Source organism: Gordionus sp. m RMFG-2023, chromosome 5 (assembly GCF_954871325.1).
Source record: "Gordionus sp. m RMFG-2023 chromosome 5, tfGorSpeb1-WG-v2, whole genome shotgun sequence".
Classification (NCBI taxonomy): Eukaryota; Metazoa; Nematomorpha; class Gordioida; order Chordodea; family Parachordodidae; genus Gordionus; species Gordionus sp. m RMFG-2023.
In genome coordinates, this window is record NC_088779.1 from 3,672,170 (window position 1) to 3,744,258 (window position 72,089).

General features: G+C 25.6%; 2 protein-coding genes and 1 long non-coding RNA gene across 3 annotated transcripts; all 3 read left to right on the forward strand.

Annotated features, from left to right (window-relative positions):
- The first annotated feature begins 32,101 nt into the window (after positions 1 to 32,101).
- LOC135929997 (BTB/POZ domain-containing protein 6-like) lies at positions 32,102 to 35,977 on the forward strand. The gene is made up of 5 exons (XM_065466754.1): positions 32,102 to 32,191; positions 32,263 to 32,411; positions 32,464 to 32,689; positions 32,735 to 33,093; positions 35,729 to 35,977. Exons 1-5 carry the CDS (start codon positions 32,105 to 32,107, stop codon positions 35,913 to 35,915), a joined length of 1,008 nt encoding a protein of 335 aa, XP_065322826.1. The 5' UTR covers positions 32,102 to 32,104; the 3' UTR covers positions 35,916 to 35,977.
- Positions 35,978 to 48,980: 13,003 nt separating this feature from the next.
- On the forward strand, positions 48,981 to 49,802 carry LOC135930079 (uncharacterized). The gene is made up of 3 exons (XR_010572723.1): positions 48,981 to 49,120; positions 49,170 to 49,339; positions 49,466 to 49,802. It is a non-coding gene; the product is annotated as an uncharacterized LOC135930079 (long non-coding RNA).
- Positions 49,803 to 52,621: 2,819 nt separating this feature from the next.
- LOC135929823 (uncharacterized) lies at positions 52,622 to 54,249 on the forward strand. The gene is made up of 2 exons (XM_065466549.1): positions 52,622 to 53,490; positions 53,664 to 54,249. The coding sequence occupies exons 1-2, from the start codon at positions 52,622 to 52,624 to the stop codon at positions 54,247 to 54,249; spliced, it is 1,455 nt and encodes a 484-aa protein (XP_065322621.1).
- The last annotated feature ends 17,840 nt before the right edge of the window (positions 54,250 to 72,089 follow it).

Consider the following 72,089-nt stretch of genomic DNA (forward strand, 5'->3'; position numbering starts at 1 on the left):
ACTGAATATATTAAACAATCAATTTAAATAATATAAGATATTCAAATGATATAACGTTAATATATATAAAAAATAAATAAATATTCAAATTAATCAACAAATGGTTAAAGTAAGTTCAATTTTTTTTAAAATAATTTTTGAATACTTGTTATTGATATTTTTTTTAAATAGAGCACTTTGTTTTTATTGCCATATATATAGATTTATTACAACAATATCTCTAATAATTAAGATATCACAGAAAATTTTTATCGAAAATATAAAGTTTGTAAAAGATTATATTACATATAGCATAAAAATATATAAAGTTTTTTTAGTTTTATGGGGAAAAATAAAGGATTGCGTTAATATTATAAATGGCGTTATATTTTATTTGTAAGATGATATAATGGTTTTTGCGACGATTTAAAATAATATATATAAAATTAATTAGGTTAATTTAATATCAATAATTTATAAAAGTAAAGATTGGAGAGGGGGGGGGGGGTTATGTTATCTGTTTGAATTTTCAGTCGATTTCGAAAGGATGATTTGCTATTCTAAGATATAATAACTTGGATTTTTAACGTAGATTAATATCTAATTCGAATTGTTGGTGGGTTAAACGTTCATGTAAATCTTTTTCTACAGATTCAGTGACATATATTTTTTAAAAAGATATGATGTAAAGACAAGGTAAGGGGTTATAATTAGGTTGATTTGTAGGTATAGACATCCACCCATATTGATTGATGATATAGAAAAAATTGTTGAATTAAGTTTAACGTTAAATAAATATTGAAGATATTGGAATAATTGTTTTTAGATACAGATACTTTTTAATATTCATATTTAATATTTTACATATCACAGTATATAACATATTTTCTTCAAAGAATCCGGTATTAATTTCCTTATTTTTTCAGCCATTTTAAATATAAAACTAGTTGGAAAAAATTTTTACAACTCATAAGGTAGATAGATAAAAAATAACACATCAAAACGAAATGCAGAGTTGTTAAAGTATCTAGATACATGTATCTAGATCCTGTGTCTAGATATAAAAATGTGGTATCTGTTAGATATATTTTTAATTAAAATATCTGTATCTGTATCTAAATATTATTTTAGACGTATCTGTATCTGTTTTAGATACTTTTTAAGATACATTTTGATATACTTTTATTTAACGTTTTTTATATTATAAACAAAAATACTTGAATGCAAAATTTATTTTATTTCATATGAGCATATATTTTAAATATATATATTAAAAAATATTTAGACTACTCTAATAAAAAATTATATATATATAAAATAATAAAATATATATAAAAAAATAGATATATATTCATTAAATATAATGTCAGAGTTTATCAATAAACCTGTCAAATTTTGATATTACAATGCAACTCAAGAAATCTGCCATTTTAATTTTCAATGGAATTAGTTAATTATATTTTATTATACTAATTTAAAAAATTTACTTTAGATTAATATTAATAGTGATGAAGAGGAAGAGGAAGAAGTAATAATCAATGAAGCATCAACAAGTTTTGTTTTCATGGCCAATTTATAGAGCATATTTTAAGATAATATCTCAAAACAAAAAAAAACAAATCTCTGATAGTAAAATGTTTGCCATATCTATAAAAAAATAAGAAAATTTCAGTTAGCATAATCTCAACTTGCAACATTGTAAAACATTTAAGGGTATAGATACTAAATAAAATGTTTAAAATTGCAATTTTCAATTGAGAAAAAATCAAACACTGTTCATGAAAAAAAAAGAAGATTAGTTGATGAATTATCAAACTGATAACAAATACCTGCGAAAAAAAACAATTAATTTAATATCCTATTTTAGTACCCCGTAGCAGCCAGATATGATTGTTAATAATGATTTAAATTTTAATACTCAACAAATTTTAAATAATTTTTTCGAAAATGAATGCCCCCTGATATAAAATTGTTATTCATAAAATATAACACCACAATCCCTTCAAGTGCCCTGGTAGAAAGGCTTTTTGGTATAGCTAAAAATGTCTTTACGGATTAACGAGGATGCCTTAAGGACCAAAATTCTGAAAATATTTTATTAATGAAATCTAATAATTATATATTTATATAATCATATATTTTTATATATTATATTAAAATCTTAAAATCATTATTTTTATTTTGGTTAATGTGATAACTAATCAATAAAGTTTTTATCTCACTTCATACATTTTCACAATAGAATCCTAATTTAGGTTTATGCAATTATATAAAAGTATTAAAAAATTGTATCTGTATCTAGATACATATTAAAATTGTATTCAGTAGAATTTCATTACCAATTTTATGTAATATTTTTTATTTGTAACTTATGGATTGAGTCGGATGATAGATATATTAATAGAAGAAACCCTAAATGTAGTACAAAATATATAATCAAGTTCAAACTATAAACACCATTTAACATCTAATAAAGAAAATGATGATTATTTTTCTTTTGGTGAAACATGAAACTTTCTGAGTTCCATAATATAAATAACATTGAACTGGTTTTTTTAAATTATATTGAAGAAATAAATATTTAATTATTAGCCCTACATTAAAGAAATTTTATTTGAATTTTTTGTCGAATAAAAAGGAATTCTTTTGTTGTGAAAAGTCGTATTTTATTAGCAAGATTTTTTAAAAACAATAATGTTGAAGGCGAAAATTGACCGTTAGTAGAAGTCACTACTGGAGTGAATAAAAAGTTTTTAAAATTTTTGTATTTGTTTATCTTTTTAATTTCAGCCTGTGTTATTAAATTGAAATTTATGTTTAGGGGGAATGATGAGACACACGTGAATTTAAGCCATGTCTACCCTTTGAATCAACTGGTGATTTGCATTTGATGCAGGCATGAGGCTGTACTATATCGCAACCTGGACGTAAACCAATGGTTACTCTCAGTTGTTATCTGATTACCAAGGTTGCGACTAGGGAGTGATTCTAACCATTCATGACCACCAAGTCTGTCAGATAATTGGAGGAGTTGAATGCAATCTAAAGGTGGATTGACTGATATATCTGTCTGGTATTTAGAGATTAATGTAAGAAAAAAATTTTGTGTGATGATTGATGGTAATACGGTGTTAATGGGTGTGTTTGCCTTCCATTTGTCAATAGCATCGTCTAATAAACGATCGGTAGGGCATATGAAGCCAGAAATCATAGAATTGTTAGATAATCTAGATGATAAGGATAAAAGATTGAGCGGAAAAAAATCTAAACCGCCTAGTTTAGAAGGTAGCTGAGCAAGTGACCAATTGAATGAGTTTAAATTTATGTTTAAAATTTTTCCCAAAAATATTTTAAATTTATCCTGATAGATATGAATTCAATGTTTTTGAAAAAAGATGATGATCGGAAAATATGCATAAATTTAGGTATGTACAGGCATTTGCGAATTAATAAAGATTGATGAGCTGGTAGGAGACTAAGAATGTGCTCCATACTGTAAAAGCTTTTAAAAATCTTGTTGAGAAAATCTTCCGACTTGGTCGCATTAGCTAATGGGGACCCAAGTAAGGTTAAGCTGTCAGGAGCAATGATTTTGTAGCCTTCCAACTTTTGTGGCTTATTGTTTAAGGAACATGATTCTGTTTTATTTATGTTGAGTACCAGGCCGATATGGGAATTGATTTCCAGGTTTTAAGGCGCTTAGTACATTAGCTAAAGGGCCACCCATCGTCTAAATACCATAGATTAAGATCTAGGTTGAAATTTTGTTTAATTTGGTAGATGAGATGATGGATTCCAAAACAAAAAAAAAGAGATCCTAATGGATCCTCTTGTTGGATGCCTTCTTGGTATAAAATCTGATAAGATCCAAGGCGTCTGAAAACCATATGAGGATTCAATAAATTTAGAATAATAAAAATTTGATTATCTTATAAAATAATAAATCTATTTAATACTCTCTTGCAAATTAATATCTCAACTCCCATTAAAAATACTAGTCTCCCTTCCCTATCTTTGCTAAGAATGGGCTATTTCTAATATAAAAATGCTTGAATATTATAATTAACTCATCATTATTATTATATATGTATGTTATGTTCTTCACAAATAAATAATAAAAATTATATTTTATAAACTATTCTAGTTTAGGTGATAATGATAATTTAAAAGTTTTTTGTATTTAAGAAATTTTATAATCTTGTATCTTTTATCTAAGATTTATTTTATAAACTATTTTAGTTTAGGTGGTAATGATAATTTAAAAGTATTTTGTATTTAAGAAATTCTATATATCTTGTATCTTTTATCTAAGATTTATTTTACTAAGAATCTGTATCTAGATTCTTTTTCCTGAGGATGCCTAAATATGATTGTAATATAGTTATAAATATTTTTTACTTGATTATTTTTTGTAAACTTTAAAATATTTAATGTCAACTTCTTATTGAATATGTTAAGTATATGACAGACAGCTAGAAAAAATCTATAAAATTAATATAATTTTGTTGAAATGGATGTAGTTTTACCTGCTGATTAATCATTTACTATGATACTGTTAGATAAATCAAGATAAATATTACTAAAAAAAATTTTATTCAAATGATCACTTGGTATTATTGATATTATATATGACATAAAATAATATTTTATATATGTATATATTCTTAGGCTACAACAAGTGGAGCTCATAAGCAGGAAGAATGGATAAATGTTATTTAAAACTATAGCTTCAATTTATTGAAGGTCCAAGTTTTTTTTAGCAATTGCCCTTCTTGCAGTATTAAAAAAAATTATAATTTCTCATAAAAATATTTTCCCAGATGTTTGGGTGAAAGGGGGCTAGATTCATTGGATTTTTTTACCCCTCTAGGTGTTTTTCTGATTTCAACAAATTGAAAAATAGGATTGCTACGCAGAGAGATCAGATCCTTCCGATTTTTCTCAATTTTAGGATTAAAAGATAATTTATATAAATAAATGTTTAGGACCTCTGAACCTGCCCTATTCTGCAAAGTGAGTATTACACTAGCTATAGGTGGTCAAAAAATGGCGGTAACACATCCTTATATAGAAATGGTCGATGGCAGGGAAAATTTACAAGTTCGTTGTTCTCTGAAATCGTTTCTAGATAATGTAAACACAATTGCGGATGAAAATCTCATGTTTTAAAATGAATCAGTTCTAAGAGCGTTTTTATAGAGAGAGGGAGTGAATAGGAGAGAGAGGGAAGGAGGAAGGAAGTTACTTTTATAATTTTTCCAATACCCAATATATTTTTTAAAGGTTATATCATATAGCATCGCTCAAAAAAAGGCTCATATCGTCAGATGCGAGTAATAATTACTTAATCATAGACAGGATGGATAGAAGGCACTCCGGCTTAATATGCGAGTCCACTGGTTTTCTTGTCCGTGTAGGATGCAATTCTATTTCTTCGTGCTTCGTAAGTTTTCTCAGATATATGTTAAATTTTTTGCTATATTTACGCATTTATTTAGGTACAGTCATAATTCATTGCTTTATTTTAAATCTTATGAATAGATAAAAATATAATAAATGTGTTAAAGATACTTTTTAAATATAAATGTATTTTGATAAATTTCCCCAAATTTTTAAAATATAAGAAAGATCGTAATCATCACGTGGAATGATTTTTATTTGAATTACTTTTTTTATGTCAACAATTAGCGTCATCATATAATATCGATTTCTGCTTTATGATACATATCCGTGAATGCCTATATTTATTTTTCTTTAATCAATATTTAGAAATAATCTATATAAGGATATTTCATTTTATGAAATTTTGTATGATTCTGCAACAAAGTCCTAACCCTAATAAAATACATGTATATTTTTTTACTAGATTAACCTCTCTTAAATTTATTTAAACTTACTTTAGAGATATTCTAATTGTATATTCAAATGTATTTTGGGAGAAACTTTATTAATTGAATTATAACATAACATTTAATTAATCTTATAAATTTAACAATTCGTCTATATCATAGGCCTTTATTTTTTAAATAAGGGTTAGCAATCATAGGTTGATGTTGTTTTATCTCGTTTGACAAGAAGATACCATTTCTTTGTGCTTTGCAACAAAACTCAAAAGGTTAAAATGATTCTTTTAAAGAAGCCGATTAATTTCGTTTAAAATTCAATGAGTTTACATTCTTATAATGCTATAAATTTTGTAATTTGCCAGTAAAGAAATTCTCCTGGGTGTCCTTGAAGCTGTTTGAGGGCGTAACACCAATATATTTGAACTCTAATACATGTTATTCGAAAATGAGAATAGAGTTCCCTTAAAATGCTTCACATAAACCTATGCATTGTCTATATTCAAAAAAATTCCTTTTCTAACATCGTGTAAAAGAACTAATGACACCTTTAGCTATATCTAAGATAAATTTCTTTCATTAGAGATGATTTAATATCCCTTTTAAGACTTGAAAGGAAAAAATATTTTGTTAGTTTTAGGTTTTTGAAATTAAAAAAACTGATTATACTGAAATACCATTAGTCTTACATTCTGCAAAGTGAATTTTTGGTATACATTTTGCTTCTCCAACTTGAAGCTTTGTGAGCAATTATTGCTCGTAGAAAAAAAAATCTTTAGTGATGAGGGAGGAATAACATTCTGTCATTCTATTAATATTCTTTCTAATTAATTTTATTAACGACAACATTCTGTCATTCTATTAATATTCTTTCTAATTAATTTTATTAACGATGATATGGGTTTTTGCTATCATTTATATTGTTTAAAAAAAATTAAAATTTACTGTTTTCCCCAAAATAAATGTGCATTTAAAAGAATATTTTAATTTCTAGTCCGTCTGTTCTATAATAACTGCCCAAGTATCATAATAGAAATTTACTAGCTTGTAGCTTAATAAATTTTTTATAATAACTTTAAAATTATTAAATAAATTGATCCAAAAAAATACATTAAGAACGTTTTGGGTTCTTTTAAAGAGTTACGACACCTTAGAACAACCACCTGGTATTATTATAAAAATATAATCGTTCTGTTTTTAAAAAATATTTTTAAATTTCTCTTAGATGGACCAACAATTTTACCCTTCAATCCCATTCAAAGTCCGAAGATTGGCAATTGGGTGGAATTAGAATGCAATCACGAGGCCAACCGTAGACCTTTTGGAGTTAACTTTTCTATATACTTTCAAATTTATTATATATAAGCTTTTCGAAATTATCAAGATAGTTAGTGCCATGCACTATATAAAAATTTTCTAGGTGATTTGGATATATCGTGCTTCCGGTTTCGTTATGATATCGATGCAGGAAAAGTTGGTGATCAAAGAGTTTGCCCATTACCATTATGGGGATTATGCATGCATCATCAGTAACCGCTTTTATGAACATAATGAAAATCTTCAGATCAAAACGCAAAGCGCTAAAATTCGACTAATACCTAGTTTAGGTATACAACTGCAAAATTATATATTCAGCAAAAGTATACATGGAAATGTGAGCGATTATGTATTATTTTTTCAACTGGAAAATCATTTTTTGGCGTTTTTAGAGCCTAATTTTACCGAAAATGTTTTTCATCATGTTTGTAATCCCTACGCCATGAGTTTTAGACGATTTTGCCACGAAATTTGGAACGTAATATAATTTATATTAGTTTTTTTCATCGATTCTTAATAAATTATGAATGACTCAAAGGTTAGCGGCAAAATTGCCTACAATTCAATATATTTCCGGTAAAACAATTTTCTTTTAAATTCAAAAAACGCGCTCCATAATGATTTATAGTTGAACAACACATTGCAAGGAAAAATACGTTGTCGCTAACAGATATAATAATGTGGATAAATTATAATTATTTATAATTCACTGTCCAAAGTTTATAATCGACTTTTAGAAATAGTATTATATTGAATATATAATTACTGAATATTTTGGTGATCTAGTAAGTTAAAAAGCAAATAATTCATTTTCAACGGTAACATGTAAATGACCGCTTGGCAGGGATGGAAAATATTTATAAGTAATATTAAAACAAAGCTCTCTTGACCTCCTATAGATTCCGAAAGAAATATATTTAGCGAGAGAAGAATAAAAACTTAAATTTACCTATTAAAAATACTTTTATTTTAACGTTATTTAGATACAACGTGTGATCCCCCAGAATTCGATAACGGCTGCATTAAAGGAATAATGGCACGAACTCGAAGCTGAATTTTATTGTAACATGTTTTATAGGCTAGAAGGGTGCAACAGCACGATTTGTGGAAAAGATGATGTTTGGAGTGATGTGCCTAAATGCGTGTTAGGTTAGCAATTACCCGAAATGTTAACGAATATTTACGATTTAATTTTATATTTTGAGAAAAATAAGATGAAAAAGAAGTTTAAGTTTAACAACTCATTTATCTCGTGCAATCTTAAACTAAATATATACGTAATTTAATGGCCCTATTTAATTATTAATTAGGTAGATGAGTGTAAAATGATGGTTAATTTTGGTTGATGTCAAAGTTCGCATAGATTGTTGGGAAAATAAAAACGATTCGCGAAACTTTACTACAACTTGATATATACTTTTATATACTTACTTATTTTATTCGCGAATATCGCTTAATTTTAATTCATCATTAAAGGACGTAGTTCAGTGCATTATAGATATTCGAATAATCTCATAAGTTAAGAAAATCTTTTATAAAAATACAGAAAATATCAATTTTTCCGTTCTAAAATAAAATCATATTCTATCCTTTAATGGGTTATCAATTGCAATTTACAGGAGTATCTTACTAATTCCCGTTTGATTTATATTGGTTTTTATTTTAAAAAACAAATAATAAAGGTAGAAATCCGATAAAATATAATTTTCATAATTAAAAAATAATTTCTAAATGGAATTCTTCGAAAAATTTAGGTTTTACGAATTATTTTATTTTATCTAAGCCGGAGTAAAATCATTTAACCAACTATATATATTTTATGTGTTATAAGAACACCACATATAATCGTATTGCTATAGTCAATGAGTTCGTAATTTTAGATCTGTCTGAAATATTTAGATTCTACACTACTGGAATACATTTCCGGCTGAATAACTTCATTCAAATTTTTTTTTTTTAAATGCTGTAAATGAACTATTTATAGTTTGGATAAAGAACAATCATTTTTGCCTGTTTTCTCTTACAAATATATTCCAGTATGTGTAGGTAAAATGCATCTTTAAATTTAAGAAGCTGTGAACAATAAGTCAGGTCTAATTTATATACCACGAGACAATGGTATCAGGTAATTACATATATAAAGCATATTATCTAAGTGGTAAGCTATCTAATATGACATTAATACCCATAGACTCACTTTTAATTTGTTAAAAATATGCATATTAAAATAATTTGTAGTCATTATGATTGGTTGTAGTATACGTCAATCTAAATGCCTCTAAATGGCTCACTTTAGTTAAGTTTATACACATTTTGACTGCATTGAACGAATGAACCATCAGGTCTAGGTTATTATTAGGTCTGCATTGGGCGGGTTTTTTGGACCAAAAGCCCGCCCATCCAATGTTTTAAAATAATTTAACCCACCCGCCCCGCCCATTAGTTTAAAATTTTTTACCCACCGCCTATTATCCGCTTATAATAGACAAGAATGTTTATTTTTTTCTGAGAAAAAAGTTTTATTGTTGTGTTTATTACGATAATATAGTTAGGTAAATATTCTCTACTTAAAAAATATAGATCATTTATACAATTATTTTTTTTTAGTTTGTTTTTGAACAAAAATTTTAAATTTCCGTAACCCGTCCGCCCATTGTTTAAATTTCTTAACCCGCAAGCCCAGCCCTCCCATAGTTTCAATTTTCCGCCCGCCTGCCCATTTTCGAAAATTTTTACCCGCCCATGCGCTACGCGCAGGCCGAAACCCCGCCCAATACAGACCTCTGCATTACATCATATAGGTTATATTTATTAAAGCATAAATAACTAAATAAACTTATGAACAAATTGTACTTTAAAACAATAAAGTTTTTTTTTTTTAAATAATAAACCGAGGAAATTATTTTATTTATATCATGAAATTGTTATAAAAATTAAATAAAAATTCAAATAGTCTATGGGATGGAAGAGAAAAACATAATGTTGTTTTTTCTGGTCTTAGCCTTGAGCTTGCTCGTCGTAATGTATTTATTCAATGTTTACGTGTGGTACAAAGATAAAAATGTTCAAGCCTACGAAAATGCTAGATAACTAGGTTTGAATTTATAAAACAATCGTTATTCAAAAAGGTAAAAAGGGTGGCTGAATCCAATTTTAAGCGTGCCCACAATATTTCCCCTCTGAGAAAAGTCTCTTTTTTTTTAGTATGCGTTCAAATACCACAGGTTTGATTCCTCTTATATCTAAGCACACTTTTGACGTCAATGGATTGTACTAAGAGTTTGTATACTATAATAAGTTTTCAACCTTTATAATTTCGGTTATTTGAATCTGTTCAGATTTGGTCGTATTTTTGGTAATTTTTCTTGAAAAAGGGAAACTTTTTGCATGTTATAAGGTTTAATATGGTTAAAATAAAAAGTAAATCTAATCTACTCTTTTATCATAGTTTTTGATTAATTCTTTATTAAATATATTTATATCATTTTTTTTATATGAGTAAGATATTCATCTAAATTTTACATAATAATAAAGTGTTTTTGGTATATCTTTACGGACTTTAAATTAAGTATTTAAATAAATCTATTTATAAGTAAGAATTTGGAATGATAAAATTATAAAAAGGAACATAATATATTTAACCAATAACCCCAATAGAATTAGCGGTAATAGTATATGCCAGATAAATTACAACAGATCCTTGGTATAGAAGTTACAATATTCTCTCTCTCTGCTTTTTTTTCAATTTTATAGGGAAATTGATTTTTTTTTTAAAAAAAATAATGATCATGCTAATTTAAAAAGAGTAAGAGATATTAATTTTTATTTTCATTTTAGAAATATAGCTAAAAATTATTAGCAAAGACATTTAAAATATATAACGGAATTATCGTTTTTCGAAGAACTTTACTTAAATCTTTCTAGATGTTGAGATTGAATTTGATTTCAAATACAGTAATTTTTTTCATTAAAAAGATATTTTTTTAAAAAATATAAATGTTTCAACTTTTAATTACTATAACGACAGTGATAAACGTGGGGAGTATTTTTACAACTTTTCATTTTCCTGGATATGGAATAATATGATCGATAACTATTACAGCCATAATGTGATACAGTGATTGATTATTTTTTAAAAAAAATACATTGTGCGATTAATTCCTCTTTAATCCTGGTGAGAAAAACGTCATTCAATTTTTTAACATTCTTATTGTTGGGAGGATCAATAATTCTGCCCGCTGACTTCAATTTATATAAATTTTGAGAAGAAAATTATTTTTCTTCTAAGTGTAAAGTAATCCTATACAAACGAAGTGCATTAATTTACACTGCATTAGCCTTGAATATTTCTAAAAAAAGAGAATAATATAATCGTCATATCATATACACTAGTTATAGTTAATGAATAGAATTTTATTTTTAATTACCCTTAAAATTAATTATATTTATTTAAATAAAGATATGAAAATTTTGAAACTGGACCACTGGAAGAAAATTCACACAGCATAGCCGATGGACAAGAGAAAGACTCCCAGTAGGGATTATTGCCATTGATTTTTATTATTTTTTAAAAAATTAATGTAAATTTCCTAAACTTGTAATATTAAATATAAATCGCTAATGTGTACCATTTTTAATAAAGATGAAAGATAAGAGGAACTATTAATAAATGACATTTATTTGATATTCTGAAAGAAGAAAACTTTAATAACTGTTTTTATAATATTTTTATACAAGCTTATAATTTAAACCCTCCACTACACCCAAAATTTACTCTTTTTTATAAGGTTTTTGCTCGTTCATTTACCAAAATTTATTTTATTTTTTTTGCTCCAAAAATTTTGAATTCCTTGATTCAACAAATACTCATAATATTTTTTTAAAATAAAATAAATTTTGTACTTCCACAAGAAATTTTTTTTAGTCATTTTTATATGTGGGAGGTTTATTCCGAAAATCAACCCCCTAATAAAATTCCTTAAAATATATCTTTGATTTATTACATATTAAAAAGAAAGAAATTTTTAGAAAGAATCTTATTTGAGATATATTTTTTTTTAAATTCCATTTTAAATACGAAAAATACAAACTCATCGTGTTAAATTTAAGAAAACTTGCGATTGAGTTTGAGATCATAAACTTTTCAAATAAGTATATATCTGTGAAAATAAATTTTTTTTATTATTTTTCAACCTGGTAGTCATAAATAAAATTTTTTTAGGGGTATGTTTATTTATATTTTAAATTGAAGTTAATTTAAAAAGCTTCTCTTGACGGATTCATATTTTTTACCCTAAAATTTCCCTTTTTTTGCCCTTAAATTATTTTTTGCGCACGCGCAATAATCCTAGGAAATATATTTTATATAAAATAAGAGTAATATTTACAAAAATCAAGTATTGGCTGATAAAGATTTTCTTTCTGTATTATTTGTAATTGTTTTGTCAAAAAAATATAAACATTCCTTTAAATAGACCGGTAAAAAATTTATTTAATATTGTTATATTTAAAAAATGATAAATTGGTTATAGTAAAAAAAAAAATTAAATACTCTGCATTATCGAAAATAGGCTTATATTGTTATTCGAGTTTCTTCTCACAGTTTTGGAAAGCCATGACCTTAGCCAAATGAAGCTAAAAACTTAGGCCGATTATTTATTCAAGGTGTATATTGAAGTCAGCTTTAATGCCACTGATAGATATTTCCTCTAAATACCCTTTAGTGGAGTGCTTCAATATTGTGGCACCTTTAATACGTTTTGATGAAAATCTGCAATCTTACTATTTATTTACGGCACACGGCTGAACTTTTTTTTAAAAAAATAATTTAGCTTGTAGCATTATTTTATAAATTTATATTTGATATTGAAAATATGAACATTAAATGAATGTTAAAATCTCTGTTCTATGATTTCCCAATTGAATAAATGATTTTATTTAAATTTAAATATTTTCTTTTCAAATCGGCCTGGGGATTATATATTTAAAGACCCATCCCGCAGTGTAATTTTTTAAGACAATTTTAGTGGCTGAGTCGTGCTTACCGGGGTGGTTCTGCAAATTCATTGAGAGTTGTTGTAATTAAAGTTTTATTTTGTTACAAATTTCGATGTAATGTCAAGAATGTCAATAAATTATTATTCGGAATATACAAAATATATAATATTATAATAGCCTCTCTTTGTCACCGTTTATAATAATTTAAATATAATTTTTTTTTAAAAATCACTTAAACTTTATTTTAGCTAAATAATTTTTTTAAGAAAATCTTTATTATTTAGAAAATAATGGAAAATTTTCAATTATTTGACAAAGACTTGCCAATAGGAGAACGTTTATTTTTAAATTCGTACATGTCTGATGTTAAATTTGAGGTTAAATAATATCTTTTATCTTAATATAGAACAAATTTGTCTTACATTATAGGTGGAGGAAAAAGTAATCCATGCGCATACATTTATTCTATCATTTAAAAGTCAAATGTTTTATACCATGTTCCATGGCAGTTTGAAGTTGAAAGATAATTGTGTAAAGGTTGAAGATCTAAGGAAATCGTTTTTGAAATAATCCTGAAGTGATTTTCTATATATATAATATAATTATTTCTAAAACAATATCTAATAAGATATATATATACCAATAAAGTTTGTAATATTAATTCTATCGACATTGACTCACTGTTAGAACTCTTGTATGGTGCAAAAAAATATATGCTAAAGAATTTGATCGATATGTGCATTAAAGAAATAAATGTGTCCAGGTGTTATTATATAGATAGTGAAATTGCGTTAAAAGTATATTTAGCAACAGCTATACACCCAGAAATCAATATTTCTAGTTATTTCTCTGTAAATTTAATTTTGTATAATGATTTATAAGATACTAATTTTTAGAATCTTTTGAATAATGAAAAATATGTATTTGATTCAAATGCTTTCCTTAACTCTCCTATCCATTTAATAAAAAATTTTATCACGTCTTTACCTAATGGAAGATCGACATCGAAACTCTTAATTTCGGAATTTCTAATTAAATGGGCAAAAAATGAATGCCGCAAATGCCAGATTCCTGATGATTCAAAGAACGTTTTATGTAAATTATCCGATAAAAAATCCGATTTTATTTCATACGTTTTGGATTACGATCGAGTAGACATGATTCAATTGGTTCGTAAGCACAAATTATTAGAGGACACCGAGATACTAGACATTTTGTTAAAAATATTTCCGATCACCAAAAAACAAATGATTATTGTCCTTACTAAGAATACTCCGAGATTGAAATTTCTACGCTATTAGTAAAATTGATAATAATCATGTATAATTATAAAATTGTGAAATAATGAATTAAATCGCTCTATGATGATAATATTTTAAAATATAAAAACAAAAACACATTTATTTTGTATGATTCATAATAAAATGTTTATAAAATTAATTTAAGTTCTATATCTACCACCAACAAACATGTTTTCTAGTTGTGGATAAATCAACTTTGTTACATTATAAATAAAATCTTAATATGTATATATTTAGAAAAATGCTGAAGTTATATATCGAGAAAAGTAAAGATTTTTAAAAAAAATTGATATTTCAATAATCCATTTAATAAGGAAAAAAGATACTGGCAATATCTGATTAAATACTAAGGATAACCAGTAACTCTCAATCCCATGCCTGGCGCCTATAAATTATTCCTTATATAAATCTTAAGATATTTTTTATTTTGTTCTAAACTACGGCTTTGAAAGAAACGATTTCAATAAAATCGTTGGACAATATATTTGTTTTTTTTTGCATAAACTAGTTAATGAAAATGGATTAATAAATAGAGGAGAGGTTAGAAACTCATGAGCACCTCGCGCCTTTAATGTTACTTGATGATTGACTTCAAAAGTTTAAATGTAATATTTTGAAATTAATGAACAATACTGAGAGCACTTGTACATCTATTCGCTAGTGTTAGGGGAAACTTGGATAGATATTTTACGGCTATTGTTTTTAAAAAAATATTTGGGATCGACTTTCCGGCAGTGCCTGTGAACGGCTAACTCAATATTTTAGCCAGAAAAATTGATTTTTTTTTATTATCGCAATTATTTTATAATCCACTCATTTTGTTTGAATTCATTTTTTATATTTTTCATAAATTAAATCTATACCGAAACGAATATCTGTTGACCGGTATAAGTAACATTTCAGTTAGGGTAGAAACCCGAAGTTATATGGCAGGTAATGTGCTTTTTTGCGTTAAAATTTTATAAGATTAAAATAATTGTATGGTTGAATAACCTCATAACTATGCTACAAAAAAAATGGCGCTTCTTACCTTCTATACTGGAGGGAGTCATTTTTTTCCCTATTTACCAACCACATGGGGTAATATGGTAAACACTTTCGGGCAAAATGGAAAATATCAAATTTTAACAATAAAGCATAAAATATTTATCCCACATTATCAAATCTTTTAATATTGTTTTAACCAAAGCAGCACTTTACGAAACTCTTAATCTTTTTTGTAAAAAAAACTTAGATGCGGTAATAATTATTTCAAGATTTATTGAATCAAAATCTTTTGAATGAGGATCTCCTACTATTAGAACATAAGTAGGGGAGATCGGGGTACATTGAGTACAGGGGAACGTTAGGACACTCTAATTATAATTTGAGCTATTATTTTATAAGACTAGAAATTTAAGCCTAACATAGACAATTACGTCATACATGGTTGGCTAAAAAAGATTTGAAAAATATTTAGTATTTTAATTTTTACAGAATAAAATGTGTTTTGGCATACCAAAAGTTATAAAAAATATTTGCAAACTTTATCGTTTATATTTATAAATAAAGCTTCAAAAATCATAATAAATAGATTTTAGGAAAGTTTAAACCCTATTTTCCAATCTGGCAAACTTTCAGAATTAATAAACATGAATTAATATGATTTTGGATGATATTTATAAAGTTAATGGGCTCGGTCATAGTTGGTCATAGTGTAGTTGGGACACGCCATTTTAGCTCATTTTATCATTTGCTAGTGATGCGGAATTACAATAAAAATAAAAAGGATAAGAAACAAAGGATTATGAAAATGCTGTAATTTTATGTCCATCAACCTCAGTCAGAAAGTTATCATTACTTACAGGTAAGATTATTTATATTATTATATACATTTTTTAGGCATTCCAAAATCTAATATAGCAAGATATTTATCAAAAATGAAAATAATTCAATACCCACAATGGGATATTCAAACTTAAAATATATTTTTAATAAAGTGGGGGACGAAAATATAGCTAATTACATATTAAAATCCTCTAAATTTTATGGACTTACCAAAAAAAAAGGTAAATAAGAGCTCTAATTACTAGATTTTAATTTAATATTTTATATGCAATTATTAAAGTAAAATTATATTCTATTCCTTTAGAGGCTTAATGAAATTTATTTATTCTTATCCTGAGATTTCTCATCATTTAAAATAATATCATTATTTACAATGAGAATCTATAAACATATTAATAAATTTTATTATTAATTTAGTATTGTAAATAACAATAATTTAGTATTGTGAATAAAGAATCATTTGTTATTGTGAATAATGAATTATTTAGTATTGTTAATAATGAATATCATTTAATATTAATTTAGCATTGTGAACAGGGTTGCCATGCCTCCCCCCATCAGTGGGAGTCTCCAACAATTTTTTAGTTTACCCACATACATCTCACTCCCACAAAACTTCCACAATTAGAAATCTCCCACAATCTCCCACAAAAATCTCCCACAATTTTTTAATTTCTCCCACAATTTTTTGTTTAGCATTTTAATGTTTTTAATATATAAATAATAATTTTGAGAGACAGTATTTGATTATTTTTATATTTTTAAAATAAATTTTAAATATTTATTCGAAAAATATTATTTTATTTTTCCGCTAATTTTAAATTCTCCATCCAATCCATTCGACATTTTCAAAATTTGAAGTTAGAATAGTATGGTAAACTAGTGCTTTTTTTATATTTTTATTTATATATACCATGATAGTTATCTTCTAGGTGAGATTTAGATTGTTTTGAGGTTAAAGCACTAGTTTCCAATACTGATGTTGTTTTTTGGACAATAAAATGTTAGAATTAAATATATAAAAAGAAAAAATATTTTCAATATAAATTGCTTATGTACTATTATATATTAAAAAATATATTATTAATATTAGAAGTAATATTTTTAAAAATTAGCAATGAAAGTGGAACTCATCTTAGAAAATATTATTATCCTAATCATCTTTAATCTAAGCTTAAAAAATCCTAAATATTATACATATTTTATATTTTTATTTATATATACCATGATAGTTATCTTCTAGGTGAGATTTAGATTGTTTTGAGGTTAAAGCATTAGTTTCCAATACTGATGTTGTTTTTTGGACAATAAAATGTTATAATTAAATATATAAAAAGAAAAATTATTTTCAATATAAACTGCTTATGTACTATTATATATTAAAAAATATATTATTAATATTAGAAGTAATATTTTTAAAAATTAGCAATGAAAGTGGAACTCATCTTAGAAAATATTATTATCTTAATCATCTTTAATGGTTAAACAAAATTATAAAATGTCATGCCAGGATTTTTATAAATATCTTAATAACGACGGTAAACGTTTAGTTCCATTATTTAAATCTCATATAAAATATAATTAACTATAACTATTTGACTTTCTATATTTTATAAAATCTTATATATACATTTGCATAAAATCAAATAAATTTATTTTTTACATTGTAAAATTAATATTTTGAATATTTTGGCAAATCATAAAAATAAAGAAGCATTACAATCTCCTCAAGACATCATATTAAATCTTATTAATAATTATCCGATAATAGTAATATTCTTACTTTGGTATTTCTGCAGCATAATTTAGTGAGCCTTTATTAAATTATATTCTTCTGATTGCAACTGCATATTAACAGCATATAGTAGATTTCCTATATGTAAAATTCCTAAATATACTTCTGCCATTTATTTTTGAAAATTATTTTCAAATAGGACAGCTTTTATAATCTATTTATTTTTTAAAGGTTTGTATTTTAAAATTCTAATATGGCGCGTATTAGGAGGAACCTGTCAACCAACATTATGCTGACTCAATTCTGTAAATACACTCTGGTTTTTGCCAAATTCACTGAGGAATTATCAGATCAGAAAGCTACCATGCAATTCATTGGTAATGCCAAATCTGCCATATTTACCATTATATATGGTTAGCTATGTCTTAGGATATTTCATATCTGGAGAAAATTTTTTTAATAGTTTTATTAAAATGACATTAATTTTGTTGAAATAGGGGAGGATCAAGGGGAATGTTTTGATATCTCCTTATTAGATGCATCTGTTAGAATTGCATATGTTTGCACATCTTTCAAATCGTCAAGAATTGACCTTCTGGATTTATATCCTAAAACATTGTTGATAGCCTTGCTCATTTTGTGTTCTACAAAGTATTCTATTCATTTATATTAGTCGTTAAATATTATGGGGAAAGATTCTACCAACATTGAGATGTTGAGTAACTCTCTGAATGTTGTACTGCATGATAGGTATTTACCATTTCCGCAACTGTAGTTGCATCTATATTATTTCTTATTTTTGAAGAATATTTTTGTTTTGAAATAGATGTTGATAGAATGCCCTGTACTGATTTATGCTTTGAAGATTTTTGATACCTCAAAATATCATATTCCCTTCCCCCATTTATTTTTTTACATTGTAAAATTACAATTTTTTATAAATTTTATCTTGTTTACATTCTTTTGTATTTAAAAAAGATCGTTGGTTATTATTTTTAAACAAAATTTATATTATAATAAATCAATATGTTTTTTTAATAATAAAGATAGTACTCTAAGAAATTTTGTGTCGTACAGTAATTACCTATTTTGAAAAATAGTTGGGTATTTTATTTTGGAAAATAGTTAACTATTTTATTTTGAAAAAGAGTTGGATATTTTATTTTGAAAAATAGTTAGGCTATTTTATTTTGAAAAAGAGTTGGATATTTTATTTTGAAAAATAGTTGGCTATTTTATTTTGAAAAATAGTTGGCTATTTTATTTTGAAAAATAGTTGGCTATTTTATTTTGAAAAAAAGTTAGCTATTTTATTTTAAAAAAAGTTAGCTATTTTATTTTGAAAAATAATTACCTATTTTATTTTGGAAAATAGATTAGATTTTATATTTATAAAAAATAATAAGTGGATAACTAAGTCAATTCTATTTTTTAGCAATTTCTCCCACAATTTTTATATTTCTCCCACAAAATACCTAATTTCTCCCACAATTTGAAAATTTTGACCTGGCAACCCTGATTGTGAATAATGAATTATTTAGTATTGTGAATAAAGAATCATTTGGTATTGTGAATAATGAATTATTTAGTATTGTTAATAATGAATATCATTTAAAATTATTAATATGTCATTGTGAATATTTAGTATTGTGATATTGTTAATAATTAATTATTTAAAATTATTAATTTAGCATTGTGAATTATGAATCATTTGGTATTTTGAATAATCAATTAAAATATTCATTTCATACTTAAAATTTATTAACTTGTTTCTCATCATTAAAATGAATATCATTAATCAGAATATTTAATTAATTATGAAATGAACTTTTTATTATTAATTTGTATCATTGTGATAATCCTATTTTTCATCATTTTTTATAAATCATTTTAATTTATTATGTATTTTATTTAAAAGAATTGGCCTATCAAGTAGCAATAAAATATAATAAAAAAATTCCACCCCCAAAAAAATTTATTTTACAATTTTTTTTACCAAAATTAATTTCCTAAATTTTGCTAAATTTTTTTTTATATAGTTATTGATTATGAATTGCACTATTATCAATAAAATCAAATGTGTCATAGTCTCTAGTCTTACTGGATTACTGATATTAAATTTTTAAATTTATTTAGACCTCTATTTCTTGAGTGTCCCAACTATCACATATGTGAGTCCCAACGCTGTCATGGTTAGGACAAAAAAAAAATTTTTTTTTAAATTTAATTTTCTAAAAAAATATAATATTCATAAAATATATATTAATTATTTGAAATAGCCTATACTTTTGGGATTCAGAAGATGTTTTAATTATTCAGATTAGTCTATTAATATTAAAATTATTAAGGTTTGAACGAAAAATGTCCCAACCATCCCCGGTTTCCCCTATATATGGGATGTATAAAAAAATACATTATTTATAAAATTCGAATTAATTAGCTATAAAATTGCCCTTTTAACGCAGCTGCCTTTTAACTCCGGTGATTTCTTTTCATTAAAAATAATAATATAGCTTCGGTTTGAAGCTTTAAATACAGGGTTGAACGTTTTCGCATACAAACTTATTAGAATTTTGTAAAGAAAATCACATTTTAAAAAATTATGTCCAAAAATAAACTTATAAGTCTACAATTTATAATGAGAATAAATTAATTGCATGGGAACAATTCTATAGGTTAACCTGGTTAGCTGAAACAGTGGCCCCTACAACGGGGGGGGGGTCCGAAGCAACTGTTTCTAAAAATTTGAGTAAGGGCACTTTTTAAAAAATTTTTACTTAAAAATTTTTTTTTAAACTTTGTTTTGCTACATCTATTCATATCCAATTGATTTCTGGTTGATGTATGTAATAATAAGACCCCCCCCCCCCTCCCACTTATTATTTAATTTAATATGTATTGACGGAAATTTTGGTCGATGTTTAAAATTAGGTTGTTATCCAAGATTTCTTGTCATAAATTATTTTTCTAATTTCAAAATATGCCCAAAAATATTACCAAAAAAAATAAAACGTGTTAGAAGAAAATATAATATCTGACGCCAGAGTTGTACATTTGCTCAAAATAAAAAGATCTTCAAAGATCTAGATCTTTGAAGATCCTAAAATTTGAAGAACTTTTATTTGATCTTTGAAGATCGCTGCGATCAACGATCTTCAAAGATCTTCATGATATTTATTTTTTTACCCCTTTATTAAAAGCCCAGATGTTTTTCAATTTTATTAATATAATATTTCTTTTATGTTTTATACCTCTCCTCCTGCCTTGATGAAAATTGAAAAACATTTGGGCTTTTAATAAAGGGGTAAAAAAATAAATATCATGAAGATTTTTGAAGAACGTTGATCTCAGCTAGATCTTTGAAGATCGTTACACAAAATTTAAAAAAAATAAAAGATCTTCAAATTTTACGATCTTCAAAGATCTTGCTCAAATTTTTGAGCTAGATCTCGCTCAAAAATCTTCAAAGAAGATCTTTTGTACAACTCTGTCTGACGCTTTTAATGATCATGAAATTTAATCGTGATATTATTGTGCATGAATCTTCACAATCACATATGATGGCCGATTATGGATGGCTTTCACATTCACACAACAAAAATTCCATATTACAATTTATAATACCCCAGAAAGAATGTGTGGATAATAACCGTTCTATCATAAGAATAAAAATAAGATGTCTAGGTTATTTAATATCTCGTAACCAAGCTTTCTGGTGGGGGAACAGACAACAAGAAGGCAATATGATGGGTCTTATTAAACTCATTGCAGATTCTGAACCCGTACTGGGAGAAAAAAAAATAAGGGTATAAAAACGAAATTATATTCAAATCTATTATCATATAATAACATAAATATTCTCATTGAAACCATGAATATGGTTATAAAAGACATTTAAAATGAGATTGAAATTAACAGGTGCTTTTCAATCATAGTTGATGGTACATATAATGCTTCGAAATCAGAAGCAATAGATTTGATAGTAATATATGAAAATAGTGAGACGCCTAAGCCCACTGAAAGACTGATAGACTACATTGTATGAGAAATACAAATGGTTTCGTTATTAAAAAGAATATAATATCCAAACTTAGCTTCATAAATTTACCTCTTGAAGTTCTATTTGGGCAAAGATATGATGGCGTCTCAAACATGAGTAGAAGAATCAATGGAATGCAGGCCTTGATTAGAACAAAGGCGCCAAAGGCAGCTTTTATTTAGTGCTATTGTCATCGATTAAATTTTATCATTGTTCATTTATGTCAATCAAAAATCAATTACGAAATGTTTTAGGAATATTAGACGAGATTATATATATTTTAATGGTGTTAAAAGATATGAGGTGCTCAAAGCATATCAGAGTAATGCACTGACAAAATCGCAACAATTTATACGCATCAAGAATACCACTCGGTAATATTTTCTTATTTGTTTTGATAGAAGCTGGCTATCGTCTTATTCTTATAAAGCTATTGTAAAATTTTTTCTACTTTATGATGCCTTGAGACAGCTTTAACAAATTTAAAGGATTCTGAAGATCTGCCACTTCCACTACGGCTAGTGTTATATTCTTTAGAATATGAAAATTTGTTTTATCTTATCACTTTGTGTTTTGGATTAAATATTGTTGATAACAAGTTTGGCTTGTACAAAATTGCAAACCATTTCGAAGGATATAGGATTTGCAATAAATCAAATTCAATTGACAAAAGATTGCTTGATTAATATAGTATAATATAAATTATTGTCTTAATTATTTTTTAATCTTAATAGATAATAACACTGAATTTTTAAATGTTTTTTCAAAGGCACAAGATTTTATGAAGGAGAGAAATCTACCTTTTGATTTTGAAAGTTCTAGACTTCAAACATTACAATCCAAAACGGAGAGGTATATATATACTCTCATCATTAAATATAGATAATTTGTTTTAGCTTTAAAATAGGTGTGTTTTATGCTGCACTTGATTTGATTATTATGCAGTTTAATGAAAGATTTAATGATGAATCGATGAAATTTCATAAATCAAACATCATTTTTTACACCAAAGGGAATGGGGTAAAATTCAATTATTAAAGAAAATATCGAGGATATCTGTGAATTTTACCATTTGAATTCAAGTCAAATTTTCGAAGAAATGTTGAAGTTTAGAAAATATTTATAAGATGTCTAAAATGGGGGATATAATTATTACTCATGACCTAGAGGTTTAAGAATCTAAAGATTTGTCAGATTCTGAGAATTGTTAATTTATTTAATTAAAATATTCTTACCAATACATTATTTAGCTTCTTCATATGATGATGATAATTCAGGGACTTATGATTCAGATTGGAAAAACTATTCATTTATTTTACCTTATAGTCTACTTTTAGATTTTTCTGCTTTCCCTAATTTAACAATTTTGTATAAATATTAATTAACCATTCATACAACCTCATGTACTGCCTAAAGAATTATGAGTAAAATATAATAAATTAAAACAAGACTTCGTAGTACTATGAAAGATTTCTCAATAATTTAACCATTTTATCAATGGAAAAAATTTATTTAAACAATTAAATATTGATAAAATTATAAATTCTTTCGCTTTCTCTTCCCCTAATTTATCTAAATTATTAATTTAAAAATAATATTTTTAAAAGTATATATTTTTTGCATTTTATTTCATTATATATTAAAAATTGATGTAATAAAAATGATTTTTGAAATTTATGGGTGTCATAAATTCGTGTACATTTTTTCAAAGGGGGGGGGGGGGGTACTTTTTAGGGGGGTATTCTGCTTCGTTCGCCCAGAAAGTGTAGGGGTCACTTAGCTGAAATCGTTAAAATAGTAATATAGTTAATAATCAGGATATCAAAAACTCATTCAGATCTTATTTTGGAGGCTCAGGTTAGTTTACCTAACTTTCACCATCAGTCAAGCTTTTAGCCTAATAAATTGAATTAAGTTTCAACTTGAAGATTGATTTTAATATTTTTGGATATATGCTGACGCTGAATTATAGTTGACTAAAGTTAGGGTGTTTAAAAACACTAATTCTGGTGACAAAATTTTAAGTTTTCTTTTAAGTTAAGAAAATAATAAAGGTTAAAACTGGTTTAAAGGTTAGGGTTCTGCTTGGATCCCTGAAAAGAAAAATTTATTTCATGAATAATTTTTGAATGTTTCAAAATTTTGTTAAAAAGATAATTCATACCAGATTTCTATCTGGTTATATATTTAATATTTTTAAAATTATATATAATTATAGATAAGGTGATTCTAAGAAATAATTTGTAGACTTCAACATTAGCGAACCAATATTATTTTTTAAGTAAATAAAAATACTACAATGTTGGGGTTTATAATTTAAACCAGCCACCGCACCCCAAATTTAATCATTTTTTGTTTGGCTCGTTGATTCAAAATATATTTCTCTAAAAATTTTGAAAACATTTCTTGATTTCAAATACACAAATTATAATTATGAAAATAAAAGAAATTTTGTATTTTCCCACAAATTTTTTTTAGTCCGTAGTTAAAGGGAATTTATTTTTATCTGGGGGAGCAAAGATGCGAACCTGGCAATATTTTTGCTCAGGTTAGGTTTAAGGTTAAAACAATATGAGTTCGGTTCGAGTTTGATACAGGGAAATATTTTTCAACCTGGGTTTAGTTCCGAGTTCAGCTCGGGTTTAAGAATTCTTGAATAGATAAAAAAAATATCTATATTTAAATCAAAAACTAGACATAAATTTGGTATAAAAAATAAATTTTTTATTTTATTTATAGGCAAAATATATATAGTTAAAAATACTTTTAAGTTAGATTTTGAGAAATCTTTAAATTAACAATACCCAATATAATAATTTTTACTTATGACTTACTTCACTTTCATTTTCCTCTAATTAATAATCTTTGAGAATAAGTTAAAAATTATAAATAAATGGCGTAAAATTTATAAACTCTCCAATAGGAATCTTTGAGAATAAATTTTAAAAATATTTTAAAAATGGCGTAAATGAAATAAGTTGTTTAAAATTTATTAATACTTAACTTATTTGGGAAAAGGGAAAATAATTATAAAATTTCAATTAAATTATTAATATTTGTATTTACAATTAAACAAATATCTTAATATATGATTTAAAAAATTCAATTTTCTATGATATATATAACTTATAAAAAATTTAATTATTAGATATTTTCAATAATAAAAGAATATACATAATAGTTATATTTATCTTTTATCTCATAATAAATAGTTTAAATCCTTCAATAAAATTATATTAAAAATAATTATAATTACATTTAAATTCCAATATTAAATCCTCAATTATTTTAAATACTATTTTAAAAAATATATTCATTTAAAAATGTTATATATCAGAATTTACTCACCAAAACATTAAAGGTTTATTTTAATAAGCTGTGAATTATCATAATACGCATGTTGGAAGGTTGTGTATAATATTTAAAATAAAGTCATTGCCGGTTTAGTATATTGTTAATATTACTATGTACAAAATTATTTTGTGTCATATGATATTCAATCATACCAAGTGACTATTTGAATATAAAATATTAAATAATATTTATCTTGATTTATCTAACAGTATTATAGTAAATGATTAATTTATATTTATATAATTAGAATCATACTTATATAAATATTTCGTAAACAGGATGGCATTCATTCATTTTACCTTTTTTTTTTACCTTTTTTTTTTTACCTCATTTTATCCAATGACATTTTATCAGAATATAACAAGATTACAATCACAGCAAGTAAACTATATCCATTTCAATAAATTTTTATAAATTTTTATAGATTTTTTCTGCCATATCTAATACACTCATATATTCAATAAGAAGTGGACATTAAATATTCTAAAGCTTACAAATAATAAGCATGTTAAGAAAATATTTATAACTATATTATAATTAGATTTGGGCAGGTTTTCTGAAAAAGGAATCTAGATATAGATTCTTTGTAAAAATATCTTAGATACAAGATTAATACAGTTTTTTGAATACAAGATATTTTTATAATTAGAATAGTTTATAAAATACAGTTTTTATTATTTATTTGTGAAGAACATAGAACATAGCGTATAATAATAATGATGAGTTAATTATAATAATCAAGCATTTTAATATTCGTAATAGCCCATTCTTAGCAAAGATAGGGAAGGGAAACTACTATTTCTAATGGGAATTGAAATATTAATTTGCAAGATTATTTAAAATATATTTATTTTATAAGATAATCAAATTTTTCAAATAATTTATCATTAAATATTTGCGGTTTCGGCATACTTAACATTGTACCAAAACTAAATAACCTTTCAATTGGAGCTGATGAAGGTATTGCAGTATTATATATATATATATAATTTCCTTAGGATTTTGCATTTATAATATATTTTGACATAATATAGTTTATACCCCAGCTCAATGTTATTTGTATTATTGAACTCAGCAACACTTGTTTCACCAAAAGAAAAATAATCATTATTTTCTTTATTAGATGTTAAATCTATTGGTGTTTTAGTTTGAGCTTGATTATATGCCCTGTGCATTTAGGGCATCTTTTATTAATATATTTAGAATGTATTTTTTTATACCATCTGACTATCCATATGTTCTTAAAATATGAATGTGATATTGATGTCAAAAACCTCATTATATTCAAATCATAGGAAATATTTTCTTAAAATCTTTTGTGCATACCATCTTTTGCAGATTTTAATAAAAATAGACAATATTGTAATCTTGAATTTTTAAAATATGTCTTTTTTAACCACATATAAATAATATAATTTTGTTGAACCCTTTATCATTTTTTTTGTTTATACAGGTTTTACATTCAGCCTTTGCATTGTCTTTTTTAAGTTTTATTTTAAAGAAATTTCCATCTAAAATTTTAAGATTTGGGAACTTATTTCCTAATTTAAATTTCACTACCTTCTTTCACTATGATGAGTGTTAATCATCCCACAAATTAAAAAATATTACATAAAATTGGTAATGATATTCTATTGAGTTACATTTATATATAAAATAAAATCCTTATTTCGTTTTGGTGTTGTTAGTTTTTATCTATCTACCTTAATATGAGTTGTAAATTTTTTTTCCAGCTAGTTTTGGTTGTTAATATATTTAAAATATGGCAGAAAAAAATAATGAAATTAATTCAAGATTCTCAAAGAAAATAAGATATATACTGTGATATGTAAAATTTTAAATATGAATATTAAAAAGTATCTGTATCTACAACAATTATTCCAATATCTTTTATATTTATTTGACTATGAACTTAACTCAACAATTTTTTCAATATCATCTATTATCATGGGTGGATGTCTATACCTACAAATCAACACCTAATTATAACCCCTCCCTTGTCTTAATATCATATCTTTTTGTATCTTTAAAAATATATTTCACTGTATTTGTAGAAAAAGAATTACATGAACGCTTAACCCGCTAACAATTCTCATTAGATATTAATCCACGTTATAAACCCAAGTTATTATATCTCAGAATAGTAAATCAAAGTGTTTCTCCTTTCGAAATCAACTGAAAATTGGAACAAATATACATAACCCCTCTTCCCCTTTACAATCTTTACTTTTATAAATTATTAATATTAAATTTACCGAATGTCTTTTTTATATATTATTTTAAATCATCGCAAAACCAATATATCATTTTACAAATAAAATATAACGCCATTTATAATATTACCGCAATCCTTTATCTAAATTATATTTTTCCCCTAAAAATGATAAAACTTTATATATTTTTATGCTAGGTGTAAAATAATCTTTTACAAACATTATATTTTCGATAAAATTTGTGATATCTTAATTATTAGAAAGATATTATTGTATGGTAATATTGTAATTAATTAGTGAAGGTCAACAGTCCGATCTATTTTTTGAGGACCGTGGTCCGGACCGGTCTTTTATTATTATTTAAGTTTGCTTTACTATTCAATTAATATAATTTTTTTGTATATTTTATTTTATGATATTTTTCTAGATGAGTTATTTTAGATTTTGTTAATTTTTATTTTACAATATGAAAACCATAAGTTTGTCCAAGAAACATTTTACTTATAGTCCCAATAAAAAACATAGAGTATGTGTTCACTGCAATACCAAATTTAATGTATCGTCAGCAACAAGTTACAAAATAATTGTTTATAATTTTCTAAGCAATAAATTAATCAAAATAAGCAATCATTATTAAAATATTTTGTTTATTATTTATATAGTTCTATTTTTTCTTAAGAAACTGTCTGAATAATTCATTGTAAAATTAACTTAACCTTATTCTTAATAAAATAATTAGGTACCTTAAGCAGACATCTGATAAAACATAAAATATATACTTCTAATGATGAAAATGAAAATATCTCAAAAACACAATCTACTCTTAATATAAATATTCCCTCCTCAAGCACTTAATCACTTTCTTCAATACCATTGGATAAATTTTATTGTTTATATAATACTCTTATATTTAATAAAACAAATTAAATTAGGTTAAAAAAATATGTTTTTTAAACAAATAAAAAGATCGACCCTGGACAGCTCTTTTTATTTAGGAGTCTGGATCGATCTTTTTCTTATGACCGTGGTCCGGTCCGGTCCGAGGGAATCGGTCTAGTCCGGACCAAAGACCGGACCGTGACCTTCACTATAATTAATCTATAAATATGCCAATAAAAAAAAGTGTTATTTAAAAAAAATATTAATAACAAGTATTCAAGAAAAATATCAATAACAAGTATTCAAAAATTATTTAAAAATATTAATTTATCTTACTTTAACCATTAAAATGTGATCATTTGTAATTTATAAAAATCTATTTGTTCGAATCAATTTTTGATAGATAATAAATGGAATTTAGCTTATTTTTTAAGTAATAATACAAAATGATTTTAAAATATATTAAAATAGAAAATAATTTGAATAAATTTTTTTTATAAAATAATAATACGCCAACTTGCGGATTTAATATTATTGAAATTTAAAATGTAATTATAATTATTTTAAAGGTTTAAACTATTTATCGAATAAACAAATATTCATAAATTGAATAAAAGAATCTACATCGTTTTATAATTAATGGGGATTCAGATATAATTATTGAAATTTTATTTAATTTAACGTATATATTTTATTGGAATAAGAGTATCGCCTATTTATCGAATAAAAAGAATAAACAAATTTTCATAAATTGAATAAAAGAATCTACATCGTTTTATAATTAATGGGGATTCAGATATAATTATTGAAATTTTATTTAATTTAACGTATATATTTTATTGGAATAAGAGTATCGCCTATTTATCGAATAAAAAGAATAAACAAATTTTCATAAATTGAATAAAAGAATCTACATCGTTTTATAATTAATGGGGATTCAGATATAATTATTGAAATTTTATTTAATTTAACGTATATATTTTATTGGAATAAGAGTATCGCCTATTTATCGAATAAAAAGAATAAACAAATTTTCATAAATTGAATAAAAGAATCTACATCGTTTTATAATTAATGGGGATTCAGATATAATTATTGAAATTTTATTTAATTTAACGTATGTATTTTATTGGAATAAGAGTATCGCCTCTGATGGCGATACTCTGAGATAAAATTTTGTTAACTTTCTCTTTATATTTTTTTTATTATAAAATTAAATTAAATCAAAAGTTTATAAAAAATGAAAAACTAATACAATTTCGTTAATGTAATAAATATCATCAGTCATTTACATAAAAATTAATACATCTGTTAAAATAAATCACTTTATCAAATAAAATATACATTAAAAAAGTGTACATTACAACATTTATTATGGATAAAAGGAAATTCAACTAATAATGTATCTTCCTTTATTATTGAATATATCTAATAATTTAATTTTTTATAAGTTATTTATATTATAGGAAAATGAATCTCACTAAAATTAATAGAGAATAATCTTAATAAGCATTTGCAGTTTACCTTGACATTTGCAGTTTAGTCAAACCCTGATAATTTAGTTAAATAAGTTTATAAATGTTGTTTGAATTTGTTTTCACAGTTTTCGAAAGCCATTTTTACAGTGTTAAATGTATATTTTATTTTTCAAGCTCGGCTCTATTTTTTTTTGCTCCGGCCAAATGAAGCTAAAAACCTAGACCGATTATTTATTTATTAAAGTGTACACGCATTCAGGGATCCAAACCGAAACGAATATCGGTTCAGGTTCGGATAAAAATAACGGTTCAAGGTTAGGTTCGAACCTCAAAAAACCGGTTTGAACACTTTTATATTCAAACCTATATTCGTATTTTGTATAGGGAAGTATATTTTTTTTATCATCAAAATAAAAACACTCACATGAAACTTTCATTTTTTTTAATTTCATATTATAAAATAATATTTAATTTATAAATGTAACAAATATAAATCAATGATTTATTTTAATATAACAATATTTAACTTTATTTACTTAAGAATTTTTTATTAAGCCACACAATGAATATATTTTCATGATTTGTCTCACTCAAATTACATTTATAAGGAAATAGTATAAATTTAATTGGTAAAAAACATCTTTCCACACTAACTTAGGTAGCCGGCACTGCCAGTATGATATCAGACAATTTGTACTTGTTCTTCATCATTTTCAGACACAATCCTTCAAAAATAATTTTACCATCTTAATAAGATATGCCCCATTGTCAGTTGTCAGAGTGACCATTTGTGATGTTTTGATTTCATAATCATTTAATATTTTTATTAAAAGGAGTTTTAAATTTTCTGCAGTGGGCCGTTCATAAATTTTTATGATTGCTAGTGTTCTCAGCTTTTTGATTATACTGAAGATTAATCCCAATAATGAACCTGTCTATACGAGTAGCAAAGTCAATTTTTAAAGATGACAACTTGCCATTTATTTCTTTAAGTATTTTGTTGAATACTTAAAGCTAATTCTGCAACATAAGAATGAATTTTTTGAGAATTAATTTTAATATTACCTATGCCTTCTACCATAGGATCAAGAATTTTTTTAAAACCACTATCACCGATTAATTTGAAAGGTCTGCCATTTAAAGTGACAAACTTAGTTCAAACATCGATTATTTTTTTATTTAGCTTTACTGATGTTGTTTGTTCTTTTAATGCTTCTTCTATCCTATTTTGGTTTGATGACATCTTAAACTTTTTCTTATTTTATTAAGCTTTTGGGATATTTTGTTAATTTTAAAGTTTTCAAGAAGGTGGTTTCTTTTTATGAAACGCTCAATATTTGCTCCATGACGGCCTTTCATAGGTATTCTACAATCAGTAATATACATTTTGATTTTTCATTTATAATACTATATATAAATAATTTATATATTGGATTTAATTTTTCTCTAGGCATTATTTATAAGCATAAAATATTTAAAAAATGTTGAAAAATGACAATATACTAAAGTTTATAAAAATTATGACTGACTCTTATCAATCAAATGTGATTGATAATAATTTTTAAAACAATTCTAATATAATTAAAAATTTTTTAATATAGTAATAACTTACACATTGTTTTATAAGCATAAAATCATGAGCCTCGAACTGGTTCGAGGCATTTAGCGGTTCGTTTCAGGTTCGGTTTCGACCCGTGCACACATTGAAGTCAGCCGTAATCAATGTTATTGGCCATAGCGTATAATGCCACCGATAGATATTTTCTCTAAATGCCCTTCCATTGCTTCAATACATTTTAATGAAAATCTTTTTCTTCATTTACGATACGACTCAATTTTATTATATTTTTTAAATGAGTACTACAAGTATTTCGCTTGTAGCTTTTTAGAATCAAAAATGAATGTTAAAATCTCCGTTCTATGATTTCCCTCCCTCCCCCCAACTGAATAAATGATTTAATTTAAATATATTTTCTATTCATACCGGCCCCGGTATGTATTTTAAGACCCGTTTCAACCCGATTTAATTTTTTAAGACAATTTTACTGGCCAACTCATGTTAATCGTGGGATAGATAACTTTTGGGAAAAAAATGATTTAAAACTTTTCTTATATCTTAATATTTATTTTTATTATTTAGAAATGGAAAATTTTCATTTATTTGATAAAGACTTGCCAATAGGAGAAAGTTTATTTTTAAAATCGTATATGTCTGATGTCAAATTTGAGGTTAAATGATAATATTTTTTATCTTAATATAGAACAAATTATATTGAATATCATTGTCTTATTTTATATAGGTGGAGGAAAAAATAATCCACGCGCATTCATTTATTCTATCATTTAAAAGTCAAATGTTTTATACCATGTTCCATGGCAGTTTGAAGTTGAAAGATAATTGTGTAAAGGTTGAAGATCTAAGGAAATGTGTTTTTGAAATAATCCTGAAGTGATTTTTTATAAATATTATATAATTATTTCTAAAACAATATCTAAAAAAGATATATATATACCAATAAAGTTTGTAATATTAATTCTATCGACATTGACTCACTGTTAGAACTCTTGTATGGTGCAAAAAAATATATGCTTAAGAATTTGATCTATATGTGCATTAAAGAAATAAATGAATCTAGGTCTTATTATAGAGTAGATTGTGAAATTGCGTTAAAAGTATATTTAGCAACAGCTATATACCCAGAAATCAATGCTTCTAGTTATTTCTCTGTAAATTTTATTTTATATAATGATTTATAAGATACTAATTTTTAGATTCTTTTGAATAATGAAAGATTTGTATTTGATTCGGATGCTTTCCTTAACGCTCCTATCCATTTAATACAAAAATTTATCACATCCTTACCTAATGGAAGATCGACATCAAAACTCCTAATGTCCGAATTTTTTATTAAATGGGTAAAAAATGAATGCCGCAAATGCCAGATTCCTGATGATTCAAAGAACGTTTTATGTAAACTATCCGATAAAAATTCCGATTTTATTTCCTCCATTTTGGATTACGATCGAGTAGACGTGATTCAATTGGTTCGTAAGCACAAATTATTAGAGGACACCGAGATACTCGACATTTTGTTAAAAAAAATTCCGATCCCCCAAGAAACATCCTTTAAGTAAAATTATGAAATAAATCACTTTATGATGATAATATTTAAATCTATATATTATGATTCTTAATAAAAGGTAAAATTCGTTTTCATATATCTTTCGACTAGTTTTCTTTACAAAAAAATATTTCTAGTTATGGTTTAATCAATTTTGTTACATTATAAATAACACAATATGTATATATTTAGAAAAATGATGAAGTTAAATATCGAGAAAAGAAAAGGTTTATAAAAAAAATTGATATTTCAATCATCCATTTAAAAAGGAAAAAAGATACTGGCATTATCTGATTAAATACTAAGGATAACCAGTAACTCTCAATCCCATGCCTGGCGCCTATAAATTATTCCTTATATAAATCTTAAGATATTTTTTATTTTGTTCTAAAACTACGGCTTTGAAAGAATCAATTTTTTTTTTTTACAAAATAAAACAATTATTAAAAAGCATTTTCTAGTTAATAAAAATGGATTTAAATAGATGACTGAGGTGGGGGGGGGGAGAACCTTGAGCTTTTAATATATTTATGTGTTAAGTAAGCATTTTTCTAAAATTTGTTTTAAACATATTGTGATTGACCTAATGCCGAGCTCAAAACCGACAACTTACTAAATATTCGATTGTTTATAAACCGAAAATTTGACATATTTATTATGCATGATTACGATTATTATTCTAAGTGGTAACCTATAATATTTAGTGATGTTAAAAGTTACCTTTGAAACATAACTAGTTACAGTTACTAGTTACATTGGCAAAAACATAACTAGTTACAGTTACTAGGTACATTTTTACAAAAGTAACTAGTTATTAGTTACAGTTATTTTCAAAAGTAACTAGTTACTTACTTTATACATCATTCATATGCGCATTATTTATTTATTGAATGCATTTATTTAATATAAAAAAATTAGGATAAACAAAGTATAATCAGTTATTTAAAATAATATACAATTTATTTATATAAAAAACTATCGCAAAATTGAATATTTACATCGAATATAAAAATATATATTTACATTGAAAAAAAAACATTTTTTTTTCATAAAAATTAGAATCTAATAAATGTTTATTTGCTTTTAACAACAAATTAATTTCAAAGTTATTATCTAGGAGACGTGCTCGTTTATCTCCAAAAATGAACTTACCTAGACTGAACAAGCGCTCTACGGGAGCACTTGATGTTAGAACAACATTATATTTAATAAAGAGTAATTTTAACTTTGGAAAATTGTTATATAAAGAAAAAGTGTTGTTATTAGATTTGATAAAGTTTTCTATAAGTTCATTATCCAGAATATTTTGGCGCTTTAGGTCAAAAAATCCAACTACATCAAGTGATGTTGGTTTTGAGCATTTCATTTGTCTGATATTCACTTTGAGGTATTAAGGTATTTATTAAATTTAAAATTTCCTCCTTTTTTGCTTTATTCCTTTCTTGCCTAATCCAAGGCCAGTCAGTTTTAAATAAAGGGTGAAGAATTGCAGCAATGATGTTGTCATTATCATAAAGATTATTAAACCTATAACATGATATTTTTGTTAGACTTGGTTCTTGTAAATAATGATTATTAATTTAATATTAAATTCTAAAATAATCTGACCTTGTTTTTCCTTATACTAAATTTAAATTTTTTTTTATTACGTATGATATGATTCCAATGCTTGTTACTTGGCGGAAAAAAATATATTTTGCTACATTTGTAAATAAATATAATATTAAAATTTATTAAATTACTTGAATTTGCTTAAAAAATTATGAAACCCAGCAGCAATGTAACAATTTAAGAAAAGAAAATCAATTTGAACGGGAAATTATAACAATCAGACATTTTCACAAAATTTTAAATTAATAAATTTAATTTAAAAAATAAATTTAATTTATCACAACATATTAAAAATAAAATTAATTATTGGAATATATCTTTAAAAGTAACTAGTTACTTTTGGCAGTTACATTTCAAAAATTACAACTAGTTACAGTTACTAGTTACCTTAACATCACTAATAATATTACATTAATAGTATCATAAACTCAATTTTAATTTTTTAAAAATATGTGTATTCAGAAGTTGTGATTGGCTGTCAGTAGTGAAGCTACGGGAAGGGGGGGGTCAGGTTAGGACCCCCTCCTACTAGAGCAAAAATTTTTTTTAGATTATACGTTCAAAAGTCTCAAAAGTGACTATATATCAAATAAATAGCATGAATATTTATTTTTTTCTGGTTTTCATGCCGTTTATTATCAACAATTAAAATGATAAATAGGGATGAAGGCCCGTTAAAGGGGGCTGGGGGGGGGCACCCTCCAGGCTTTTATATGTATGAACCCCCTCTAAGGAAAATTCCTAGCTCAGCCTCTGGCTGTAGTAGACGCCAATCTAAATGCCTCTAATGGCTTACTTTAGTTTAATTTATACACATTTTGACTGCATTATAATAATGAACGAATGAATTATCAGAGGTCTAGATTGATATTAGTGTCAATACATTATATAGGTTATATTTATTAATGCATAAAAAACTAAATAAACTTATGAACAAATTACCCTTTAAACAATAAAGTTTTTTTTTTAAATAATAAACTGAGGAAATTATTTTATTGATATCAAATATTATTATATAAAATATTTCAAATAGGCTACGGGACGGAAGAGAAAAGCCTAATGATTTCCTGATCTTAGCCTTTAGCTTGCTCGTAATGTATTTATTCTATGTTTACGTGTGGCACAAAGATAAAAATGTTCAAGCATACGAAAAGCTAATCATTCATTGTATGAAAAGCGCTAAAAAATTATTTTTTAAAAAAAAAGATTACCCTAATTGAAACTGTACCACTGGAATAAAATTCAAGTCAAAAATGATTATCAAGTTATAAATGATTATGAAAACTACGAAGAAATATTTTGATTGATTAATTTTTTTTAAAAAATTAATGTAAATTTCATAAATTTGTATATTTATACTTGATATTTAACTGTAAATTGCTTATGTGTACCATTTTTAAATATAGATGGGAGATAAGACGAACTATTATGAATTACATTTATTTGATATTCTGAATAATGAAGAAAACTTTGATAACTTTTTATATATAATATTTTCTATATATATATACAAAAATTAATTTTGAGTGAATTTTTCAATAAAGAATTGTTTTTTGAGTATTTTTCTCAACCTGAACTGGGTTTTCCCAACCCTACAAATATAAATAATAAGCAATGATGATAAAATATATGAAGTATTACACTTTAAATAATAAGCTATAAATCAGAAAAGATATATCTCAATAACAACAATTATATATTTAATATCTATCAAAAACTTTCAGTTTATATCATTAGCTATGTTAGCATCTTGGTCCTGGTAATTCTTGCTTCCCAAGTTTGTCATTTCAGTCCTTCACATATTATCACCAAATTAGTGAGTTAGTTAAAATTGTTCTAAGCAAATCTTTTATATAAGCAAGAAACCCTGAACTAAATGTATTCGACAACCTATACATTTGTAGATTATATCCTATAAATTTCATTAAATTTTGAAAAGTACCATCTTAAGATAAAAAATACCAAATATAAAAATTAATGAAAAGTGAGAAAAAAATTGTTTTGAATCGATATCTTTTTAATGATGATCTCATACTAAATGAATATAAAGTAGGTATAGTTTGTATGAAAATTCATTTTTTTTAAAATCAAATTTGAAATAATTAGCTCTAAAAATTAAAAAGTGCCTTTTTAACCCAGTGTTCATGAAAAATAATTATATAGCTTTGGTTCGAACCTTTAAGGATAGGGTTGTATTTTTTGGCACATACAAACTTATCAAAATTTTGTAAAGAAAATCACATTTTTAAAAATTATATCCAAAAAAAATAATTATCAAGCCTTCAAATATTTTCAAGATTATGTTAAATTATATTTATAATGAGAAAAAATTTATTATGGCTGAGAACACATAATCCTGGTTAGCTGAAATTAGTGATGTTAAATCACCCAACTTTGTCCAACTCCAATATGGCTTGGTCAAGATTATCCGCTAAAAAAAATTGACTTATAGGTCTAAGTTTAACCTCAACTTACTGGTAGTGACTATTTTTTTTAGAATATAAACTTGGCTAATACGTTTTACAGTTAACCAAATTTAGATGGTTTAACAACACTACACTTAATCCTGGTTAGCTGAAGATATAAATAAAATAGTAATACACTTAATAGTCAGGATATCAAATTCAAAAAGCTCAAACAGATTCAGAGCTCATTTTGTAGGTTCAGGTGACAAAATTTTTGAAAGTTGTCTTTTAGGGTTAAGAAAATAATTACGGTTAAAACTGGTTTAAAAATTCGGTTTGGATCCCTGAAAAAAAAAATTTACTTCATGAATAATTTTTGAATGTTTCAAAATTTTTTAAAAAAACTTTTTCAAAGCAGGTTACTAGTTATATATATTTTTTAAAAAAAATGATTTCGGTTATTAGAATCTATTAGGATTGGACATATTTTTGGTAATTTGTTCTTGAAATTTAAAGGGCAACTTTACGCAATCTGGTTATAGTAAATGAATAAGCGTTTTGAAATACAACAATATCATTTTCATTGTATGAAAAGCGCTAAAAAATTATTTTTAAAAAAAAAAGATTACCCTAATTGAAACTGTACCCCTGGAAGAAAATTCAAGTCAAAAATGATTATCAAGTTATAAATGATTATGAAAACTACGAAGAAATATCTTGATTGATTAATTTTTTTAAATTTCAATTTTTTAAATTTATAATATTTATACTTGATATTTACATGTAATTGCTAATGTGTACCATTTTTAAATAGAGGTGGGAGATAGGACAAACTATTATGAATTACATTTATTTGATATTCTGAATAATGAAGAAAACTTTGATAACTTTTTTAATAATATTTTCTATATATAAACAAAAATTAATTTTGAATGAATTTTTTCATAAAGTAATGTTTTTTTGAATATTATTCTCAACCTGAACTGCTTTCGGTTTTCCCAACCCTACAAATATAAATTATAATGAATGATAATAAAATACTTGAAAGAACTTTAAATATTAAGCTATAGGCAGAACAAAGGTATATCTCAATTTTATTAAAGAAATAAATAGTTGTAGGAGTTATTATGGAGTAGATAATAAAGATGCGTTAAAAATATATTTAGCAACAGCAATACACCCAGCAATCAATGCTTCTAGTTATTTCTCTGTAAATTTTATTTTATATAATGATTTATAAGATATTAATTTTTGATTCTTTTGAATAATGAAAAATATGTATTTGATTCGGATGTTTTCCTTAACTCGCCTATCCATTTAATAAAAAAATTTATCACGTCCTTACCTAATAGAAAATCAACATCGAAACAAATCATTTCAGAATTTCTTATTAAATGGGCACAAAAAGAATGCCGCAAATGCAAGATTCCTGATGATTCAAAGAACGTTTTATGTAAATTATCCTATAAAAAATCCGATTATCTTTCATACATTTTGGATTTCAATCGAGTAGACATGATTGAATTGGTTCGTAAGCACAAATTATTAGAGGACACCGAGATACTCGACATGTTAAAAAAATTTACGATCCCCCAAGAAACATCCTTTAAGTGAAATAATGAAATAAGACACTTTATGATGATAATATTTAAATTTATATGCAAAAACACATTTATTTTGTATAAATATTAATAAAATGTAAAATTAGTTTTCATATATCTTTCGACCAGAGTTGTTAAACGCTATTTTTAAAAGTAGCGCGCTACCGCTATAGCTATTTGCAAAAAAAAGTAGCCCGCTACCGCTTTCGCTATTTGTCAAAAAAAGTAGCGCGACATTAGCTACTTTTTTCCAAAAGTAGCTTTAGCTACTTTTAAACTACTTTTTATTAAAAAAATATTAGAAACAAATGAAACAAATTTTTTTTATTTTTTTTTTGCTTATAATGTAAATGTAAAATAAATATTATATAAAAATATCATCATAGTAAATGATGGATTATCAACCAAGGACAATGGCTGAACTGTGTCAATAATAAAATCAACAATTACTTTATCAGCCAATTTTTGTGAAATATTGGCATGTTTATTATCAGTTAATTTGGTTTGGATAGTATTTGTCTTTTTGAATGAAGATTCTCCTATACCAAAATTTTTTATATGTTTCTCTATTTCCTTATAGCAATTGGCGTGAACAGTCTAATAAAATAAATAATATTATAATGTAAAAATAACAATTTACCTTTAGGTGTTTCTTCAGGTTATAGCTACTCGATTGATTTGATGATATATTTTTTTTACATTTTAAGCACAGGAATTTGAATCCAGATTTTGTTTTAATATTTATTTAAAAAATTTTTTCAAATCTAGGGAATGGGAAATCGTTATAAAAGTTATTAAGTACATTTTCTTCCATTGAATCTCCCATGTCTGAATCACTTTTAAGAATTTGGATATCCATGGGCGATGCCATTTTAGATTATTAACACAGAAAAAATTGAAAATATATTTAAATTTCCAAATTAAATAATAAATTATAAAAATTATAATTAAATTATATTTAAATTTCATGTTTATACTTACATTCATTATATTTTTTAAAAGTAGCGAAGTAGCGCGCTACTTAGCCACTTTTAAAAAAAGTAGCGCGCTAAAAAATTAAATAATTTTAAAAAAAGTAGCGGCTATTAGCTATAGCTACCAAAAAAGATAGCGAGCTACTTTAACAACTCTGCTTTCGACTAGTTTTCTTTACAAAAAAATGTTTCAAGTTATGGATTAATCAATTTCGTTACATTATAAACAACACAATATGTATATATTTGTAAAAACTATGAAGTTAAATATCAAGAAAAGAAAAGGTTTATAAAAAAAATATATATTTCAATCATCCATTTAATAAGGAAAAAAGATACTGGCAATATCTAATTAAATACTAAGGATAACCAGTAACTCCCAATCCCATGCCTGGCGCCTATAAATTATTCCTTATATTAATCTTAAGATATTTTTTATTATGTACTAAAACTACGACTTTAAGAGCCACAAATTTTTTTTTACAAAAGAAAAAAATTATTAAAAAGCATTTTCTAGTTAATAAAAATGGATTAATAAATAGATGAGGTAGAAGGGGGGGGGGGGGATAGAAAGTTAGGAGCACTTTGCGCCTTTAATAGATTTATGTGTTAAGTAAGCATTTTTCTTAAAAATTTTTATAAAAATATTGTGATTGACCGAGCTCAAAACCGACAACTTACTAAATATTCGATTGTTTATAAACCGAAAAGAGATTTTGATCAATAACGCCAGCAATATGTGCCTCACCAGTTTTCTATTATTTTACGATTCTAAACCTCCTCATAAATTAAGTATCAAAGAAATCTATAATTTTTTTGTTTAATTTTTAGTTTTTCCACATGTATTTACACCCAAATACTAAAAAAAAGCGCTATTTAATAATCATTCTGGTTTTCTACCATATTTATGCATTTAACGCCCTCTTATGGAGATATATTTGTTATATTTTATAACTAAAAATAAAATTTGAGTTGTAAATGATAATTTTTTTTTTCCATTTATAATATTAAGTAAAAATAAATTTAATCTCAATTTTTTATATTTAATAAAATTAATGAAAAAATTGATTTATGTTAAAGTAATCGCTATTTAAACTCTTTGAATAATATGATGATCATCTTTTAAACTCTTTGAATAACATGATGATCATCTTTTAAACGCTTTGATAATCACTATTTAAACTCTTTGAATAACATGATGATTATCTTATAAACGCTTTGAATAGTATTATTTTTCTTTATCGTGAATTAATAATAATCTATTTTATTTTTCTATCCTTTAGTAAAATAGTTGAAAGAAGCATTACGTTGTTGTTAAATTATTACCGATATATTTTCTTTATCGTGAATTAATAGTAATCTTACATTTTATTTTAAACGCATAAAATAGTATTACCAGAACATTTTCATAGTGAATTAATATTAATCTATTTTATATTCTATTTTCCGATCATATAATAAATAGTTGAAAGTAGCATTACGTTGCTGTTAAATTTTTTACCGATATATTTTCTCTATCGTGAATTAATAGTAATCTTATATTTTATTTTTCGATCTTATTATAAAAATAGAATAGTTGAAAGTAGTCTACATTACATTACAGTTAAATTTATTCTCTTTAAATATAAAAGTTTGTTTTTTCTTTTAACAAAATAAATCGGATGATAGTTTTTATTTTATATATATTTTATTATTTTAACAAAATAAATCGGAGGATAGTTTTGTTTTTTATATATATTATTATTTTCTTTATTTTTTATCTTTTGTAAATTTAAATACTATTATGTATGAATTTCAAATAATTTTTTCTATCGTCAAACTTTAAAATTACAATTATTTTTGTCTATCGTCAAAATTCTCGTAACTTTTCTCGAATTATTAATTACTTTCTTCTATCAAGTTTTATATACACAATAGATTTACAAACTCTTTTCTCTCGTATGATTTATGGTTTAATTCTATTATTATTCAAATTTAATGTTGTTGAAAGCCGTCTCAAACTTGATATTATATATCCTTGTAATAATAATATCTAAAACTGATATTAATAGACGAAATAGTGTAAAAAACTTGAAAATATATTATATTGTTGTAATAAAGCTGTCAAAAAAATTGTTATGATAAATCGAATTATATAGTGAAATCTTGATAATATATATTGCTGAAATCTAAAATTCTATTATATTGTTGTAATAAAGCTGTCGAAAAAAATTGAAAAACTCTATTTTATATAATGAAATCTTGATAATATATATTGTCAAAATCTTGTTTTATAAATCATTTAAATAAATTTATTCTATAGTATAAAGTTGTTTTAATCTAGTTACTAAAAATTGTTTTTCTAATTTTTTAATTACTAAATAAATTTACTAACATTACAATGAACAATTTTTCTGGTTCTCTAAGAGTTATATCGTTAAATGCTAGATCCTTGAATACTAATAAATTTTCTCAACTAAGAGTAATTTTAGACACCCTAGAGTTTGATATAGCTTGTATACAAGAAACACATTGGATAGATACTTGTAAACTAAATTGCAAAGGCTACCTCCTCTTTAACTCGGGCGAAACAGAGAAAAACTGGTATGGAGTTTGTATATCGGTCAAAGGGAATCAATCGGGCTATATTTCAAAATTCGAGGGCGTAAATAGTAGGTTGCGTAATATAAAAATAAATACGAGATGCAAAACCCTAAATATTGTAAATATTTATATACCGGTGAATTATACTGAAAAACAACCCTTCTTCATTTTTCTTGACGAATATCTAAATAAATTTCCGAAACGTGAAAACTTACTAATCGCTGGTGATTTTAATGCGAAAGTAGGAAAATCGATATAAATAATCATATTTCCCTTGGTTCAGGAGCACTGAATATTAAATCTGATGTTAGAGGAAAACTACTATTAAAGCTCTGTCATAAGTTAGATTTTCGAATAGCTAATACTTTCTACGAACATTCTGATAAAAGAGATATATACACATATTTTAGCCCAACATATAATACTTGGTCTCAAATTGACTATTTTATTTGTAATAGGTCGACTATGAGTTGGATTAAAAATATTAAAGTTCCTCATCAGATCTTATTTAACTCTGACCATAAAATTATAGATTGCTCTATGGTAATAGACCCAAAGATATGGCATATGAGAAATAAAAGAAATGGAAAGTCACTTATGAAACGTCCCAAATTAGATATCGAAGCATTAAATGATCATTATATCAAAACAGAATAATAAAACAAATCAGAAATAATTCTCATAAATTTATCGATCTAACTAACAACTTGTCCTCCGACACACTATATGAAAATACCCGTGACATTTTCATTAAAGCGGCATCAAATTCCTTACACCAAGATGAATTATCCGGACTGGATTTCAATAGAATCTAAAAATCTTATTTCAAATCTAGTGGGGAGTGGTCATTATAGGAGAAACAGAGCTATGTATATCCTAAACGATATAAGTCATAAACTCAGAAGAGATAAAAGGAAATTCCTTGAGGATCGCGCCACAGAGATAAGTAATTCGTTCAGTGCAAATGATTCATATAAAGCTTTCAAATTACTGAAATCCTTCACTTCTTTCAAAAAATAGCAATTTTTTAAACTTAGTCACAACTCAAAAGAAATTACAGATCCAGAGATACAAATGAAAATATGGGTTTCACATTACTTTAAAGTCTTTAATAGTTATAGTAATGAACCCTCCTCTACATCAAATAACCAAATAGCAATATCTCCCATCTATCAAAATCCATCTACCTCAAGTTTTTGGCCTCCAAATCTGTTAAACCTTAGACTCCCTCAATACCTTCCCGTTCAAAATTCTTCTATCTCAAATCTTTTGTCTAACTCTACGAATAACTTAATATTAGAATCTCTCATTGACCAAAATCCATCTACCTCAAACTTCTGGCCTCCTCAGGTATAATTATACCAGGGCCCTCCTAAATGTCCTTCCGATCTATGCCTTCCCGTTCAAAATTCTTCTTCCTATAATCTCTCGCCATCAAAATTATTACATTTACCAAACCAAGGTGCTTCCTCCATTCATCATGGTCCATCCTCTTCGAACCTCTGGCCTCCGCAATAAATTCTCCCACAAGATAATATTACTCATAATATTACATCTTTATCTACACATTCTTCCCTCTCTACCTTATTCCCAAATACAAATAGAATCATAGATCCTAATAAGAGTGAAATAATAAGTATAATAAAGAAACTAAAAAATCACAAGGCGCGTGGATATAATATTCGTAGTGAATATTTAAAAATTGACCCTATATTATCCGCCGAAATTCTATTCCCAATCATATCGAGAGTATGGAAGGAAGGGACCTGCCCTAGTGATTGGCTATCGGCTACCCTAATTAGTTTTCCAAAAACTAAGTACCCTAAAACTCTAGAAGATTGGAGAGGAATTTCACTGAATTCTATAATATATAAAATTTTCACTAACATTATTCTAAATCGCCTCAAACCTTTTGTAGAACGAGATTATGGGGATTCAATAGTTTCATTTAGGAAGGGACATAATGCTCTTGAAGCTATTCTCAACCTAAAGATACAAATTGAGAAATCTATTATACGGAAAAGACAATTAATAATTATAGCTCTTGATTTTAGGAAAGCTTTTGATTATCCAAGATAGTTTATGGAAAGCTTTAGAAGAAGTTAATACGCCAAATTCTTTGGTAAAAATATTAAAAAATATCTATAATAATTACTCGATCCAAATTATCCATGCTGGTCATAAATCAACAAAAATTCCAGTTAAGATAGGTTTGAAACAGAGATGTGTCCTTTCTCCTCTTCTTTTTAATTTTATTACAAATTATATCATAAAGAGAGTGACTAAACAATATATGGCTCAGACTCCTATTGCGAAATTTAATATTCTTGCTTTTGCTGATGATCTTTGCATTATAGGAGATTCTGTATCACACCTCCAATTGCTAGTGGACATGGTGATCCAAGCTGCGGATTTTTTTTGGTTTAAAAATAAATATTGATAAAACAAAGTTGATGATATTAATATACTCCCCTTCAAAAATGAATCTTACGATACAAGGGAGAAAAATAGTAGAAGTTCAACAATTTAAATATCTAGGAGTGATACTGGATAGAAAAGGAAATACTAAACTAGACTTAATACTTAAATTAAATATAGGCAGACTGAAATATAGATCTTTTATGAAAATATGGAGTTCGAATCAAATATCAATTCCTTTAAAGATTCGATTATTTAAAACTCTAATATTCCCCTCTTTAATCTATGGTATAGAAACCTGGAAAGATACTAAACAAGAAAGTAAAAAGATGCAAACTTTCGTTAACAAATGTCTTAGGTATATAACCAAAACATTCTATCCTTATAATACTTCGAATTGTAATCTTTGGTCCAGATGCGACATCCTCCCTATATATAGACTATGTGAATATAGAAAAATCGAAATATTAGGGCACTTTCTCAGACAAGCCCCAAACAACTTAGTATATCAAGCCCTTTTTATTACTCCTTTGGATGAGTCATCTCTCAAACCTTTCCTATCCTATAAAAATAGTTGGTTTGGTAGAATAAATCGATCATTATCGGAAATAGATCTATCCTGGGAATTCATAAAACGTGCTTCGTTGGATAGAAAAACTTACAAAATCGTACTAAGACTTATATAGGAACATTTGACGAATAATTGCTGAGAATGTACATGAAAGACTAGTGTAAAGAAAGCCATATATTCTAAATAAACAAGTTAAGATGAGTAAGTTAAATTTATTATATTATTTAAAAAATACAATTTCATATATTACTTTGATATATATCTAAGAGTTGAAGTTAATTGAATAGGGTTATAGTAAATAAAGGCGGATTAAATTATTTCACATTGTAAGAAAATTCTAAATAGATTACATTACATTATGAAAATTAAGGTCTAGTAGATTAAATAGATAGATATTTTTTAACTAAATAATTATAAAAATTAAATATAATTATATCTTCTAACTAAATAATTGGGAACAAATCGTAAATTAACTAAATGAAATATAATAATCCTATCAAATAAGATCCTTGCTCAAAACCAACAATAAAAAATAATTTTTATAATAATAATAAAAACAAATAAATAAAAAAAATAATAATTGGTAATGGATGATACAGTAGTTCTATTTTTTCTTTTTAAATATGCTCATAACTATTCCTTATGCTAATTTTATTATAGGATTGGGTGAGTTCCACACCTCTTAACAATTATATCTGGGTTACAGGGTTTGTTGCAGAGTTGTTAAAGTAGCGCGCTATCTTTTTTGGTAGCTATAGCTAATAGCCGCTACTTTTTTTAAAATTATTTAATTTTTTAGCGCGCTACTTTTAAAAAATATAATGAATGTAAGTATAAACATGAAAATTTAAATATAATATCATAATTAATTATAATTTATTATTTAATTTTGAAATTTAAATATATTTTCAATTTTTAATTTATATTTTCAATCTGTGTTAATAATCTAAAATGGCATCGTCCATGGATATCCAAATCCTTGAAAGTGATTCAGACATGGAAGATTCAATGGAAGATAATGTACTTAATAGCTCTAATAACGTTTTTCCATTCCCTAAATTTGAAAAATTTTTTAAATAAATATTAAAACAAAATCTGGATTCAAATTCCTGTGCTTAAAATGTAAAAAAAATATATCATCAAATCAATCGAGTAGCTATAACCTGAAGAAACACCTAAAGGTAAATTGTTAGTTTTACATTATAATATTATTTATTTTATTAGACTGTTCACGCCAATTGCTATAAGGAAATAGAGAAACATATAAAAAATTTTGGTCTAGGAGAATCTTCATTAAAAAAGACAAATACTATCCAAACCAAATTAACTGATAATAAACATGCCAATATTTCACAAAAATTGGCTGATAAAGTTATTTTTGATTTTATTATTGACACAGTTCAGCCAGTGTCTTTGGTTGATAATCCATCATTTACTATAATGATTAAAACTTTATCCCCTGGCACAACAGTTTTATGTCGCCAGACACTTATGAATAAAATAGCCGACAACTTCAAAGTGATGAAAGATGCCCTAATAGTAGAGTTATCAGGTATATCTTATGTATGTACCACGGCAGATAGTTGGACACATAACAGAAGGTAAAAACTTATTTATATTTATAAATTGATCTGATTAAATATTTTCAGAGCTTATTTGGGAATCACAGGCCATTGGTTAGATCCTATAACTTTAAAAAGAAGATCTGTAGCCTTAGCCCTTAAAAGGATTATAGGATGCCAGACATATGACGTACTTGCAAATAAAATTATTAACATCCACAAGTCTTTTAGGATTCATAATAAAGTTTGCAAGATGGTTACTGATAATGGGTCTAATTACCTGAAGGCATTTAGGTTATATTACAAATTTATTTATAATATTTATTTTAAGTTATGATTTTTATCAGAATGGAAGGGTTATTATTTAATCTATAAAATATTTAGTATTTTAATATTTCACATTATTTATAGAATTTTTATTAACTAAATACACACATATTTTAGTAATATTATGATTATCATAATTTATATCAAATTATAAATAAAATTAGTGAAATTAACTAATAAAATATAAAAGAGAGGTGGATTATTTCATTAATTTTTATTGTACAGTGTCATTGAGCTAATCTAACATTTAATAAGATATGGTTATTGACAGAGTTGGGCAGGTCCTCCAGAAAAAGAATCTAGATACAGATACAGATTCTTTTTAAAAAAATGAATCTTAGATACAGATAGTATCTTTTTCAAATAATCAAAAAGATACAAGATAAAAGATTATTGTATCTTTTACTAAATTAGAGTAACTTAAATACAAGATACTTTTAAATTATCATTACCAATTAAATTAGAATAGTTTATAAAATACAAAGTTTATTATTTATTTGTGAAGAACATAGCATACACATATAAGAATGAATATTTGCAATAATTAATAAATTATTTATTGATGAATTAATCATAATAACCAGGGATTAATAATATTAATTTTTGATCATAATAACCAGGGATTAATAATATTAATTTTTGCCCATTAATAGCTTAAACAGGGAAGGGAGAGTAGTATATTTAATGGGAGTAAAAAATGTGCAAATAAGAAAAAAAATTAAATCAAATGATTTATTAGAATTTGCAGGTTGTTTTAAATATAGCTTATATTAGGAGTATATGGATAAATGGCATCTCTAAAAAAATATACTAATTTTATTTTATTCATTATCTTTAATTAGTATTTATCATTACTTGTTTGTGATATTTATGTATTTTTTAATTAGTTTTATTTTCTAATATGACTTATTAATTCTTGCATTTGTAATATCATATATAGTATATAAATATAAATATCATTTAAATCTTTTTTCATATTTTTTTTATATTTATATATATAAAAAATATGAAAATAATGTACAACATTATATTATTTAATTGTTAATTACATAGCAATTTTCTTTAATGCATTTTTAATTAAATTCCGTAAATAAATACTGTAATGTAATTTTATTTATATCATAAATAAATAAAAGTAACTAATAAAGTTAAATTCTACCTTATTATAATTTTTTAAAATTATCTAATATTATATATCAATTGTAGCATAAATATTTCCTTTAATAAGAACTTGCTAAAATAATTAAATATAAAATATAATACACAGTACAGGGAATTCATTTGATAAAATATTTTTTGCTTAGTTACATTATAATTGCTGAGGTTCAAAATTTAGAATACTAAGAAATGATTTTTCCACTCCATTTTTGATAAATATTACTAGACATTTATTTCTATAAAAATTGGATGAATAATTTAATTTGTCCTATTTAATATGAATATAGAATATTTGGTGAGGATAATGCTGAAGATGAGATACAGAATGATAGTCAACATGTATTGGAAGAGGAGGAAATAGGTGTTGATGCCAATGATATTAATGAGATCTTAGAAGAAGGTTTAAATTATTTTATAATACATGTTAATCTAATCAATATTCTATAGGATCTTCAACTAACTCCACAATGTTACCCAGCCATCATAGATGCTCCTGTCATAATTTAAATTTGATAGCAACAGTAGATGCTGAAGGAGCTTTAAATGATGAAGATTTTAAAAGGGTGTCAAGATCGATATTTTATAAATGTCAAACTTTATGGAATAAGCAGAACAAATCTCCTAAAAGTTCTGACATGTTTAAAAAAAATTAGGGAGGTATTTATTAACCCCTAATCGTACAAGATGGAATTCTGTATACCAAGCAATAAAACTAATCGCTTTTTTTCTGGAGGAAAGAAGATTAGAGATTAATTATCTCTGTGATCTTGTTGAAATTGAATATATTAACGATGAAGAGCATACTTTTATAAAAGAGTATACAGAAGTAATTCTAATTAATAATGATTCATTTCCATATCATTTTAATTTTTTAGGTTATGCAATATGTTGCTGTTTCCCTTGAAATTTTGGAAGGTGAGGATAATATGGAGATGGGGTATTATGTTCCCACTTTAAGTATCCTAAATACCAAATTAAAGAGATTGAATAATCTAATCTTATGCCAGCCCCTAGTAGACTCTCTGTTAAAAGGCATTGAGAGAAGGTAAATAAAATTTATATTGTTTTGTTTTGACTGAAGATTTATTCTAAATTAATGTTTAAAGCTAAAAAAATTATAAAATTTTATGATTAAGATACATTTAAAATACTCTATTTTTGTAACTTTTAGATTTCCAAACTTATATAATGATGACAATGTCTTAGCGGCAATGGTTCATCCAAAGTTTAAACTAAACTGGCCATATATAAATTCCGATGATGCCAAACATCAACGCGATAGGCTAATGGCGAAGCTGAATAATCTTACTCCAACAAACATAGATTGCCGAGTATCTACCACGAAGACATCCTCAAATAATTTTTTTGAAATTAAAGATGATTTAATAGAAAATCCAATTGATCTTTTTTTTCAATCAAAAAATATTGAAATGAATATTTTTGATAATTTTTCATATATTAAAAATTTATATATAAAATTAAATACCCCCTTGCCCTCAAGTGCTAGTGTCGAGAGATTATTTAGTAAAGCAAAGCTTATACTTACTGATCGTCGCTCTAGACTTGGGGATGATAATATTGAAATGATATTATTATTAAAATGCAACAAATTAAAATAAATATTTATTTATATTGCTTATTTTTTATAATCTAAACTAACTATATTTTTATATTTATAAATGTTGATTTTTATTTTATTATACATTTACATTATAAGCAAAAAAAAATAAAAAAAATTTGTTTCATTTGTTCCTAAATTTTTTTTTATAAAAAGTAGCTTAAAAGTAGCTAAAGCTACTTTTGAAAAAAAGTAGCTAATAGCGCGCTACTTTTTTTGACAAATAGCGAAAGCGGTAGCGCGCTACTTTTAAAAATAGCGTTTAACAACTCTGGTTTGTTGGTATCCTTGAGAAAAAAAAATCGGCATAATTATTATGAAAGATATGGCCTCCATAGTAATTCACGTTCGCTCATTTTGGGCAGGTCCATGACCAACGTGCTAGATGAGATAAGATAAGATAAGAATATGTTATAATGATCCTTCCCCATGCTCCCCCCCTAAAACTTTCTCAATAAGTAATTATAAGGAATAACTTTTTTCTTTTCTTTTTAAATTTTAGAAAATGTTTTTGTTTAATAAAATATTTTTTTTTTTATGAGCCGAAGTTCTTTTTCTTTTGCATAACTTTTTTCTTTCAAGGCACCGATGATCTTTCTTTTTAGGTGTGATTTATGTTTTTCTGTTTTTTTCCTGTCATGTAATATATATGTTTTTCTCTTGTCTTATTATTTTCTTTTCGTTGAAAAATTTATTTTTTTCTTTTTGTCTCATTATATTCCTCCCTTGTTTTTGTGTATGAAACATATTTTTACTTCTGTATTTCACATTATGTTCCTTCATTTCCGTTTTTTGGAGGAATTTTTCTCACTTGGTTCATAATCTAATTGTTGATGTGTATATTAATATTTAATTGTTAGTCTATTTTATTTTTTTTCTGAAGGAGAACCTGCCTGAAGTTTTTTTTTTCCTATCTTAAAACGCATTATGAAAAAATAATAAAGGAATAATTAAAAAAAATATATATAGTTTATAATTTTCCAAAAAAAAGGGATATAAGGAGAGAAGAGGAAAGAAATTAGGAACGAAAACCTTTCATCTCTTTCTGCTAAATTATTATATGAACTTACTCAAATACTCATTTAATCTATTATCATATACTATACGCATTTACCATACATATATATATATTGAATTTTTTTTTAAACAATTCTTACTTAATTCTTTATCTATCTTCGTGTATTTGCTATTCTTACAAGGCGGACTCTCTGTAAGATATAGGTAAAAGATTAAATAAATTTCATAATTAACCTTACTTTAAGCTGGTAACTTATACGCTAGGGAGTATAACACTCAACTATAATTAGATAGCAACATAGTTAGAACCAAACACTGTTTTTCACCGAGGTGGGGAACCATAGGAGAGGGGTTACAGGTTTGGTGCCTAAACTCCTACCTTGGCTATAACTCCATCCCAAACTTCTTAATAGGGATAAAACTTTTAAATTTCCAGTTGTTTATACTAGATAGTCTCTCACATTTTCTTGAATTTATGTTTTTAAGATAGGCATTTTTTAAATTTAAAGCGAATAAATTTGTTTTTTTTTCTTTTTTTTTTGTTTTAGAAATAAAATAATTGAAATAAATTATAGAAATAAAATAATTAATTTTGCTTATTAACCTTGAAAACTAGCAAAGTCCCAAACCCGTACCACCTGTTAGTTGATGGATGGTTTTTTTTTATATATATCTTGTATTCTAATAAAAATTAAGTTTATTAATATATTTCTTCAAAAGTCCGGTTAAGAATTTTTTTCCTTTTCCCGTCATACTATTTAAATATAACATACAACGAGTAAATCAATATCTCCACTCTAATGCTTATATTTTCTAAATACCTTATAATATAAGATAATAACCTGATTAGTTGGCCCTGCCCTCCCCTTTTATAATATTTGATACTAAGGATATCATCCAAAATATATTTATGAGTAGCACAAAAAATGAAAGATAGATAGTTAGGCATCCAGCGTCTACATGAGCGGGAGGGGTAGTAACAGTTTGCATCCTATTTTTGTTTGAGTAGGGTAGGGGGTAGGCTGCTTTAATGGGGGTAGGATAAATTTTGAAATGAAATAGGACAACATTTATTGCTGTAAAAATTAATAATTTTATTATAGAACTATTATAATACAATTCATCGACCAAATCTGTATATTGCAAACAATCATACACATTGTTTTCTAAATAAAACTTTCTTGTTTAGATATTTCAGCAAGCTCATAATGTTATAATAATGAATTCATTGTAAATAATGGAGATTTAATTGAATTATCTAAAAAATAACCTATATATTTACAAAATATCGATAGTTGGTAGTAGAGATAGATTAATTTAAGTTATCCTTTATAAATTCTCTGAAAAGAGTATCATTATAATTAAATAGATGGAAATAAGAATGGTGAAACAGCGCCGCCGAAGGCTGCAATTTCTTTTAGGGGGGTAGGTAAAGGTTTTTGAAGGGGGTTTGCATCCAGTGAAAATTCTGTCATGTAGACGCTGTAGGTACCTTATCTCCGATAAGGAATTACTCGAAATATATCTTGTAGGTAGCACACAAATAAGTATAATGGCACTTTTAAAAGATATTTACATCAGAATGACATAATTGAAATGAATATATATACATATGTTACTTATTCCCTTTTTTCCCTTCTCTCCCTTACAGAAACGGCACTAATCATAATTAAATTTTAATAAAATTTTTCAATGAAGGACCACAATATTAAAATAATCTCTTTAAATATAAGATCCCTGAATGATAAACTAACTATACTTAGGAAAGTCATGAAAGACCAACATTACGATATCCTCCTTTTACAGGAGACCCACCTTAAAGTAACTGAGGTAAGGAACCTCTTAGATTACACCTTATATTGCAGCTCAAATGCTGAACACGTATGGGCTGGGGTGGCGATTATGATACATAATAAATCAATAAGATTCGTATGCTTCAACCCAATCTCCAGCCGAATATGCTGCCTTACCCTAAACTTAGGATACAAAAGGGTTCATTTGTTTAATATATACGCACCTCACAATGATAGTGGTTTCTATATGGAATTGGAGAATGTCTTAAAGGAACTACCGCATCGGGATGGCATCATTCTAGCAGGTAATTTCAATGCTTCGGTAGGTAAATCTAAGAACTCTTCCTGCCTTAGAAACGCCACATTAATACAAAGTACGAACCCCAACGGTAAAAGGTTAATAGAAATCTGTGAGCTTTTCAACATGAAAATTGGAAATACTTTCTTCAATCATCCAACTCATCACATCATGACTTACAAGAGTCCTTCCTTTGGCATTACCTCACAGATAGATTTCTTTGTAATTTCCACTAAGATCTTCAAGTGGGTGAGAGACATCGGAGTAATCAGTAAACTAAACCTCACACTTTTTACGGACCATTATCCACTGAGTTGTGAACTCAAAATTAACAACAGTATCTTCCCAAACCACACTAGACAGAACAGTCTCACCACTGTAAAATACATAGTTAGAAAAGACTTGGCACAACTAAATGACTTAGAGGTGAAAGAAAGTTCGTCTCTAATTAAACATCATGGAGGAATACAGTAAATGGCATGATAAACCCAAATCTGACCTAGAAGGACATTAAGCTGAATTTATTAGGTAGTATAACATCATGCTTAAAACCACGCACCAAGCGCAGAGAGTGGCTCACCCCTTCAACAATACAAATAATTAAGAATCTTACAACAAATATATCCCATCACCAATTCGCAAGACATCATAGGAGGTACATTACTCACCGCATAAGGGCTGACAAAAGACTGTTTATTGCTAACTTATCGAATTCTATCCAATTCAATTTTGATAATAATAATATTTATAAGGCCTTCCAATCTCTTAAACTACTCACCACCTTTAAAACCAATCCTTTACCAAGACTACAATTAAATAACAACAAGATTATAACTGACCCTAAGGAACAATTAGACTTATGGATAGACCACTACATGAACCTCTGCAGAACGAGATGGCCTATACCTAGATGTGACTACCCCTTCCAATCACCCAGTCAGAATCTGAACAAGTCCGATATAGTCGGTGCCATCAAAGGTCTAAAAATGCATAAAGCTGCTGGAGCTGATGGGATCTTTGCAGAACTCTGGAAGATAGAGGTAGACCTAAGTGTCAGCTTACTACTTCCTCTCTTTAGGGAGATTTGGAATACGGGTAGGTTTCCTGACGAATGGATGCCATCAATTATACTAAACTTCCCTAAAAATAAGTCCCCAAACTGCCTTAAGGATTACAGAGGTATTGCATTGATTCCAGTCACACTAAAAATGTTCACATACATCATATAGGTCAGGATTAAACCAATCATTAACAGTTTCTTTCTAATGCAGGAAGGGCAGAAATACTACGGAGTTGACTATGGCACTTAAGGTCATTCTGGAAAAGGCCAGAATGCATAAATCCCCCATCTTTGCCCTAATGATTTATTTAAGTCAAGCCTTTGACTCCATAATTCAGAATAAGATATGGCTCTTGCTGGAAAACATTGGAATAGATAAACATCTGATAGCGCTAATTAAGATAATTTACGACAATCATAGCGTAGTTCCTCAACATCTAAATATGAAATCACAACCTTTTAAAGCAAATAGGGGCCTCAAACAAGGATGCATCCTTTCACCGATTATTTTTAATGTAATAATGAATGATATCCTAAATAAATCCCTTAAACAGGAATATGCACTCAACACATATTACAGCAATCAACAGCACCACAATGATATGCATAACTCTCTAAACTTTCTATGTTATGCCGACGACGTATGTATTCTAGCCAACTCAGAATACAAATTGAGAAATATTTAATCATTATTTGTCAATAACTGTGATGTATATGGTTTAAGAGTTAACTACACAAAAACCAAGCTGATCACCTCAAATACCGATAAAAGTAACTTAAACCCCTTTAACTTTGAGGGTAATACGATAGAATTAGTGTCAGATTTTAAATACCTATGAACCAGGATAACATCATTAGGCCTCACTCTTTTAGATACGAAATCGAGAACGAATAATACTAGACTCCGCTATCATCAACTGTCGAAATTATGGTCATCCAACCAAATATCAACTAATTTAAAAATAAGACTCTTCAAGTCCCTAATTGTACCCATTTTTACATATGGCCTGGAAACGAGGCAGGACTCAAAAAGTAACATAAACACAATTCAGACATTTATAAACAAATGCCTTAGAAGAATCACCAAAACGTATTACCCATACAACACATCAAATACAACGCTCTGGAATAGATGCGACATCCTACCAATCAATCGGCTCATACCCTTGAGGAGACTAGAATTATTAGGCCATAGCTTAAGACACTCGCAGGAAAATATGATATTCTCGGCCTTGAAATGGTGCCCTGACGGTAGGAAGAAAACTCCTAAATACTATTGGTTGGCTAAATGTTTGAAGGATATGGACCTGATTAACCTCTCGTTTGCAGATTTCATGGCACTCAGCAAAAACAAGAAACACCTAAAAGAACATTTACAATACATGTTAAAATATGGCCTAAATTAATATTGAAACCGTTCTTCTCCTTTACTTTCTTGCAATAAATAGAATAAAGTATGTTTGATAATGATAATAACCTGAACAACAACAACATAACTTAACTTCCTTCATTAACCCACGACCTTCCTTTCTGGACACACGATATCGGCGACGATAACGATAACAATTACGAAACTATTAGTTGTATAATGGACAATGAGAAGATAAACTGGCTATAATAATAACGCAATACTCGGACGAACCCAAATATCATTGGCATAGCACATACAAGATCTACAGGACATACGGTATTTGGCACACCGAACAACAAACAAGGAAGAGACTCTTCATGTAAACTTAACATAAACTCTCAATACTTAACAAGATATAAGGGTTATTATTTTTTTGTTGCCTCATTAAATACCACTTAAGGATGCAGGTACATTTTTTATATGACATTATTTTTTATTTTTTCCTTAACACTATTCTGCCGGAAACGGAACTAATACATCACCATTATTGTACTTCTTTCTTCTTCACTTTGCTAACTGGCTACTTAGTGGTACCGTCCACTATAATAAAACGGGTAGACATCATGTATGGGATCTATAAGTGAAAATACATGATTCACGCTTCAACTCCTGGTGGGTGATGAAATTAGTATTTACTCGTATTATTAATTATCTAGTATTTGCTTATACTAACTTAGTAGCATTTAATATAGCATACGCCTTTTTTAAAATTTTTAAATAATATACATTAGAGATCTGCAAAGTTAGACCAGTCCCGAACCCGGCCCATCCCGAGTCCGACCCGGCCGGAATGGGCTTCGGGCTAAATTTATCAATATATTTAATTTTTTATGTAAAATAAAATTTTTGGATTTTATTTATTGAAACTAAAAGACATATAACATATGTCTTTTATTTTGAGTAATTATAAAAATTAATTTCTATATTTAAATAAATTTATGCCGAGCAGGGCCGGTAAATTTTTATAAAAAAAATTTAGGGTTAGGGCCAGCGGCAAAACTTTTTTAAAAAAAATTTTGGGCCGGGCCGGGATTGAAAAATTAGGCCCTATGCAGATCACTAATATACATCTTTTAATATAAAATTAAAGAATTGTGAAATATTTCACCAAAAAATTTTCCCCACAAATATTCACAGTATCGCATATTTATTATTTTTTAATGAAAAAAAAAGGTTAATACCAAATCCCCGAGTTTCAATGACTTTTTATTATACAATAAATTTTCTTGATTCAATAAAAAAGTTGCTGCAAAATAATATAATTTGAAGATCATTTGACGGAGTAAGAAATATGCCAATTGAATTTGTTGGCTTGCAAAGCTCAAAATTAAGAAAGTGGAACCAAATTGTATCTACATTTGATGTTAATTCTTTTTATACATGTGAGACACCCAGGTGAACTACTTGTACCAATATGGAATTGATATTTATATTGCTGAGGCTAGTGGGAGAGACTGAATATCTATGGAATTTTATCAAATTAATAATCAAAATATCATCGGTCAAATAAGAAAGGTTAGAAAAAAAAGGTACTAAATCAGACTAATATCCTCGTTAGAACTAAAATGATACTAAATCAGACTAATATCCTCGATTATATATATTTTTCTATAATATTCGTCAAATCAGAAAAGTTAGAACTAAAATGATACTAAATCTTTATTAAATAATAAGTTAAAAATATAATCAACTAAATTAAAATAATCAAAAATTAAAATTAAAAATTATAATTAAGTTCGTAAAATCATTATCTCTCTCTATACAAATATCCTCGAATATATATACTTTTCTATAATATTCATTTACATAATGTTTTACAAACAAACTGAAAAAATCTTGAACTTTCTTTAATTTGAATAATCATTCTTTTTTATTCATCTTTCTTTAAATCATTTGCATTCGAAATTTAATTCATTTTTCTTGAGTAGATTTGAATATCTTTCGGCTTCGTAATTTGGTTTAACAATTACAACACTACTTAATCCTGATAATAGGTTAAAAAGTCTTAAAAGGCTTCACTTCATAAATATTAGAAAAACGAGATGGTTGGGAATATGGGAAGTATATTTTTTAAGGATTGTCTTTGGAATGAAAAACAATTCTGGAATCGGGTTTTAAAATAAAATATGTCAATTTAGAGAAAATTATTAACGGCCAGTGGCGTAGCTAGGAATTTTCCTTAGAGGGGGTCCATACATATAAGAGCTGGTTTATCATACAAATCATAACCATATCTTCGATAATATATAATAAATATATTTTTTAAATGCATCAATAATATGTTATTATAATTTAGTAGATTATTCTCAATGACTTTATAATAATACTATCCAGAATAATTTCAATAGTAATATAATATCCTTCCACAAACATCAAAACCAGAAAGATATAATTCATATAAAATCACTTTTAAGTCTTTTGAACGTATAATCTCAAAAAAATATTGCTCTGGGAGGGGTCCAAACCCGAAAACCACCCCCGTAGCTACGCCACTGCATCTATTAGCTAAATCTCGAGGCTTAGGCAATATTTTTCTGGCTAAAATATTGAGTTAGCCGTTTTTAAAAATTGGCTCAAAACGAGCCGTTTAACAACACTAATTCAGAGCTCATTTTGTAGGTTCAGGTGACAAAATTTTTGAAAGTTGTCTTTTAGGGTTAAGAAAATAACGGTTAAAACTGGTTTAAAGGTTCGGTTTGGATCCCTGAAAAAAAAATTTACTTCTTGAATAATTTTTGAATGTTTCAAAATTTAAAAAAAAAAAAAACTTTTTCAAAGCGGTTTCTAGTTATATATATATCTGAAAAAATAATATATAAATTATAGACAAGATGATTTTTAGGATGCTTCCAATATAGAGGAATTTGTCGATATTATTTTATTTTTAAGTAAATACAAACACTACAATGCATGAGCTTACAATTTAAACCCACCAACCACTGCATCTCAAATTCATTTTTTTTTAGGTTTTGCTCGTTGATTTACATTGAAAATTATCAAATACTCACATTGAATAACATTTTTAAAAATAAAAGAAATTTTGCATTCTTCTAACAGAGAAGAGAATTTTTTTTTAGTCCGTAGTTTACTGGATATAAAAATAATTCCTTAAAAATATTTTTTTGATTTATTATACATATTAAAAATAAAAGTAATTTTTAGAAAGAAAACTTATTTGAGATTGAGGTATCATATTTTTTTTAAATTCCATTTGTATATAATAAATATCATATATATAGAAAGTACAAACTCATCTAGTTAATTTTAAGATTTTGCGATTGAGAGATCATAAAAGTCTTCAAATTAAATATATATTTTTTTTAATTACTTTATTTAACCTGTTAGTAATAAATACAAAAAAATTTTTTTTTAAATGTTACGTTAGTAGGTAAATGTTTATTTATATGTTAAATTGAAGTTAATTAGATAAAATCTTCTTTTGGCGGATTCACAATTTTTATCGTAAAATTTCCTTTTTTGCCCTTGAATTTTTTTTTGTGCACATGCGAATATTATAATAATATTTACAAATATCCTAAAATTCTAGAAGTATAGCGTATTAGTTGAGAAAGATTTTCTGTATTATTTACAATTGATTTGGCAAAAATAAACATTCATTTAAATAGACCGGTAAATAATTTAATTGATTATTTAGTTTAAAAGTAAAAAATTTATTTTCTGCATTATCAAAAATAAGTTAAATAAATGTTATTTGAATTTATCTTCACAGTTTTGGAAAGCCATTTTTACAGTGTTAAATATATATTTTATCTTCAAGCTCGCCCGGCCTAATGAAGCTAAAAACTTAGGCCGATTATTTATTAAAAGTGTACATACATTGAAGTCGGCCATAATCAATGTTATTGGCCGTAGCATATAATTGGAAACCTTTTTAACATTTTAATGAAAATCTAGAATTCTTTATTTACTGCACGGCTCAACTATCATTTTTCTTTTTAAATCAGTGCTAAAAATATTTTTGCTTGTAGCATTATTTTAAAAGGTTTCAAATTGATATTGAAAATATTAAAACCTCTTATATAATTTCCCAACTAGTGGTATTAAACGGCGTCTCAATTTTAGCCGATTTTCAAATGGCTAACTCAATATTTTATCCAGAAAGATATCACTCCAGTCTAAAGATTTTTCTCATAGATGGCACAAAGGACTATAAATCTATTAACGAAATCTTGTTAGGCTAAAATATTAAGTTAGCCGTTTTTAAAAATAAGCCCTTTAGCAACACTATTTCCAACTGAATGATTGTATTTTAATATATGTTCTTTTCAAATCGGCCCGGGGTCTGTAATATTTTAAGACCCATCCCGTCTTGGTGTAATTTTTTTAAGACAATTTTGCTGTCCGATTCGTGTTGTCCGTTACGGGTATACAAATCATTAATAGATAATTTTTGAAAAAGATTACTTAAACATTTTTTAGCCTTTATTTAGAAAATAATGGAAAATTTTCAGTTATTTGAAAATGACTTGCCAATAGGAGAACGTTTATTTTTAAATTCGTACATGTCTGATGTTAAATTTGAGGTTAAATAATAATCGTTTTTATCTTAATATAGAACAAATTTGTCTTACTTTATAGGTGGAAGGAAAAATAATCCATGCGCATACATTTATTCTATCATTTAGAAGTCAAATGTTTTATACCATGTTCCATGGCAATTTGAAGTTGAAAGATAATTGTGTAAAGGTTGAAGATCTAAGGAAAGGCGTTTTTAAAATAATCCTTAAGTGATTTTCTAATAATATAATTATTTCTAACAATATCTAAAAAAGATATATATATACCAATGAAGTTTGTAATATTAATTCTATCGACATTGACTCACTGTTAGAACTCTTGTATGGTGCAAAAAAATATATGCTTAAGAATTTGATCGATATGTGCATTAATGAAATAAATCAATCTAGGTGTTATTATGGAGTAGAAAGTAAAATTGGGTTAAAAGTATATTTAGCAACAGCAATACACCCAGAAATCGATGCTTCTAGTTTTTTCTCTGTAAATTTTATTTTATATAAGGATTTATAATATATTAATTTTTAGATTCTTTTGAGTAATGAAAGATATGTATTTGATTCGAATGCTTTCCTTAACGCTCCTATCCATTTAATAAAAAATTTTATCACGTCTTTACCTAATGGAAGATCGACATCGAAACTCTTAATTTCGGAATTTCTAATTAAATGGGCAAAAAAGGAATGCCGCAAATGCCAGATTCCTGATGATTCAAAGAACGTTTTATGTAAATTATCCGATAAAAAATCCGATTTTATTTCATACGTTTTGGATTACGATCGAGTAGACATGATTCAATTGGTTCGTAAGCACAAATTATTAGAGGACAACGAGATACTCGACATTTTGTTAAAAAAATTTCCGATCCCCCAAAAAACAAATGATTATTGACTTTACTAAGAATACTCCGAGATTGAAATTTCTACGCTATTAGTAAAATTGATAATAATCATGTATAATTATAAATTGTGAAATAATGAATTAAATCACTCTATGATGATAATATTTTAAAATATAAATACAAAAAACACATTTATTTTGCATGATTCATAATAAAATGTTTATAAAATTAATTTAAGTTCTATATCTTCCACTACTTTACAAACGAACATGCTTATAGTTATGGATATGGATTAATCAATTTTATTAAATGAGAAATAAAATCTAGAGAGATAGTATGTTTATATATTTAAAAATGATGAATTAAATATTTAGAATAGGGAGGTTTTAAAAAAAATTGATATTGATATATTTATTAGTAAGGAAAAAAGATACTGGTAATATCTGATTAAATACTAAGGATAACCAGTAACTCCCAATCCCCTGCCTGGCGCCTATAAATTATTCCTTATATAAATCTTAGGATACTTTTTATTTTGTTCTAAAACTACGGCTTTGAAAGAAACAATTGCAATAAAATCGTTGAACAATATTTTTTTTTAACATTAAAAAAGCATTTTCTAGTTAATGAAAATGGATTAATAAATAGAGAAGGAGGTGGGATTAGAAACTTAGAAGCACCTCGCGCCTTTAATGTAACTTGATTGATTGACATCAAAAGTTTAAATGTAATATTTTGAAATAAATGAATAGTAGCTGAGAGCACTTGTGCATCCAGATAATTCGCAAACAAAAGGGTAACTTGGATAGATATTTCATCGCTATTGTTTTTAAAAATTATTCGGGGTCGACTTTCCGACCGTGCCCGTGAACGGCTAACTTATTTTATCCAGAAAAGATTGTGCCATCCTGAAGATTTTTTACACAGATGGAATATACCTGTTAGCGAAATCTCAAGGCTTAGACAAATATTTTCAAGGCTAACATAGAGTTAGCCATTTTAATAAAATCGGCTCGAATAACGCCGCTTAACAACTACAATACCGCAATCAGGTTGTATGGCATAGGCTTATTTCATGAGCTTCTTATATGCGTTGTTATAATAGCGTGAAAATGGAGAAAAATGCAGCATTTTATGGAGTAGGATGCTCAAGATGTTCAAGCAAGCTATTCTATATGGAAGATTTTTTTAAAAAATAATCATAATAATTTTTAAATTTTATTTTATAAATTGCGCACTATATTTGAAAATATTAATCTTCTTGTGAACAAATTTATTCATCTATTATAACCTTTTGTGTCCAGAATTTTTATAAGTGACAGTTCTTCGTTTAAAATAGGGTTTGGCAAAAAGTACTATTGGAAAATGGTAAAATATATCTACAAAATTTGTCTCAATAAGTTTATTTTTAGGTATGCCATATTTAGAAAATTTTGCTGCCATAGACATGCTATATCTTTTGAAAAAATAGTGGGCCTTGGGTAGAGACTGTTAAACGTCTCGATTTGAGTCAATTTTTGAAAACGGCTAACTCAATATTATACCCCGGTAAATAGCCTAAGCATATAGATTTCGTCAATAGATGTTCAATCCTATGTGCCATCTCTGAGCAAAATCTGGCTTAATATTTTTCAGAATAAAATATTGAGTTAGCCATTTTTAAAAATCTTCTCAAATTTAGCCGTTTAACAACAAAAGCCTTGGGCATGTGATCAAAATAGATGAATCCCATATTTTTAAAAGGGGAAAAAGAACAGAGGGAGGATTATATAATCAAATGCCATTTGGGTTGCAGTAGGAATATCAAAGAATGATGGAAAATTTTTTTATTGCTGAAACTGAAAAAAGAGGTAAAGAGTTGAGCGTTTATGGAAGGAACTTAAGGCGAGAATCCCTAGAAATGGAAGAAAATCTATCTCTCATTTTATATATATGTGAATATTCATATTATCGTAATATTAAAAATGTCAAATTTAAGTATAAGTTTATTAAATTTTTAAATGATATTTTAATTTATTAAGAACAATTTTTGCTTTTCCTTAAAATTATATGTATCTATATTATCATTATTATATTATCTTTATTCAAATAAATTGCTCAATTATCTAGGGGTATGACTAAATATTGCATTGCTAAAAAGAAATTAATCATAATCAATCAAAATTTTATTATGTAGGGGAGACTGGGGTTAGTCGAACCGATTTTTACAAAATTGGCTATAGCTCCTAGTTTCTTTTAGACAACATAAAAGAAAATATATGATTAGATACCTAAAACTATACTCTCTAAAGGTGCCTTATAAAAAGATCTTAAGATTATAATCTTTTTTTTTTTTAATTTTATTTTTTGTAAAAGTGAAAATTTTGTTCAACAAGCCCCAATAGCGGGGTAAGGCAAACCACTTCAAGGGCTTCCTAAATCATTGGTTTTTTAGGCCGTAATAAATTGAAATGCATTTTTATTTATTAATAATGACACGTATAGAATATTTTTATTTACCTATAAATTGAAACTTAATTTTGGTTAATCTAAACACATTTTGGATAAAAAATATTAATTTTAAGGAGAGATTAAGAATTCTTAGCATAAATCCTAAATAAAATACCAATCATAAACAACCATGAAATTGCCTTTTCAAGATTTTGTAATTTTTCTCATTACTGCCATAATTGATGCGTATGGTTTAGCAAGCCCCGCTATCTCTAAATTGACAAATCATGATTGAATAATATCTAGATATGATAATTTTATATTTAAAACTAATTTTTATTATTTTTCAATAATTCCATAAAAAATATTCCAAGTATAATTTTCGTTTTTCAATATATCTATAAAAATCAGTTAATTCCATCTCCATTTTATAAAATCACCGACTGAATCCAATTATTAACATCAAATTAAAATAATTTCTTTTCATTTCAATAAAACATGAACATTAAAATTTATCTCGTATAATATATTTATCAAAAGTAAAAAAGTAAACAAAACAACACCAAGTGTTTTAATATTAATTCTCGATAAAATAACTAATAAATAAAATATATTCTTTTTGATTGACATTTTATAATATTTATGTACAAATATATATCATAATAATTCAAAACTACAACAGATAAATACTCATAAAACTTACCCAAATTATAGAAGAATGTTTAAACTTTGTAATAAAATTTAATTTACATATAAATGATTATATATTTTAATAAAAATTAAAATTCTGTCATGTAGAAATCTTTTGAAAATTTCATCAAAATTTTATTTCTTAAATAAAATTTTTGATAATTAATTGTTTCAAAATATTTTTTGTCTATTGATGTAAAAACTAATAGAAACTATATTAGGGTAAAATTTTAACCTTCTGGTGTATTTAATTTTAAAATGAGATTAAGTGGTTTGCCAAGCCCCAGGGTAACTAAACCCAGTCTCCCCTAATTTTTTTTTTAAAATAATTTTCAGGAACATTTTTTATAATATAAATAAAATATCAAATAATTTATAAATCTCTTCATTTTTGTTTTATAAACGTATATTTACGCGTTAAAAATAGTCCCAAAAATTATTTTAAAATTTTGCGATTTGACCGAATGGCGAACTTAAAACCGATAACTTACTATATATTCGATTGACCAAATTTTCTAGTAATCTCAATTGAAAAATGTTTAAAATCCAAAAATGAATAGATTTTGATCAATAACGCCAGCAATATGGGCCTGACAAGTTTTTTATTATTTTACCATTCTAAACCTCCTCATAAATACCTATAATTTTTTTTTAATTTTTAGGTTTTCCATATGTGTTTACACACAAATATTAAAAAAAAGCGCTATCCAATAAACATTCTGGGTTCCTAAGATTATATTTCCATTATATACATTTAACGCCCTCTTATGGATATATATTTATTAAATTTTAAAACAAAAAATAAAATTTGAGATGTAAATGAATATATATTTGTCACAAAGAGGTGGCTTGTCATTGTGAATCAAAACCTAAATATAAAAAGAAATATATATATAAAAAAGAAATAAATAATAATTAGGAATCATGAAATCAATTTAATCCTTTATTCAAAATTATAACTTTCAAAGTTCTAATGGCTAGAAACTTTCAATTTGGTAGTTCTTATTATTTTAAAATACAAAGTCTTTATTTTTTTGTTTCAAAGGAAATTTTTTTAAAAAAAATATAATTATAATAATGACAATTTTTTAATCTTTTTCAGGTTTTTATATTTGATTATTATTTTTTTTTATAATAAATATTAAAAATATTTATAATAATGGTCACGATGAGTTCGCGAAACTTTAAAAAAAAATATTAAAAACAAAACTCCAAAAAAAATATTTCATGACTCACACAAAAAAAAATAATATTAATTATGATTAATAAATAAAAATATTTACAACAATAACATTATCAAAACAACAAAAATATAAAATAAAAATAATAAAAAAGATTAATAAAAAAAAAATAAAAGTAAAATACAAAAAAGTTAATAATTATCAAAGATATTTTTGAAATGGTAAAAATTGGAGTTTTTATACTCTTTTCAATCTTCTTTATAACTAATATTCATAACTTAAATTAATTTCAGTTCTCACTATTCAAATATAATATTTTTATCACGCGTTATAATAATAAATCCAAAAGAACTCTTTATGCAATTAAATATAAAGTACAAATTTAACGAATCTAAAATTTAATCGAGCAAAAATAACAATCTCACGAATGATTTCTTGCTACGTGCCAAAATGCAGGTTTCGAATAAGGCAAATATGACCGTTTTACATTTACCCATGAATTAAAAGAATTATAACATGTTTTTCATATGTAATTAGGGGCAAATGGTTTATCCGAATCGCAGAGTGGAATATTGTAATAAATTTCATAAATCCTTTGAATGATTGGAGAAATTGGATTTTGTGCGGGCAATATATAGCCCACACAGATGTGACAAAATTTAGAGACACACTTTACACAAGGGGACCTCGGCATTAATTATTTGTAGAATATTATATAAGGAGGGAATTTGAATAATATTTAAAATCCAATTTAAAAAAAAAATTAATGAAAGAAATTAATTATGAAAAATTAAGCGCGAAAAAAATAATAATTCTTCTCCTTTCTTCCTACTCGTTATTTGGCATTATTATTTATTGCCCATACTATGGGTTCAAGGTACTCCATTGGAAAATCATATATTTTGATATAAATTGATTAAAAAAACAAATATTCTTAAATATATCTAAAAAAGATAAATATTAATAAAAAATATGAAAAATTACCAATTATTTCATTTTAAATGAATTTTGCTTCAAAAATGCTCAATTCAAAAGAGTACAAATTAAAAAAGTGGGGACAGATATCTGATTTTGGTATAAATTGATCATAAATGCATAGAATATTACTAAATACAACTAAAAAGGATAAATATTATCTTAATTTTGCTTTAAAAATGCTTTATGCAGAGAAAATTCAATATGTGTGTACAAATTAAAAAGTTCGAAAATATCTGTTCCGACTTTTTTAATTTATAGATTTTGGTTAAATTTTCATGGCATAGATTACTTTTGAAACATAATTAGAATTAATATTTAATCTTGAGCATATTTGAAGCAAAATTATATAAAATTTATCTTCTAAAGTTAATAATTTTGATAGTAATTTAAATTGAAAACTTAAGACCAACAAAATTCTTTACCATTTTTCTCAAAAACCAATCTATAAAAAATTAATAAATTTATAAAGTAATATGAGTTTAACACTATCACCAATTTTCAGGGATTTTTATTCGATACTTTTTAAAATATATCCGTATGAAGACCTAAATTTTACGATTTTTGAGATTCAAAAAGTTGTCTTTATACCGTAATATTTTTAAAACTTGACGTGTATGGAAAATTTAAAAAACTTATTCGAACTCAGCTTCAAATTCTGCACCAAAACTTGTTTTTATTTTCTTCTCCCATTTTTCTTGTCACCCAGTATAATATTAAGTAAAAATAAAATTACTATTTAATCTCAATTCTAATAAAAAATTGATTTATGTGTATTAAAAAAAATGTTTCTGAAAATATATTTTTTAAAAATAAGATTATATAATAAAATTTTGATTGATTATGATTAATTGCTTTTTAGCAAAGGCAGTATTTTTACTGATATAATTATCTAGTATTTGATTATGCTAACTTAGTAGCATTTAATATAGCATACGCCTTTTTTTAAAATTTTTAAAAATATAAAATTAAGAATTATGAAAAAATATTTTCCACAAATATTCACAATATCTCATATTTATTATTTTTTAATTAAAAAAAAGTAAATACCAAAAATTCGCAAGGTCTAAAAGTCGAAAGGCTGCATGATACGAAAGGCTAAAAAATAATATTGAAAATAAAAATAACAAAGAAAATGATTAATGTGTAATTTGATTGATTTATTGCTTTTTTTACGAGAAAAATATTATAATAACATTACATTATAATATATTAAAAAAATGGAAATTTTAAGATCTTTTCAATTTTTTTATTAATTCTTTGAAATAAATTACGGTTTTAATTTTATTTAATTTTATTAATTTTTAATTTATATTTTTAATTAAATTATATTTATTTATTTAAAAAAAATGGAATATAATATATTAAAAAATTGAAAATTTTAAGATCTTTTCAATTTTTTTATTAATTCTTTGAAATAAATTGCGGTTTTATTTTTATTTTTATTTAATTTTTATTTTTAATTAAATTATATTTGGTTATTTTAAAAAAATGGATTATAATATTTCAATTTTTTTATTAATTCTTTGAAATAAATTGCGATTATAATTTTATTTAATTTCATTAATTTTTAATTTATATTTTTAATTAAATTATTTTGGTTATTTTAAAATAATGGAATTTTTAAAATTATATGTATATTCTATTTAAGTTTTTTCTCAAAACTAAATTGATAGTAAGTATAACGATATTGTGAGTACTGGATTAGGGAAAAGGCTAACATCTTATATGCAATTTTGAATATTTTTATATCATTCTACTCAGAATTAAATTTCCTATCTAAATATGCTTTGATGTATTTTTTCACGTATAATTGAGTTCAAAAAATAAATTTTTAAAAAATTTTTTTGTGAGTAAAAACGTTGGAAGGGAAAAGGCTAACATCTTATATGCAATTTTGAATATTTTTATATCATTCTACTCAGAATTAAATTTCCTATCCAATTATGCTTAGATGTATTTTTTTACGTTTCCGGTTCAAAAAATAACATTTTTGTCGCGAAAACGTTCGAAGGGAAAAGGCTAACATCTTAAGTTTAATTTTATAAATTTTTATATCATTGAACTCAGAATTAAATTTCCTATCTAAATATGCTTTGATGTAATTTTTTACGTTATCGGTTCAAAAAATAAATTTTAATAATTTTTTTGTGGTAAAAACGTTGGAAGGGAAAAGGCTAACATCTTATATGCAATTTTGAATATTTTTATATCATTCTACTCAGAATTAAATTTCCTATCCAATTATGCTTAGATGTATTTTTTTACGTTTCCGGTTCAAAAAATAACATTTTTGTCGCGAAAACGTTCGAAGGGAAAAGGCTAACATCTTAAGTTTAATTTTATAAATTTTTATATCATTGAACTCAGAATTAAATTTCCTATCTAAATATGCTTTGATGTATTTTTTTACGTTATTGGTTCAAAAAATAAATTTTAATAATTTTTTTACAGCATCGGAACAGGAAAACTATATATTAGATAGGAATTTTAATTCTGAGTAATGATATAATAATACCTAAAATTGCGTTTAAGATGTTAGCCTTTTCCGCTTCGAACGTTTTTACCACAAAAAAATTATTAAAATTTATTTTTTGAACCGATAACGTAAAAAATTACATCAAAGCATATTTAGATAGGAAATTTAATTCTGAGTTCAATGATATAAAAATTTATAAAATTAAACTAAAGATGTTAGCCTTTTCCCTTCGAACGTTTTCGCGACAAAAATGTTATTTTTTGAACCGGAAACGTAAAAAAATACATCTAAGCATAATTGGATAGGAAATTTAATTCTGAGTAGAATGATATAAAAATATTCAAAATTGCATATAAGATGTTAGCCATTTTCCCTTCAACGTTTTTAACACAAAAAAATTTTTAAAATTTATTTTTGAACCAATAACGTGAAAAAATACATCAAAGCATATTTAGATAGGAAATTTAATTCTGAGTAGAATGATATAAAAATATTCAAAATTGCATATAAGATGTTAGCCTTTTCCCTTCCAACGTTTTTACCACAAAAAAATTTTAAAATTTATTTTTTGAACCAATAACGTGAAAAAATACATCAAAGCATATTTAGATAGGAAATTTAATTCTGAGTAGAATGATATAAAAATATTCAAAATTGCATATAAGATGTTAGCCTTTTCCCTTCCAACGTTTTTACCACAAAAAAATTTTTAAAATTTATTTTTTGAACCGATAACTTAAAAAATTACATCAAAGCATATTTAGATAGGAAATTTAATTCTGAGTTCAATGATATAAAAATTTATAAAATTAAACTTAAGATGTTAGCCTTTTCCCTTCGAACGTTTTCGCGACAAAAATGTTATTTTTTGAACCGGAAACGTAAAAAAATACATCTAAGCATAATTGGATAGGAAATTTAATTCTGAGTAGAATGATATAAAAATATTCAAAATTGCATATAAGATGTTAGCCCTTTTCCCTTCCAACGTTTTTACCACAAAAAAATTTTTAAAATTTATTTTTTGAACCAATAACGTGAAAAAATACATCAAAGCATATTTAGATAGGAAATTTAATTCTGAGTTCAATGATATAAAAATTTATAAAATTAAACTTAAGATGTTAGCCTTTTCCCTTCGAACGTTTTCGCGACAAAAATGTTATTTTTTGAACCGGAAACGTAGAAAAATACATCTAAGCATAATTGGATAGGAAATTTAATTCTGAGTAGAATGATATAAAAATATTCAAAATTGCATATAAGATGTTAGCCTTTTCCCTTCCAACGTTTTTACCACAAAAAAATTTTTAAAATTTATTTTTTGAACCAATAACGTGAAAAAATACATCAAAGCATATTTAGATAGGAAATTTAATTCTGAGTAGAATGATATAAAAATATTCAAAATTGCATATAAGATGTTAGCCTTTTCCCTTCCAACGTTTTTACCACAAAATAATTTTTAAAATTTATTTTTTGAACCGATAACGTAAAAAATTACATCAAAGCATATTTAGATAGGAAATTTAATTCTGAGTTCAATGATATAAAAATTTATAAAATTAAACTTAAGATGTTAGCCTTTTCCCTTCGAACGTTTTCGCGACAAAAATGTTATTTTTTGAACCGGAAACGTAAAAAAATACATCTAAGCATAATTGGATAGGAAATTTAATTCTGAGTAGAATGATATAAAAATATTCAAAATTGCATATAAGATGTTAGCCTTTTCCCTTCCAACGTTTTTACCACAAAAAAATTATTAAAATTTATTTTTTGAACCGATAACGTAAAAAATTACATCAAAGCATATTTAGATAGGAAATTTAATTCTGAGTTCAATGATATAAAAATTTATAAAATTAAACTAAAGATGTTAGCCTTTTCCCATCGAACGTTTTCGCGACAAAAATGTTATTTTTTGAACCGGAAACGTAAAAAAATACATCTAAGCATAATTGGATAGGAAATTTAATTCTGAGTAGAATGATATAAAAATATTCAAAATTGCATATAAGATGTTAGCCTTTTCCCTTCCAACGTTTTTACCACAAAAAAATTTTTTAAATTTATTTTTTGAACCGATAACGTTAAAAATTACATCAAAGCATATTTAGATAGGAAATTTAATTCTGAGTTCAATGATATAAAAATTTATAAAATTAAACTTAAGATGTTAGCCTTTTCCCTTCGAACGTTTTCGCGACAAAAATGTTATTTTTTGAACCGGAAACGTAAAAAAATACATCTAAGCATAATTGGATAGGAAATTTAATTCTGAGTAGAATGATATAAAAATATTCAAAATTGCATATAAGATGTTAGCCTTTTCCCTTCCAACGTTTTTACCACAAAAAAATTTTTAAAATTTATTTTTTGAACCAATAACGTGAAAAAATACATCAAAGCATATTTAGATAGGAAATTTAATTCTGAGTAGAATGATATAAAAATATTCAAAATTGCATATAAGATGTTAGCCTTTTCCCTAATCCAGTACTCACAATATCGTTATACTTACTATCAATTTAGTTTTGAAAAAAAAACTTAAATAGAATATACATATAATTTTAAAAATTCCATTATTTTAAAATAACCTAATTTAATTAAAAATATAAATTAAAAATTAATGAAATTAAATAAAATTATAATCGCAATTTATTTCAAAGAATTAATAAAAAAATTGAAATATTATAATCCATTTTTTTAAAATAACCAAATATAATTTAATTAAAAATAAAAATTAAATAAAAATAAAAATAAAACCGCAATTTATTTCAAAGAATTAATAAAAAAATTGAAAAGATCTTAAAATTTCCATTTTTTTATTATATTTCATTTTTTTTAAATAAATAAATATAATTTAATTAAAAATATAAATTAAAAATTAATAAAATTAAATAAAATTAAAACCGTAATTTATTTCAAAGAATTAATAAAAAAATTGAAAAGATCTTAAAATTTCCATTTTTTAAATATATTATAATGTAATGTTATTATAATATTTTTCTCGTAAAAAATGCAAAAAATCAATCAAATTACACATTAATCATTTTCTTTGTTATTTTTATTTTCAATATTATTTTTTAGCCTTTCGTATCATGCAGCCTTTCCACTTATAGACCTACCCCCAAAAATTTCCCCTAGTTTTAGTGACTTACTCTTTTATTATATAATAAATTTTCTTGATTCATTAATAAAATTGCTGCAAATAATATTATTTAAAAATCATTTGGCGGAGAAAGAAATGTGCCAATTGAATTTGTTGGCTTGCAAAGCTCAAAATTAAGAAAGTGGTACCAAATTGTATCTCCATTTGGTGTTAATTCTTTTATACATGTGAGACACCCAGGTGAACTACTTAATGTCATGGTATAAGGAGTGGGAAAATATGAATAACCCGATAATAGGTTAAAAAGTCTTAAAAGGCTTCACTTCATAAATATTAGAAAAACGAGACGGT

Excerpts from the sequence above, each read along its gene's own strand:
- LOC135929997 (XM_065466754.1), top strand. The coding sequence starts at position 32,105 with ATGGAAAATTTTCATTTATTTGATAAAGACTTGCCAATAGGAGAAAGT. Across the intron at positions 32,690-32,734 it reads ATGCTTCTAGTTATTTCTCT|ATTCTTTTGAATAATGAAAG; the intron begins GTAAATTTTATT and ends ACTAATTTTTAG. Across the intron at positions 33,094-35,728 it reads CCCCAAGAAACATCCTTTAA|GCTACGGGACGGAAGAGAAA; the intron begins GTAAAATTATGA and ends TATTTCAAATAG.
- LOC135929823 (XM_065466549.1), top strand. The coding sequence starts at position 52,622 with ATGAAGGACCACAATATTAAAATAATCTCTTTAAATATAAGATCCCTG. Across the intron at positions 53,491-53,663 it reads AAACATCATGGAGGAATACA|ACATCATAGGAGGTACATTA; the intron begins GTAAATGGCATG and ends CCAATTCGCAAG.